The sequence below is a fragment of the Lytechinus pictus genome, chromosome 5 (assembly GCF_037042905.1).
Source record: "Lytechinus pictus isolate F3 Inbred chromosome 5, Lp3.0, whole genome shotgun sequence".
Lineage (NCBI taxonomy): Eukaryota > Metazoa > Echinodermata > Echinoidea > Temnopleuroida > Toxopneustidae > Lytechinus > Lytechinus pictus.
This window is the reverse complement of record NC_087249.1, coordinates 1,332,524-1,402,500: the sequence shown is the minus strand read 5'-3', so window position 1 is coordinate 1,402,500 and position 69,977 is coordinate 1,332,524. Positions and strand designations below refer to the sequence as shown.

The window sequence follows — 69,977 nt, the reverse complement described above, 5'->3', positions numbered from 1 at the left end:
TGGAGTGCAAATAAAACCCAAAACTAAACACAGAACACGCTTTCCTTACAAAATATCACAGCAAATCCACATTTTGACTTGTAATGAGTTGTGATTTTTTAAATTGATTAGTGATTATATTACGAACGATTTCTTATTGTGGAATTAATGCGTTTCAATCTTATTGCCAGGATCAGTATCATATTAAATCAGGTACAACGAAGCTGAATTTTGGTAAGATATTATGATAAGTACTACTAATCAATGACCTTTTCATGATTGGCGTGCAACAGTTGTATGAAGTCTTTTCTCTATGATAAAATTATTCAATGACCTTAGAATTACATTGTGACGTAACGGGCCGTGAAGTAAAACTGCAAGCCGTTTGATTCAGAATTAACTTAAAAAAAACATATATATGTATATATATTATTGCTAATGTCACTAATAAAGCACAACTGAAACTTCTGCTACTACAATGACTACTAAAACTACAACCATGACTACTTTTACTGCATACTACTAAATTGTTATTGGACCAAATGGTTGTTAGACGAAATGTTGATGGGCGGATTGGCATTAGACTAAATGAAAGGAGACCATGTGGTGAGTGGACGAGTTGGTAGTAGACGAATCGGCAATTTACCTTTTCAAAAATGCGATGAAGTCCATGTGACATCCATTATTTTTTTCATCTTTTTGGTTTAGGCTGATATTGTTATTATATACTTAACATTATTCGACTAATACAAAAAGAAATAAACGTAATATTAAGATATAAATAAATTGAATGATTGCGGAGAATGAATTAAGTTAATAGATTAATAAATAAACATTAAGACAAATTAAATTGATGGCAAGAGAAGAGAGACGATGTGACATTAGTGATGAACTATACCTTATTGATCAAATAATACAAGTTTACGGGACCCCACTCTCTACTTCTTTCTATTGTCATTTTTTCCCCCCAGTTGTTGATACATCATGACATCTCTTCAATATGGTGAATATATACAACGCGTTAATGAAGCTAAAATCGTGGTCGAAGGTATGCACAGTGATAAGACAGACTGGAAAGTGAGCAAAACAACGGTGAGTTCATTAATTACGATAATTTTAAAGGAGACCCTGCTTTCATTCTCAGTCAAACCAATCTTAAGTTGGTTAAAATACTGATCAACCTTCAGTTGGCTTTATTAAAGCGTGCAAAATGAACTAGAAAATCCAGAAATTAGTTGGTATGTATTTTAATAAACCTTTTGAGTGGTAATAAAAATGAGAGTTTAGAATAATTTATATTCAAATAATTTGATAAAACCACAACTTTTGCGAGCAATGGCGGATCCAGGTGGGGGCACATCCGGCCCCTGCCCCCCTTGAGAGGCACAATAAATATATATATTTGCTTGTCAAATTTAACCTGGAACGAAGTGACATAGATTTTGGTTGGAAATGAAGAGTCTTTTTTTTTTCTTTCTTTTTTTTTGCTTGCCAAATATTTCCTTAAAAAAAAATGCCCCCTGGAAAATCATGGATCTGCCCTTGTTAGAGATGAATTGAATTGATAGGACGTCGTCCCTCCCCACAAATGCAAGCCCTCATGAATGTTGTGAAAGGGGATTATCTTTCTGTTTTTTTTTAATTTTTACTTTCATCGATACCAGTGATAATTAAAATAATGACCCTACCCACAAAAAAAATGCAAGACAGCTATCGACAACACTCGAAATTCGAAGTCCAAGATGCCCTACTACGACATGCATCAATACTGTAGGACGCCATCTACAGATAAGAATGAATGTTACTTCACCCATACTTATGGTTTACTGACGGTTGGTTTAATATCACTTGGTCTAATCTTCAGATGGGCTAACAACATTCGGCTAAACCCACTTAGTCCAATTCTCATTTGGTCTAATGGTCACTTGGTCTAATAGCCAATTAGTCTAATGACCACTTGGTCTAATAGGCAATTGGTCTAATGAACATTTGGTCTATTAGCCATTTGGTCTAATGCCCAGTTGGGCTAATCTTCACTTGGTCTAATTCTTGTTTGGTCTAATTGTCTAATACTAGTTCGTCTAATTGTCGGTTAGTCTAATACTAGTTAGTATAATACCAGTTCGTCTAATCCTGACTCGGTCTATTTTTCATTTGGTCTATATTGCAGTTGGACTAATGTGCAGTTGGTCCATTTCGGCTAATTTCCACTTCGTCTAATTTCCAGATAGTCTTACATTCATTTCGTCTACATGCCAATTGGTCTAATTTGCAATTTGTCTAATTTCCATTTGGGATAATGGTTTGTTGGGCTATTCCCATGAGGCCATCATGCATACAGTTTATTAATGTTATTTGTTTTTATTTTTTCCATTTTGAACCTAAAAACTATAAAACTTTAATATTAAATTGCATGTTGTGCGCTCTATGCCTTATATTAGGCCTATCCATTTTCTTAAATGTAAATGAGAAATGATAAGGGACGGGGATGGAATAAAAATAAAGAACAAGCGAAAACTAAATTAAGAGGAAATGATAATGATAAAGATTGAATGAAGAAGCCCTACAATAAAAAGAGTAGACACAAATGCCTAAATCTTTTGGGCTACGTACCTTACCCTTCTTTAAGATCTAGTAACTTTTGGAATCACCCAAACTGAATAACCATTTGCTTATTTTCCGCAAAGTTCAAGTATGGTCGGTAATGGTGCCAAAAAATGATTATAAAAGAGGCATAAACATATTTACCAGATACGTATCCACACAATCAATTACATCATATTTTCGTTCCTTTCTTCATTATAATGTTATTCTGATGAAACCCCCGCCATTCGCCCATTATAAGCTACAAGGTCCCCAAGTTATTGTTCACCCAATAGGCCCTACTTAGAATCTGTAAATGTGCATGCGGTGCTGTAATAATTATGAGTATGATATAATTTTCAGCATCAAAGATATAATCGATATAGGCCTAATTATAAGAATTATATTTGATTAGAATAATTCATTCGATGAGCGATTATCTCGTCATCGGTAGTCCTTCACGAAGAGGTTTTGCGCCCGTCACCAGCCCTACCCCAACTCTACCCCTCCGGAGTTAACTGATGCATGGTGTATTTATTCATCCATGACCATATTTGTTAAAGTGATCATTTCACTTTGTTCTGATTTAAAAAAATCTCATTTTGGTTCTTGAAAATGGGCTTAACATTAGGCTTATAGTGTAAAAATACCATCCCAAAAGTTTCAAAGTATTATATCCACAGGATCAATTTTAAAACCTTAAAGATGTAAACCAAAGTTTGAAAATAATTGGGAGTTGGTTTCAATGACTATGTGTATACAGTGAACCTGTGCACCACAACACACGAACTCTAGATGAACACAGCATGGCCTACATACAGTGTGTACTAGGTATACACTGAATGTTCAGTGCAGCTAATAGCGTGTGTGTGTAAATAGGAGATACACACAACAGAAGGCAGTCAAAATAGCCAACGGACTTTTTGAATTGGAGTAAGCTGGTCATAAGCTTAACCTGTCTACTAGACGGTTCTCAAAATCAAGCTAATAAATTGCTACGTGTATCTAAATTAAGAGTTTTTCATTCTATATTGCGGTTTGTTTCAGGGTTTTTGAGGACAAATACATGCACTCATACACATGTTTTGTCTCAGTTTGAGAATTTTTTAAATCAGCTGCTCACAAAGTTAAACGATCCCTTTAATTTTCGATGAAATAAATCATAATGAATGATTTTATATTAGACTAAATGGACATTACACCAAGTGTGAATTAGACCAAACGATCATTAGACCATATGACAATTAAACGAAATGAAAATTAGACAAATTGACGATTAGCCCAAATGGTCAAGAGACCATTTGGATATTAGACCAAGTGGTCATTAGACCAAGGGGAAATTAGACTAAATTGACTTTAGACCAAGTGTAAATTAGACAAAACGGTCATTAGACCATATGACAATAATACGAAATGAAAATTAGACCAAGTGGAAATTAGCTGAAGTGGTTTTAGACCAACTTGAAATTAGATTAAATGTTTAAAGCCCAACTGCTCATTAGACGAATTGGATATTAGGCCAAGTGGCAATTAGACGAATTGGATATTAGACTAAGTGAGAATTAGCCAAACTGGTCATTAAACCAAATGCGAATTAGACGAATTGAATATTAGACGAACTGGTTGTAGACGAAATGGGTTTAGACTATGTGAAGTTGGACGAACTGTAGTAGACCAAGTGATGTTAGACAATCCGATAGTTCACCGACCTATCTATACTCTTTTCAGACATCGCCCTTACATCTATGTTCATAATTATCTAGGCCTATTTAGGTTGCAATACTTGCGTTTCGAATTTTCGTTATGTGAAGTAATCGGATATGTCATATTTAATACTTTAGAACTGTAAAATATCAACATATGAAAAAGTAATAAAACTCAATAAAATAATATGGCGGACAAATTTTGGACATGCTAACCCTTCATATATTCAGACTTTGTCATCTTCGTCTTTTAATAAAAAAAAATGGGTGGGGGAATTAGAATCAATTCAGTTTCTACTTCGAAACTATCGGCATCGAACATGCGTGGGATATGGAAATTCATAAGGTACCTCGCATTTTATTTTTTTTAAGTGTTATTCATTAATTTGCTACTATATTTTGGATTTGGGTCTCCTGCATTTCTTCGGTAGGCCTACAACAAGCCTTTTTCATTATGTCATTTGGAATGGAAGCAAAGGAATGAGCAATATGAGTCAGCTCGTACAGTTTCATAATAATAAACATAAACCAATCTAAAGAACTGGGTATTTGGTCTATCTTCCATGCCTTTATCTAATATCCAGGTTGTAGTATTATAACTCAAAATGATAACTTCGTTATCTGAACAGGCGTTATGAATATTCAATTAAATTAAATATAGAAGAAGGGCACGGAACCCTCTCATCCTTTCATTTTAAGAAATCAAATTTGAAGCATGTAACCTCATCGGGCACTTACTGAATTCAAATAGCGCGGAAATGAGGACAATAATTTTATCCAATTGTTCGCGGTTCCCTTAGATGTGAGATCCTTTAGTCTTCCCGCGACCCAGCCTAGGGTGATCTCTTACATGACAACTCTAGTGGTGTGTGAGATATTTAGTTGATTGTAGACAAGTAAAACTTCATACAGCATCAAAGCAAGGGGCGTGTCTTCTAAATGGCATATAGTAGAGAAGGAAAATAAATGTATTTTATTGATAGACGAATTAAAAAAAAAAGGTTAGGCCCATAGTTACAAAACATTTTCCAGATATTCCACACTCCGTTAAGAGAATCCCTAATTCAATAATTAGCGAGTTGTAAGCAATGCAGGTATGAAAATGCAGTCAAAACAATAGGGTCTGTTTTTGTTTTAAAGAGACTTTTATTTATGGTAGTATTCCCATGGTAGTTACTAAAATGTCAAAATTACTATAATCGGGCTTTATGAAACTGGCCTGGACTGCAAAGGCGTGGAGCCTTATAAAACTTACGACATATCACATAAACACCGTAAACATTCAATTTTGCCTCTTTTTAAAGAGAAACAAATAGATAAAGAGGAGAGAGTGAAAGGTTCTAGATGAGTATTATGAGAGGTGGGGGGGGGGGGGGTGTGATTATGTATGAAGCAAATTTCCGTTTTTCAAAAGAGCATACAACTTATACTTTCCCGTCAAAAAGAAATATTGATTCAAAAGTTGTATAAAAACTAAGATATATCCATATTGCCGACCAATGTCCAAATTATGTCCAAAGATATATCAGTTGATAAATTTTGGCACCTTAACAGTGTCTCATTTTCAAAAGCAGTTGACCCTACTGGGCGCATGCATGTTTGGACGTAATCACTATGCAGGATATAATGCGCACAGTCATCTCTCTCTCGTCATTACGCAGATCTGAGTTTTCGATGACCTAGCCGCAAATTTATTTATACCAAAATGTAATGTTCTGGGTTAGATGTCATCAAATTAATATGCAGTCAATTTAGAAAGCTATCTCTCTATCAACATTTCTTTTCAACCCGGCATGGGTAGATGAGGTTGGGGAAGAAAAACTGTATATATAAAATGAAGCCAAGTACGATTTACTAGATCAACTATCTCCCTTCTTTCAATCTAGATCCCCCTCCCTCTCCCTCCCTCCCTCGCTCCCACTCACTCACAACCCCTCAGATATTCTTAAGTTCCACGGCCGTATAATAATAAACCCTATCTAATCTATCTAATGAGAGTGTGCGTGTGTGAGGATGTTAGGGTCGCGTGCGAGAGGGGTGTGGGTGTGCGTGTTATGGTTGTGTGTGAGCGGTGCAAGGGGGTATTGTGACAAGCAGAAGAACCGCATAAAGTCGAGCCCCAAATGTGAAGGGTGTGTGACAGTGGTGGTACTTGTTATGGTGTGGTTGGGTGTGGTTGGATGGTATTTGTTATGGTGTGGTTGGGTGTGGTTGGATGGTATTTGTTATGGCGTGGTTGGATGGTATTTGTTATAATGTGGTTGGGTGTGGTTGGATGGTATTTGTTATGGTGTGGTTGGGTGTGGTTGGATGGTATTTGTTATGGCGTGGTTGGGTGTGGTTGGATGGTATTTGTTATAATGTGGTTGGGTGTGGTTGGATGGTATTTGTTATGGTGTGGTTGGGTGTGGTTGGATGGTATTTGTTATGGTGTGGTTGGATGGTATTTGTTATGGTGTGGTTGGGTGTGGTTGGATGGTATTTGTTATGCTGTGGTTGGGAGTGGTTGGATGGTATTTGTTATGGTGTGGTTGGGTGTGGTTGGATGGTATTTGTTATGGCGTGGTTGGGTGTGGTTGGATGGTATTTGTTATGGTGTGGTTGGGTGTGGTTGGATGGTATTTGTTATGGTGTGGTTGGGTGTGGTTGGATGGTATTTGCTATGCTGTGGTTGGGAGTTTTTGGTTGAAGGAGTATTCCAAACTGAAAATAACACGATTCGAACTGATAAAAAAAATCAGGCAAAAAATACACTGGAAATAACGAAGTTATGACATTCTAAACTGGATTTGAATTATTTCGGGAATGGGGTAGTGGTAATGCAGAGGAAGGGAAAGGAAAGGGGTATTATGGAGATTGGTTTGAAGTATTACGATTAAGTACCTCCCTCTTATAATTTGCTCATTTTGAATTGTTGGTTTTGGCATATTGAAATGAATGAATGTCTTGTATGGAAAAGACTAAACAAATTTGTGTTTATTTTGCTTAGTTGTAAATGTTAGGTAGTTCGTAATGAAAACTGCATTATTGTGATATTCTGAGTATTTGAATGAAAAAAAATGTAAATTTACATTCTTTGATTGTTCTGTATGATTTCAATGATTTTGATTATAGAAAAGGAAGAAGAACAAACACTATTTACAAGCAAACGATAACATATAGTGGCGAGTAGGTAGCACATTACCATTTCTATCGGTAAATTGCCAATTCGTCCATGCCAACTCGTCCAGTCACCACAGGGTCTACCTTCATTTAGTCTTATGCCATTCCGTCCATCAACATTTCGTCTAACAACTATTTAGTCCCATGACCATTTGGTCCAATCATCACTTCGTCTAATCACCAGTTCGTCTATTACCATTTTGACTAGTACTAACCAGTTAGTCTAATACCCATTTTTCCCATTCATTTTGCACAATCCCTACTTTAGTTTTTAGACCAAATGGTATATGGACGAAATTACTATTGGACCAACTGGTTATTAGACGGAATGGCATTAGACTAAATGAAAGTAGACCATGTGGTGAGTGGACGAACTGATGGTAGACCAAATGAAAGTAGACGAGTTGGCAATTGGACGTATTGGCATTAGACGAATTGGAAATAAACATTTCTATTGAAAATTGAATCCCGTGCACATCGATTTGACGTCCACACAGCAAGAAGGAAATCAGGTTACGATAAATATAATGATGGAAATGGTGAGGCATTTCGATTGATTAATTTCCTTGAAAATATTTTTTCTTGTATAGTTCATGAAATTACGATAAGCGAAAGGACATTAGCTGATACCAAGAATTATATTAACCGCCTTGTTCATTTAAATGGAAACCCCTTTATTGACATTAACCTTGTTTACATGCTATTGAAAATTTGGCTTCAAGGCCCTGTTACAACCGGTAATGTCGCAGCGACGAATAATGTCACAACCAACGCATAATGTCGGAGAGTGTGACATTATGCGTTGGCCATCAAGTGCATAATGTGACTGCCAACGCATAATGTCAAAAATTCCTCTCGCATAACGTCACGTGTTCTGACGCATCGTGTCGCTGCAAATTTCTAACGCATAATATCACATGACCCTGACGTAATTTCGTAGTGTTATTCAGTTAAGGAATCTGAATTTCAGATAAATTCATAAAATATGTCTCCAATCGGTATCTGTCCCAAGATGTGTGGTGGAACGTAACTTTGAAAATGTGTGTGTGTGTAAAGTTTCAGCAGGGACAGATCTAGATTTTGGAATTAAACGAAATCAGGTGTGAATATCGGAGCATCATACGGTGCAAAGTACTAAATCATCCTACGGAAACTTATGTTCACTGTGGCTATTCTACTATCCTTATTACTATAAAAGCTTGGTGAATAGTAGTAATAGTAGTAATGACGTCATGGTAATAATACGATGGGCTACGGTAAAAACCAATTTGGCCTTCACTCCATAATAAAGGCCTGCAACCGTGAAAAATTAAACAGCATTCTAAAGTTAATTTGAACCTGAAATAAAAAGATACTTTTCATTCACATTCTCAGAAAATAATTAAATTTGTTCCAAAATCGGATCGTGGACCAGCCGTTAGGTGTGTGAAGCACCATCTAAATTGTATTATATTTAGGACTTAGAATGGGTCATTCTAAGCTGTTTTTATTATAATGAATAGTGTGTGCATCTTACAAAACAAATACTGAAAGTGTGAAGTGCGAACTTAAATAGGTCTTTGTATATTTACTTGTAATCGCTAAAACCTGTACACTGGCTTGCCAAATTGGAATAATGACAATGAGCATCATAACTATGCAGAGTTTAAAGGGGAGGGAAGTGGTGTTCAAAGTCAAAGAAAGAAGGTTCTACCCGACAGTCCTTTCCAGTCTGTAAGAATTTACAAATCCCAGTCGGTAAGAGGTCTATTTAGGTAGCTCAATACGTACATTGGTTTAGCAAAATAGAATTGACATTATACATTGTTACTTGTAACTATGAATTCGGCAGTCCTACCTATGTCGCGAGTGAAAACATATTCCTTAAATGGATATCACTGCGAAATTATGCGTTAGTTGTGACGTATTATACCTTGGGTAGTTAACGCATAATGTCACAATCGACATTAAGCGTTGGTTAGTCAATATAATAATGTCACACTCTGCGACATTATGCGTCGGTGTGAAATTATGCGTCATTGCAACATTACATGTTGTAACAGGCCTATCGCATGTTCTCCGCTACCATGACTACATTATTAGGCCCATTGCATCCGTCCTTTCAACATCACTAATCTGTACATTTAATGATAAAAAATATACACACACCAATATGCATATAGAACTTTGTCTATCTCTTTGCAATATTGGCAAAGCAAGTAATTATGTTTATCCCCAACTTCAGATCCACTTGCATATCAACAAGGATTAAAGCTAAAATATATTTTTTTCAAATGTCATGAAATTTTCTTAGATATATTTTCGCTTAATTTATATACATTGCCGAAGAGATAGTGCAAATCAAGATACTCTGCAGTCGCAATAAACGTAATCTCTTCCATTTCCAATATGGCTTGAAGTTTTCCCTGAAGGGGGATTTATTTTAATTAGGTGTATATACAATATGTAGCAAAGACACTGATCAATCAAAGAATATCATATATCATAGTAGCTTGTTGTTTCAGGGTATCAGTGAAAAAGCATTACCTATGTATTTCATGAGAAAATACCAGGTAGGATAAAAACCTCATTATATCAGAAGAATTTACGGGTAGGATGGAACGAGAAAGAACAAAAATAGAACAATCAACAAGAAAAAAAAGGGAAAAACGAAGAAAGTTATAAAGCATATATAGTGATAATGAAGAAGAAGAAGACGAAGAAAAAAAAAGAAGAAAAAGGAAATGAAAAACAAAGAAAGGACAAAGAATTGTAATTTGACAAGTCAATGCCCATCATCGATTCATTCATTTAATGGATTACAAAGACTATTTTCTATTAAGACTCCAATTTACATCTATTCTAATTAATATTCTACATACTTTGAGCGAGGTTATCTGAAAATGCTTTTCCATTAACCGAATATTAACTATCGAATTTAGCGAGTGATTATTTTCATCTACCGGGCATTGTAGTCAGTGATGAATCACTTACGAGAACTTTATTTTTTCAATATGGTGGAAGCAATCTTGGCCACTAGATGGCGTCTGTGTAGATCTTATGAAGATATGAAGTTATTGTCCGTCTGATAAGCTTTGACCTTCCTGGTCCTACCAAGGTTAGGAACTGATATAAAAGCGAGTGAATAATAAGGCAAAAGTTATTTGAGACATATTTTCTCCACCTCTGCTACCTTCGAAAAAAACAAAACAAAACAAAAACACATGCAAACAAACAATTGCACCACAAAGAGGATAAGAGTTACTAAACTAAACTAATGATAAAAGATAGCATCATGGTTGAAAAATGGGCAAACGACAGAGCAGAAGCGGATCCAGGATTTTCCAAGGGGGGGGGGGGGCACATTTTCCCAAGGAAAAATTTGAAAAGCAAAAAAAAAAAGAAGAAAAAAGGTCTTCACCTTCAAGGGGGGGGGGGGGGCACGGGTCGGCTTTGCCCCACTGGATCCACCAGTGCGACAGAGACTTGAAAGAATTCGGACTGGAAACTAAGTATGTTAATGAAAGTGGAATGAAGAAGGGGAGTAAAAGACTGAGGGAGAGAGAGAGAGAGAGAGAGAGAGAGCGAGAGGGGGAGAGAGAGGGGGGGGAGAGAGGGGGGGGGGAGAGGGGGGGGGGGGGAGAGAGCGAGAGAGAGGGGGAGGGGGAGAGAGAGAGAGAGAGGGGGGGGGGAGAAGACGTCCAGTCGATGATGGCGCCGAATGACCGCGTGTGTCACTTGTGCCTACAATGGTTAGAACCAAACTTATAGTAGGATCGAAGAAAAGATCGTGACGGGGTTTTAATATTGAACAGCAAGAAATTCAATATGCATGGTGCTTTCTCCAAATATTGTCTATTTAATCATCTTTAAATTTTAGAGATTTGAACGTCTTCCGTCATGCCCTTTTTTATTTCTCCTTCGTTGCTCATTGGCGCCCAACCATGCCCTGCTTTATGTGTTCGTGTCTTGCTTTTCCTCTCGATATTCCCAATAGATTCGCTTTGCCGCTTTATCTCTTATTCGTCCAGGCTGTGCTAAAGATTTGTCAAATATCTATTCCACGTTTGAAACAACCGTTAACCATTTCCATATGCTTGTGACTTGTTATAAGAGGATTTGACAAGAGATTTAAAAATGCTGGATTAGTAGGAATATTCAAATCGGAATATAAAGTGGAGAATATATGAGAAACAATACTTTGAACTATCTTAGTAAGAGTAAAAAGGCTTTCATAGATCATGATCATGGTTCAAACAGTGATATTCTATTATAAATTGAAATATATTTTCATAAATTGAGTTTCATATATTTAATGTATATTTAAGTCATCAAGGTGATAACATGACTGGAGAAGTCGTCATTAGAAAACGAGTTGCAATATTTTCAATAACATATTTTCTTTTTCTTTTCTATTTCATGTGGTGTTAATCTTCATCACCTTGAAGCAGCCACTTACACTGGTCGAAGATGTGCAATATTTCCACTCTATCCTGTTATTTCAAAATGACAAGCGATGTTTCCTTTGCATGATAACGATTGAATTTCATTAATTATTTTTCAATTGCGGTTGAAATATTGAACTAATCTTGCTCTGGCTTCCTTTGAAGCTGCATATGATTACTCGTTTGTCGAAACAACAAACTAATCATTTTCGATATGATTTAAGTAATATTTGGCTGACTCTACATACACCCATCTAAACACGTAGATCAGCCTGAGACCCTCTTTCATATTTCATATACCTTAGCAGATGATAGACAGTTAAAGCTATACTGTAAACAAATAATCATAATTTGATTTTCCTGTTTTTCCTTTCAGAAACACGTCACAGTCTCATCGAAAAAATCAAAAGTATTTCATGGTTATATGTAAGTACATCGGACCAAATTATTACCAAGACATATCGTACAAAAACCGTGCTATAAGAATGCCACCTAGTTTCGTATTCCATTTTATACTCTTCCTACTTTTAATTTCCTATCGTTTCGTGGTAAGAACACAAATATTGTGAATAAGATGTGTGTGAATTGATTAAATAACTATCATTCGGGCTTCTCTCTAGGCTGAGTGGAATATCAGTGTGTCTGAATATGTTTTCAACCATTGTCATGATTGTCTTGACAAATGTAAATTTTGCTTACTTTTCCATTCTCCTAAAACAGACGAGTTTGTTCACCTTTATAAAGAGACTCTCCCGGACATTTCCTTTTCAATCTCCTGTTAGAAATTCAATACCATATTCCTCGCTCTGTGGGTATCATTAGTAATCTCGAGTTTCAAACCATTTTCATCTTACGCCCTCACTCATACATTATTTCATAAACTCTTTGAATTTTTCAGCTCTTGTCTCCTTTCCCTCCACCAGGATATTCTTATGTTTCTCCGAATGGTATCTCAATCAATATCATTATGTTTTTCTTTTATCAATTCTGTAAAAAAAAATTGTGTATTTTCAAGAAGGATTTGATAATCAGATTACTTTGCTTTATGCATGCCCATTAATTTAGAAATCAACCAGGTCTCAAGAGTGATTGTTTCGCGCCATTTAAGAGATGACACGTTAGGCATGCATCTTACAGTGTTATCCCGTATCAATCATTTCTCATTGGTATACTTATAACACGAAAGTATTTACAGCATATACGTTCTTGCATTTTAATCATAAACATTGCATAAAAGAGTGAATGGTGAACCAAATAATAGTTTGATTTAGTAATTCATTTGTGGTCTTCTCTTTTTCCATGTATCTTGTTCAACCATTCTATGATAAGTCATCCCTACGATTATGCAGAATAGAATATGGACTTTTGGATACCCTTTCTTTACCTTTCAATGCCATTCTTTCTTCTTTCTCTCAGTAATACTGTTCTATACCTTAATATATTCTAATTTAATCCATGCATTTTCCAAAACTATTTCTTTCTTGACTCGTTTTCGTATACTCTCTCTCTCATCTTCATTTTTTTCTTCCAAGCCAGTACCCCGTAGTAAAAATCGTTTTCTGGGCCCTGGTATTATGGTTCTTTCATACTTTCATTAATTTGTACTCCCCTTTCCTCCTTTTATTTCACTTCTCTCTCTCTCTCTTTCAGTATGTCTGATTGTCTTTCTCTCTATTTCTCTCCCCTCCCCCTCCTTCTCTTTCACCCCCTTCTTGTATTGTTTCCTCTTATATTCACCCGTATCCGTTTCTTCCTCTTCTCTTTGTCTGCCTCTAGGCATCGTATCGAATGCGTTGTGGACGTCTCGTTGGAGAAAGCCTTCGAGTATTTCTTGCCGAACCCGTTAGGATTACGACTAGATTGGGACAAAACGCTGGAACTCCATGAATGCATAACACACATTGAAGAGGTATATCGCTTTCTTTTCTTTGTATCTAAAATTTGTAATTCTTACTCTGGTTTAACATGATTCCCATTAGGGGGGGGGGGGGGGGGTGGGAGTGGTTATGAAGGCAAATTGAGAAATGTAGGTCTTATATTGGCTGATATTTTCAGGGGTCCTATTTCATATGTTATTTACCTCAATCTGTTGTTGAATCCATTTAAAAAAATGGATGATAAAATCAGTAATGCCATGGAACATAGAACTGAGAACTAATACTAGAAGCTAAATCTTAGGTCCTGAAATCTTGAACAATACTTAAGTAAGTACGAGTTAAACTTGGACCTCGAACAATATAGCCAATGGTATTTTTTCTTCAAATTTCTGTTGTAATTTAAATAAGTAGGCTGATATTACTCATTCACGAAATTAAAATCTGTGGAATAAACATTGTGAAGAAAATAAAATATTTAATCCTATTACCACGATTTAAGGTGTATTTTTGAAAAAAAATATATCCATTAAGTAGGCATATTTCCAAAACAGTTCTTCTTATTTGAATACCTAACAAAAAGTTCATGTTTTGTTGGGATCGTGTTTATGCATTCTCCTGAGACCATCAGGAGTCATCTGCTGTGGGCATTTCTAGAAGGTTTCACCCATTACGGAATTACACCGGTATATCCTGACGGTTTCAAAAGCTTCTTTATTTGACGATACACCATCCACGTAGTGTTACTGCACTTTCTCTTTCTGTAACATTCTCCTTCGGATACCATATCGTTTCTATGAATTTCAAAGAGAGATCTGAGCTTTGAAGTACACATCATAATGCATTAGTTTAGGTTTGTATTTTGTCGGAAGTATAATGCCAATGCGTCTGATGTTAATGTCCTTATTTGACTCAACCTCTAGCATCCGTTTAACCTTAACATCTTACAATAGACCGATCCGAACGACAGGATTTCATGAAGGACAAGGGCAAACTTTGAAATGGAGGCTATCACATTACGTGCGTTATTTATAGTGAACAAACAGTTAGGGATAGAAATGAACATGCTTCTTAAAAGGTGTCTAACTTGGGACGCCATCTACCTTCTAATTCCACCTGTTACCCTCTATGAGATAGAAACCTAATCCTAATGTCATAACTGTTCCCCAAGCCAAATAGATCCGGCTTCTTTCATGTACTCTAAGATTTAGTCAGAACCTTCGATATAGACTCATCGTTTGCAACTTGCTAAATGTTTTTGTAAGACAATCCGGAGAGGGATTTTCACATTCATATAAAGAGATGTCACCTAAAATTGCAACAAACAGGACAAGAATATTGATATCTTCACAAATAAAAAATAGACTCATGGCACGTGTCACTATAACTGCTCTTGACGAGGCTGCCTTGAGGTAAACCTTGCTTTATTATGTTATTGCAGTTTCTTCGTTACATTGTATGATTCTATATCAATGATGTTTAAACAGTATATAGCATCCTCTCCAGGTTAAGAAGTTAAGATAATTATAATCTTAATAATAAGTGTTCAAAGCGAGAATTCAGAGAGGCCAATTCCAGACGGATACCGCTTTTAGTATATTGAGCTTAGAGAGATACATCATTCGATATGGATGGAACCTTTGGTAGATGAGGGGATACACTATGTCATATGTGGGAGGATTTACTAAAAAGCTGTCAGTTATTGAAACGAGGGAGCAAAATGTTGGCCTGTTCAGAATTAAATTCTGATTTTATGGTAGCACTCGTTTTCTCCCCCCGTCCACCCCCTTTATTATGGCCAAGCGAGTGGAGGGGGGGGGGGGGGGGGTAGGGGTAGTCCCAATTCTGTACCCCAATGCTTGGGTATAAAAAGTAATCTTTGCTTTCAGTTTCTTTCAAAACCTAAGTTATATCTTTTTTACAGTAATCCTCAATTCTGTAGTAAAATGGACACTGTATAAACGACACATCATGATGCAATGGAGACATCTATCATTGTCGAAAACAACGGGTTTGGAGTTTGGCATTAAGCTACGAGGAAAAATGGCTGTTTTGTACAATGTCTCGCTAATAATTTCTGCGAACGAGACTTTAAATATATTGGAATTACGTCGCTATCCAGGAGCGATGCGGTCTTCTGGGATCTTGAAATTGATACATTGCCTTCGCTTTGGTAGGTAAGACAAAAACTGTCTCACGTCGCATAAATTATCCTTTCGTCAGCATGTTGGGAAATCTAAAGTTAACACGTCTATATTTGTTGGAAATGTGATAGCTGTCTATTTGCAGTTGTTTACCAGATATCAAAAACATCTCTGGATGTGACCTTTAAAATAAATCCCTCCCCTCCTCTTATATTTCTGTCTCTTCATGTCTTTTTTAGATTAAAAATAAAGAATCCCACCTTGTTTTCCCCCGTCTTCGTCCTTCCATAATGTACCCGCTCTACTCTCTTTCTCGTTCTGAATATATATGTTCTTAAATATTAAATATTAACCCTAGAAAAGTTGGGCTATTTCAACACCTAACAAGACTGGGGGGGGGGGGGGGGCGGCTGATTCAACCCCCTTATAATCTAAGCCGTCGATTCAAGCGATCGTGACGAAAATCGACAAGCTCGTTGCCCATGGTATAATTTACACAATTGTACAATCGAATTCTTCGAAAAATCTTATTTCTAATCAAATATGCCAATTTATGCGTAAAATCAAATTTTATTAAGTAAATAGGACCCCTGAAATTTTATTTGTTTGTTCTCAGACTCTTTATAGGATTCTGATCATTATGTACCTTAAAAATTACCATCATATATATTTTCTTCTGTATTTTTTAAAATCTGTATTTTTCTGTCTTTCGACTTACTTTTATTGTTTTTTAAATGGAAATCGTCTGGGACTTTATTTTGACCATAAACAGCAGAAAATTAATTTAGTTTAAGAAGAAATAATGATATATTTATAAATTTTGGCTAAAAATTTGAATAGGATATGTACACAAATTAACTTTTTTGAGCAATTTGGCTCTGCATGCACTTATGAAATGTTGCTTAATTTCGGAACCGTGTACCTGGGGTCGTAATTTTGGTCTCTAAAGTTGCGCAAGAAAGTAAAAAGTCAGCGAGCAACGCGGTCAAAAAAAATTGCGCTCCGGATTTATCGCGAAACATGTCGAGGAAGGGTGGGGGGGGGGGGGGGGCTGAATCAGCCCCCAGTCTTATTATGGTTAAAGGGGATGATGAATGAAGGAAGAATTGTATAAAAGTGGGCAGTGTAGCTATGATAATACCCCTATAACTAATTCAATTGAAGACAAAAATTGACGTCACCTTTAGGTGGTCTTGTCAATCCTTGTACGATTAACTTTGTTTCCTAAGGAACATTATGATCATTTCCTATATCAAAATAATCATGATATTGATGGACGTTGATGAACTTACGAAATGATGTAGAGGTTCGAACCCTGATTGCCATTTACTGATGGTGACCTTCATGGTCGGTCCCACTCATTAAATAATAATTTCAGAGACCCGTAACACAAAGGTGAGCGATTAATCGCTAAATGAAATGGCCTATCAAGACCATTGTTGCATTCGCATTTAGACTTATTGGGAACCAATCAGAATTCTTCTTTCATTTTAGGGATCAATCGCTAACCCTTGTGCTACGGGTCGCTGATTGATACACGTCTGAAAAAACCTTGATAAAAAATACGCACCCACACGCACACATGAACGGACATACACACACACACACACACATTCTCACACATAAACCTTTCCACGGTTTTTCATTATTACCAATGATCTTATCACTGTCATCTCTTTGTAACACAGGGTTTGTTAGTTCTAATATTAGTCAGATTGGTCACTGTCTTTGTGGATTGTCCGTGACATTATTTTCCTTATCTTTTCCTACCTGATTTCATCCTATATTAATCGAGAACTCAATACAATATCTTTGCTTGAAGCAAGAAAGCCAATTTACGAACTGTCTTGTTTTGAAAAGATCTGATATTTAATGAACCAGAGTTTTTTCTTCTCAAAAGGGAATTCAGTTTTGTTGATATTCATACCGAAGATCGTTAAAGGCAAAAAAACGTTTCAATTTCAAGGTCACCCCGAGAGCATAAACTTACAATATATATAACACAATGAAAAGGAATGGGTTTTAGTAGAGCCAGAAACTATCGAAGATTGACATCTAAATTTACACCCTTTTCACTTTAGTTTCGAAAAAAAATATTAGCTCGACAATTGCAAATCCTGATTTTCAAAATTCATTTCTTCTGCTTTCTTTTATTAGAATCATAATCGCCGCGATCTTTTATGATTTCGTTTCAATATCATTTTTTTCACATTTTTTCTCTATAACTCTATTATTAGATATGATGTCCTTCTTTCAGATTCTGTCTGACCTTTCTATTTCTCTCTTTCTGTCTTTCTCCCTCCTCTCTCTCTATCTCATTTTGCTCTTTCCCACTCTCTCGCCTATTATGATCGCCAACATGTCACTTTCTTCACTGTTTTTTGTTTTTCTTTTGTAACACAAAATTCTTATAATATTTGTAATATCTGTAATTTATTGTTTACTTGTGGGTCTTTTTTTCTTCTTCTTCATTCCTTTCCCCCCTCTTTCCTTTATTTTTGCTACATCCCCCTCTCTATTCCCACCTTTTCACATGCTTACTCATGCCATTCTTGCTCCCCTTTCTTGCTCCTCACCTGCTTGGTTTTTTTTTATATAGAAAAAATAATCTGTCTCATTACATGCATCTGCTCGTAAAATTTCCTGTTATACTTATTGCATTTTTAAACATAGTATATATGTTTTTCTTTAATGGTCACTGCATGTTATGTATTTATTTATTTCTTTCTCTATTATGTATTTAAAAAAAATGTAAACTCACATTGTCAGTCTTCGGACTTTTTGATGAGTATTGTTGAATAAAACCGAATTGAATTTTAATTTGAAAAAAGAAATAATTCTATCCATTATAGTATAAAAGGAGCTAATTGCAAATGGTTCTAATTCCAACTCACCTATTCCTATAAAAGAAAACCTTGTCTGTTCGAAAGTTCTTAAAAAAACAAGTAAGATATCCAGTCCCGAATAAAAAAAGTCAATGATTGCAAAATGCGTTAAATCTAACTTTATTGAATTGCAGGAGGCATTTGATCAATTGTTCATAGGAGCATTTTACAGGCAGGCTGTAGCTGTAGAGATATTTTTGGAGGAGAAGGGGGGGGGGGGAGGGTTCGAAATAATTTCTTTAAAAAAATTCATTTTAACATTTGCGTTTTTGCTTCTGTAGTGTTCTGAAACCATTCCATTTTTTGAAATGTATTTTCTCCAGGTCAATTAATATCATTTTCAATTGTTTCTAGATATATTTATTATTATTTTTGTTGTTGTTGGGGGGGGGGCATTTTACAAAAAATATTCGCAATTCTTTCTCAGCATTAACATTTTTAAAACTATTTTTTTCTGATTAATTTTTCATTTTTTTTATCTTTAGGGGAATTCATAATTTTTTTTAATGAGAAGTGATAGATATTTAACAATGTTAAAGTACTTTCCACTATACTACTAAAAAAAAGTGAATTTTTATACTCGAGTTCCACCACAACGCCCATATAAGCGCAGAAAGCGCAGTTCTGGGTAATAATGATAATAATAAAAAAAAATAAAAATAATAATAATGACTCTTATTTACCCAGGATAGCCACTCCCAGCTGTAAGTAATTGTTCTAAGGGGCCCTGCATAATATAATATGTTATTATTACCCTTCTCCATTCTCATACTTTGAGCACCTGACAAGAATGCAGAAGGCCCCATTTTTTAAAGTCTTTGGACTCGGCCGGGTGTGTGGTGCAATTGTTTGTTTGCTTGTTTTTTTTTTAATTTTCAAAGGTAGCAGAGGTGTAGAAATATGTCTCAAATTCCTTTTGCCTTATTATCCACTCGCTTTTATATCAGTTCCTAACCTTGGTAGGAACAGGAAGGTCAAAGCTTATCAGACGGACAATAACTTCATATCTTCATAAGATCTACACAGACGCCATCTAGTGGCCAAGATTGCTTCCGCCATATTGAAAAAATGAAGTACTCGTAAGTGATCTTTCACAGACTACAATGCCCTGTAGATAATATCTCAGACCTCAGAAAATAATCACCCTCTAAATTTGATAGTTAATCTTCAGTTAATGGAAAAGCATTTTCAGATAACCTCGCTCAAAGCAGAGTCCATGCTAAAAGTATGTAGAATATTGATCAGCAGACCGGGAATAGATGTAAATTGGAGTCTTAATAGAAAATTGTCTTTGTAATCCATTAAATGAATGAATCGATGGTCGGCATTGACCTGTCAAATTACCATTCTTTGTCCTTTCTTCGTTTTTCATTTCTTTCTCCTTCTTCTTGTTCTTCTTTTTCTTCTTCTTCTTCTTCCTTCTCCCTTCTCCCTTTCTCCTCCCCCTTTTTTGTCTTTTTCCTCCTCTTAATTTTATTCTACGTCTCAACTCTCTTCTCTTTCACCTCTAAACTGAAATGGTTAAGATGTTTGTTTTTTTATAATGTATTCTGCAAGATTAATCTTGCAAGTAATGTTCGCATAGAAAACAAAATAAGAGCGGAGATGTGTCTTGCCAAACATTCATTATCAAATACACACGAAAACAATAATAAAAAACAAAACAAAGCAAGACTCTGAAACAACAACAAAGTTAATAATAGTTATTCTTGCATTCTGCAGTCCTAAACTTCATTCAATATAAGCACTATTGTATATGATGCAAACAATGCCATTCTTATAAGTTTTTTTCATAGCTATAGGGAAGATGTAATTTATGGCATGGTTGTTGTCTTCTTGGAAGAATAATCATCCGTTTTTTCATTTCAGTTAATAATGTCAATCACCTTCGAATGCCTATGTGAATGCATGGGCGTATTCAACCTCCATGTCACATGGTGAAGCAATCACCAATATAAACTATAGGTGTGTGCCTATTAAAACGACGGGTTCGTTTTTCTAATTAGCCATCGCTCTCCGACTCCCTAAAGAATCCCATGTTTTATCGTTTTTCTCCATGAAGGACGATCCTAGCCGAGAGATTCTCCAAAATGATCAACAGCGATCGTTTGGGGGAAAGGAAAGGTTTTAAAGTGACTTTAAATTCGAGCATTCAAAATGAAAGATTGTTGAAATAAGCATGAAGAAAGGCCACATAACCTACCTCAACTCCCATCAAACACTCTTATCTAGCAAAATATAAAGCAATCATAGTGTGACATTTTAAGATAATATACGAAAGACATGAAAAACACAATAATAAGGCGACTTTGAGATGCATTTACGAATGCAGCTTAAGAATGTGAATGTTTTCACAATACATCTTGTTCACCCGTTAAATATTTTTAATTGATGATTACTATTTCACGCGTTTCCACTTCAATTCCACTTTAAAGAAATCTTTCTTCCTAGGTTGTTATGTGATTTCGCTCAAGAACTTTCTTTTTGTTTTAAAATGTGAATGAACTGACTAGGACACAATCCTCTCTTCATTTTATTTACTGAAAAAATAAATGGTTTGTTAGTTTCATTCTTCCATATCCATTTAACAAAATCTCGATATAAGAAGAAATGATCACACCCTTCCCTTAATCGAAGCCATTATCTTTAATTATTCTCATTGATGAAAGCACCCCACGACTATTAGGGGGATTAGTAAGATTATTCATGAGATTGCCATACCACGTTTGGGATTTGTTAAACGACTAGTTAACTTTGGGAGATGGATATGCTGGACATAATGAAAGAGAAAGAATTAGTGAGCGGTAAAGACAGAGTGGGCCAGAGGAAGATATGGAGTGATATAGCAAGAGGGAAGGGAATGGGAGGACGGGATCAGGGCAACTCGGTCTAGTTTTATTTAAGGATGTACACAGTATCTGTTATAAAACTGAAAAAAGAGAGCCTATCATCGCTTCCCAATCAAAAGTGTAAGCCAACTTTCAGCAATCGATTAGGGTCGCCATTATTATGTGCCCGAGGATAAAATATATGAAAATTTGAAATGCAGAGTGAATAAGATACAACTCGAACAAACGTAGCCTCTGGGTCCGACAGCAATGAAATATAGGCGTGTATCCCATATCCATCTGTTTGATTAGGGTCAATATCAATATTCTGGTCAAATATTCAACAGTACTTATTTTCTTTGACAGACAGTAGTTATGTGATACGTGATTGATGATGGGATTGAGAGGGGTGAGAATCTTCGTTCATTTTTGTTAATGACATCAGAGATAATAGGAGATTTGATTTCGTTCGTACAACATGTGCCGGTGTACCTTACCATGGAGGAAAGGGCATTGAGTTTGAACGACATATTTATGTCTCGATCACAAAAAAAGAAGACAAGACACCTGCGTATAATCCTTAACGGGGTACTCCGGCTAAGCCGAAAATAATATGATTTGAAGAGAAAAATAAAATTCAGACAAACAAAACACTTAAGGCTTGATAGAAAATCGGTCAAGAAAGAAGAAATTTAGTTATAAAATAAGCATTAGTTTGGTGAAGCAGTTCTATGCAAGCCTTTATTAATATTCAATGAACAAACTGATGTTGTCATATTCCCACCTAATTTCAATTGAATTGGTCTGACAATAGAAATTTGAAAAAGGATTTAATGCGTTAGAATTTCATGGCTACATCTCATTTTTATATAAAGGAGACATAGCACACACGAATGAAATATCATAAGAAAAATGAAAGCAGGGACATGGCATCATCATTAACTTAAATGTAGTTTACATGTTTATATTGACCTCACTCTCTTTTTATATCAGGAGTCCTACTTATACCGGGCCATCACTCACAGTCAATTGATGGGCCTCATTGCTGCACGTGAGTTTGTCTACATCTTACGTACGATACGGAGACCTGAAGAAGGTTGCATCTTAACAGTGTGTGAGAGTATTGATCATCCTAGCTACCCTGTCCAGAAATCCCCTGTCAGGGGTATCAACTATCCATGTGGAACCTTCTTTGAAGTACAAGCAGAGTAAGTATTCCAAATATCAGATTTATTCGGTAAAAAATTAAATTCGAGTTCGATTTTAAGGTTTTTGCGAATATAAGACACCTCTATTTCATAAGGTTTAAATCAAGAACCACTAAAATATAATTTATTAAGAAATCACTTTCTATTAAATTATTCAAGATCTAAATTTCCAGATTTTGCTTTGTCTTATATGTCTTCATTACTGGAATTCTTGACTATCCATACTCGATTTGCATGCATATCTAAAGGTCGAGTCCACCCCAGATAAATGTTGATTTGAATCAATAGAGAAAAATTAAACAAGCATAACGTTGAAAATTTCCTCAAAATCGGATGTAAAATAGGAAAGTTATGACATTTTAAAGTTTCGCTTAATATTCACAAAACATTTATATGCACAACTCAGTAATATGCAAATGAGAGAGACGATGATGTAGCTATTAACTCACTCACTCACTTCTTCTTCTTCCTCCGCTAATTCTGGAGATCTACAGCTGGTTGCTGCATTGCTGAATAAATAAGAGCACAAAACACCTTCTCCCTCTGAGTTGAATAGGTATCGGTGATACACTATTTCTTTTGTTTTTAATTGTTTGAATTATAAAGTATTTCATTTTTTTTACAGATTTGACAAGAAGGACCAACGTAATTGAACTATGAAATGTTTAAACAATGGTAATTCTACATTTTCAGTGAGGAGAAAACTTTGTTTCACAGGACAATAAGGAGCAAATCAGAACATTATTTTCATATTTCATATAATAAAATACAAAAAAATTGTGAGTTGGTGACATCATCAGTCCCCTCATTTGCATACTGACCAGGATGTGTATATAAATGTTTTGTGAAATTGAACAAAGCTATATTTAAAAAATGTCATAACCTTCCTATTATACATCCGATTTTAATAAAATTTTCAGTGCTATGCTTGTTACATTTTTCTCATTTTATTCAAAACAACTTTTTTTTTGGAGTGGACTTATCCTTTATGAGGGCTTAATCTGTGAAGAATGAATGCGTTAAGTTTTTGATATACCATTGTATTCCCAAAACATTTAACTGGAGCATTTTATCTTTGGCTTCTGACATTTCTAAGAGAGTTCCCGTTTCTGCTTCTTTTCCTTTTCGTGGTAAAAAAGGTGTTCACTGAAATCGAAGTTGAATACATTTTGAGGAGGGGATTTTAAAGCGCCCATAGTCGTGGAATTGATCGAGTGATGTAAGGCCTTCAAAAGGCAATGTCCTCATGAGTATTCGAGGGTGATGGTTTGCCTCTCTGCTTTTCCCACCTATTTCTTTCATTTGTCTCCCGATTTGATAATAATGATAGTCTTTTCCCCCGTTCAGCTCTCTAGGATGATGTAACACTTTTAACGAGCCGCTATTACTTCAGAGGATTAGTCCTTTTGCGATTAGTTGTATGTTCTATTTAATGACAAATAGCTCATTCTCATATGGGTCAAGCATTGTAATATTGTTCAACATGCTTATAGTGAATTGTGAAATCTACACGGTGCCACAATCCATTGTAACACATCCCTTACCTCTCAATTTTCATTTTCATTAGAGAGCCGCAATTAGTATTCTCCTCTAGTTTGAAGTTACTTGTGCACTATTCTGAAAATGTTGTTTTCAATATTGCCACAATCGAGTGAGAGAGAGGTAAATGCATTGATCATGTTGATATTACTCAGTGATTATGGCTGTCTAAAAATATTATATCGTATATCACAAAGGTAAGTTTAGAAGAATCATCATTCGCAGAATAATAATTCGAATCTATTCAAATTATTTGAATTTTCAATGAAAAAAACCCAAACGAATATACATAGACAATACAAACAGAAAATATTGTCACACCATGCAAAACATTTGGGATTGAGGGGCCAAAGAAATATGACCAACTATAGCCTTAAACAGCGTTGATTCCAATATTTCGAAAAAACATAATATAAATATTGGCGATCCAAAGACAAATCTGGTTAAATCAATTATCAAACACACTAATTCAAATAAGCATACAAATACATTTTAGAAACAATACTGTGATTTACAATTACCTTTTAAGAGTTAAAGGAAAAGAGGTTGTTAGAAATGCGAAAATTCATTGTAAGTTTCATCTATATTTCCACCACCATCATAATCATCATCTTCAATTAACATTTTCATCATCAGCATCCTCCTCCTCATCATCACCATAATCATCATTATCATCAACACCATTATCATCATCATATTCATTATGTTTACTTATTCATATCAGCTATCATTATCCTCTTCTTTACATCTATTGTCGTCAAAAGTTTTATATACCAAAGTGTATATAGACGCCTTCATGAAATAGCAGGCGCATTTTATTTTCCTTAAGTCTCTGTTATCTCTTTTCAGAGAAATAAAAAAAATGGTAATATCTTCTTGAAATACTTGGTTATGAAAGATAAATCTCACTCATTTACTATCGACCGTATGATGGATCAATTTCTGTCGCAATGGGTGGATATAAATGCAATCATAATTTTCCAAGAACAGATTTCTACTGTATATTCACACGTAATGGTAATGCAGCTAATGGTTATGGTATATATCCCTTGAAAATGATAGTTCATTATATTATATCTATCTATGTGTATTTATTTTCTTTCAATGATATTCCGTATTAAAAAATAAAACTATCGGACAATTCAATTTCCAAGTATATTACTCAATTGCAACTTTTTCACAAGTAAGATTCTGTAATGTGAGATGCTGGTATATATAACTTGTTCTACATTGCGATGGCGTGCAAAGATGCTTCAGCTAAATGTATATTGTGCATATTTAGAGGTCCTGCCGTAGTATTATAACTATTGTTATCTTGTTGTGGATGTGGGGTAAGTAAACTCATCTACATGTATTACACACTCTATAAAAATTATCTTCAATATTAGGGATTGGCGGAAACAGGCATACTTCTTTGACATAAATATCGCAAAATGATTTGTAAAAGAGACACATTAAAACAAAAAGCCACAGTGGATGGAGTTGTATGCATTAATGTAATATTGTACCCTTAGAAAATGGAAGTTCCCTTTTGTTATGAACCTTCCAAAGATAGAACCTGTCCATCCCTCCACAATGTCTACCCATGTTGTAAGATACCTTCTTTCCAGCAGGACAATGACATAATTGAGCTCAAACGGACATTCATCAGCGTGATGATCACCTAAATCGAATATCTCTATCGACAACCCTCCGTTTCTCTCTACTTTCCCTTTCATCCTTTGCTCCCTTCCCCCTGGGGAATGAGACAATATAGTCGCATTAGCATTCTTCAATGCTGACAAGCGAGAATCCATTCCGTAGAACGATATTTCCCTCCTGGATGAAATTTTAGAAGTTTTTTAACCGCGATGGAACAAAGAATAAGAGGGATAGCGGTACCTCCTAATATCCTATCAATTTCTGATCTTATCTTCCGGTATTCTTCACTTAAAAAAAAAGAAGAAGATAAGGATAGAAAATGGTGTGCCTATGATTGCAAGCAATAAACCCACCATCATGAAGGACTTTTATCAGGAAAATACTTCATCGATGCATCCGTTGGTTTTTGTTTCGGACATTTTATTTTCAATGATCATTATGATATTTTGTCTCTGAGATAAGTATGAAAATTGCACGATGTGTTTCCAAGGTTTCCTTTTATTCAATGCGAATCCTACATGTAGAATGGCTGAAAATGTTGATTTATTCTTATGCCACCAATGGATGTTATGAACACCAAGATGACACTTTTTAAACGTATCAAATATAATAATTTTGTATATCTCGTTTAAAAAAAAAGTAAACAACAAAAAGGGAAAGCTAAACAGCATGTCCGACTAATGCCTCGAAAAATGTTTAATAAGGGAAATTACATTGGAGAATAAATAGTACAAAAGTATGATAGTTTGATAACCGTTGTATCTATTGGCTATTGATAAGGCGTTGCGTCTTCTAACCGATATCTCCCTTTTAAACTTTAAATATTCATATATAGATTCGTGTTATTTAGGTTTTACATTTTTCACGCGTCATGGGTTTTATTTATGTCTATATCATCTGGAAATAGCTTCAAATTGTAAGAACAACTGATTCATGGTAAAAATCATTGTTCATACCATCAGTTCTTACTCTGCTAGTAATCACGTTTTAGCTTTTAGATTTATTTTCAGATTGTTTGTGATGCAAGAAACCCAGGACGAATAGCTGCCGTTGCAAATAAAGACAAACCGTTTCCTGTTTACCACCTTCGAGTCGATTTCAAACCGATTGTGTTTTCCGCAGAAAAAAACCATGAATAAAAATAAGTTCGAATATACTTATAATTTCTTTTCTCAAGGCAATGTAATTGTGTATTGTAAGAACGATAAAGAGTGTAATGGTTGCACAACATGAGTAATATATTTTTTAAGAAACGAAGTACGAAGAAAATAAAATTGGTAATTCTAAAAGATATTGGACAAAGAACATCAAATTGTTGGTTAATGAGATTGAGTCACTCTCAAATTGACCACCGCCGTGATGTGTAGATCATTACCAATATCTAATGAACTGAGAACTCTTCCACTCATCATGAATCCAATTCTCTTGCTCTTTTGTTTAATTCTCCATGGCACCTTTTCCCCTCAAGTCAGATATACAAAAATAACATAGTTAAGATATAGATTTATCAATCTGATAGTTAATTTATCGTCATGATATACCTCGTTCCACTTCCATGACCGCTCAATTGGAATCCACATCGGCCTTCATTTAAATAACGGTATTAAAACTTTAATAATCTTCACATTTCTTATGGTGAATGCTGTAAATGATTAAAAGTTTAATCCGACTGCTTATTCCATTCGGCTTTGACATCTTTTAAGTAATGTATAGTGGGATGCAGGGCCCGTTGTCTTGTGTTTGACTAGCTTTTAAGAACTGTGTCATTCACATTGTTTCAAGTAGTCACATTTGACTGTCGATTGTGATTTGGATGTACTATTCCTTAGGTTGTAAAGAAGTCATGCAGAGCTGGTAGACATCAGATGTAAATAACATGAATAAACCACCATGGAATGTCCCATATAAAATACAATCTGGGTTTTCAACCTGCCATGAAAAAAATAGTGAAAAGAGTAATTTATATCAAAGACAAGGGAAGGTGCCGGAAGAAGAAAGTGCTGAGGAAAGTGAGGAAGGGAAGAGAAAAGAGAGAAGAGACAGAGTGAGGGAGGGAGAGGTAGGGAGGTTAAAGAGAGAGGGAGAGAGAGAGAGAGAGAGGGGGGGGGGGGGAGAGAGATGGAGAGAAATGAGGGAGGGGAGGGGGAGAGGGAGGGAGAAGGGGAGAGAGAGGTTCATGAAAACAGAGTAGATATACGGATGTTACTTTTCATCAGGCCACGTAAGGCGTTACGTTTCTTTCAATATTTGTTCAGTGTTCAGTTTTTATTTAGTTTCTTGTTCCATCGATTTAAAGCATGGTAACTTAAAACAATGTCAGCACACCGGGTAACGTGAGATAAGCCTCTAAACATGGTTAAGACGTGTTCCTGAGTAATTTTCGCCACCACCCATCCACCCGATGGCATCGTCGAATTAAAGGAGACAAAAGTGGCTCGCATGTATCAGTTTGATGCTGGAATTGCTTACGAGAAACATGAACAACATGATATTTGCCTGGCAGATTAAGAAAATAATGCCAAGCCGCCAAGTTCGTTTCTTGTTTAGTTAGTAAGCACTTGTTGAGTGTCTGGCTGGAGTTTAAATATGTACTGCAGGGTTTTATAGCGATGATGTAGTGCTCACAACATATCAGATGCTTGCCGATGATCACGGTTTCGTCATGTTTCGTTTTATTGAATCCAAAGCTTATACTAAGAAACAGAATGGAGTCATTGCTTATACTATGGCGGAATCATGTTGACCAATTCCTTCACTTATGTGCTGTACATAACACGTATATACTGAATAACAAACTGTAAACCATATTAACCGTATATTACTATCGGTGGGCAAAGTTAAATATGTTGTGTTGATCGTTGACTAATAAGCTTTTACCAAACTATATTACTTTCATATTCTATATAGCATTCATGGGCAGATCAAACACATTTTTTCCCAAATTTAAAATAGGTCGTAAGCGCATTACCATCAGTCTTTATTTCAAGAGTTTTATTATAATGAAGGGAAGCGGTTCGCTTCTCTGGTAAAGATGTTCGTCGCCACGTGCGAGTCACAAGCCCCCTCTGTTTACAGTATATCTCCTTGATCTTTACTCTACGCTCCCTGAGCGGACGTACCACTGGTCCCGTGTCTTTAATCACATGGGGAAGAATATACACCCCTCTAGCTAACACGATGGTGTTGAAACACCTGTTCTAACAATAAACCAATTGGATTTACCAGCTCCCTTTAGCAGAGGTAATCCAACGCCATCCCATCAACATCACAACACGTTATCGATAGAACCTGGGATGAAAATCCAGCCTACGAAATTCAATTCCAATCATTATCATTATTGCTTAAAGGGATAAGCTTCGAAAATACGGTCATTAGATTAATAATGCCAGGCTATAATCAAATGTAGCTTTCATGTTGTCATGGCCGACTATTCTGTTGGTGTTCGGGGGAATTAGGACAAAGTGTTTTGAAGTGTCTTGGAAAGGGGTAGGAAATAGTTTGTTTATGAATACAATCAGCGTTTCTGTGTCGAATAGCCAAAGGGTGTGATTGTATCAGAACCCATCCTACCATTGTAATTACAGCAAAATAGAATGTCGCTAAAATAGAACTAGATACATCGGTCGAAAGAAAAAAAATAAGGTTAGAGAAAGAAAGAAAGACAGACAGAAAAACGGACGAAAAAAGAAAGAAAGAAAAGTAACGAAAAAGTCAACACGAAAGAAGTATTCCTGACGTTCAAATGAACCCGAGTTTGTTACTTCCGTCATTATCTACGTCTTTTGTGTCATGAATGTTTCAAGGCACTTCGGAAGGTATGGTAAAATATGAACTTCATGATATTTGTATTTCATATTCTTGCAGCCTCGGGGGTTCAAGAGGATTTGAATACGGGAGCGGATTAATAATTTTGTTTGTTTGAAAAGTAAAGCCTATAATAGAATGTGAAATCATGACCAGTACCAAACAGTCATGAACAGCTTTTAAACAAACATCAGTACTATAAAATAATTTTCATTCACTGCTTTCATAAATAGTGACATGTTGCCTTCTTGGACAAATACAGCTAATAGCATCCAGTATCTAATACATGTATAAGCTAATTAAGGTGTTGTCGTTTATCATTGCACCTTTAAAAAAACAAATAACTCACCTAGTCTATGTTTTGAGCAGCTCTTTACTGAGAAGTGATGCTTCATCATGTTCATTTGGAAAGTGTTGATTCTTAGTATATTCTCTTCTTATAAAAACTAATGATTTTTATGTGAGATGTCTCTATCATCATCCCTGCCGTCCCTGTCTCTCCCTCCCTTCACCCACTTCAAACTCATTTTAATTTTCCTCTCTTTTCCTCCCCCCTCGATCTTGCCATCCTAGCTCACATGCCATTCCACCTCTGCTTTGGGTTATGCAGCCGAGACTATATTCACTTAGACGGTTATTAACCCACTTGTCTGGGCAAATTAAAGGGGATTTTGTATGGTTGGAGTGATAGCACGGAATAAAACAACGCCAGGATCTGTCTCAAAACGTTTGCTATATATGAAACCGCACATTCAGTACGTGTTTTAAGCGTACCTTCGTCTAACTTAGATGGTGAATGACCGCAAACATGGGTGTGAAATGTAATATCCCGTATACTTGATCACGTTACCATGAGGACAACCACCCCAGTACATTAGACAAATGAACCATTAACGACATGTCGCTGTGATACTGATGATAAGGATTCTAAAAATAAACAAAAACAATTCCTGAATAATCTTCAAAATTGATTGCATTATTGAAATAATATGCCCCTGATTATATAACAAATCTTGATATTTGGAGAAAGTTTAAGTTTGTCAATGCAACTGTGGAAGGCGTCTGTAGGCCTAATAAGACTTAATTTCGTCGTATGCATAATAAGAGGTGACAATATAATGTGATCCATTTGAAAAAGGGCAAATAAACAAACATCTCTTTTATACAACATCCATCATGTCCAAAAGACAGTCTTACATTTGAGAAAATTTGTCCATTACATAAAAACGCTCAGATTTAAAAGGGATTTGAAGTATGGAAATCCATAGGAAATCTGAAATTACAAAGTTCAAATTCCCTAGCAGAATATGTATAAGATTGAAGTCTGAATTAATACATTTTTTCTTAAATACAAACTGTATTAGTTCAAACACAGAATTGTAAGCAAAATAGATTTTATTACAGCATACCATTTATATATCAAGAGCTCTGTTCATGTCGCTTAATCTTGGTCGTTGTGTATTTAATTGAGTAACAATGATTATGGTCCATTTATATTGCGCAGTTAATATGCATGCGCTTGATACTTGGTATCACTGTTATTACCCCGGCCGTAGCAGAGCCGCCATATGGGAGGTGAAGCATTCAAGGAATAAATCCTACGGGTACCCTTGAATCATGTGTAAGAAAACGAATAATATAACTAATTGAGGACATTGGTAACAATTACATGCATGAGGTACCCATTGTTACATGTTAGTAATATTATTGTTCTAATACCCGATAAAATGACGTATATTGTTTTATTATATATTGATGTGGATCATTCTTACTTATCGAATCGTCGTCATTTTAAACCCATGACCGGTCAACATGGTCAATAGAACTAATCACTTTTAGTCAGGGGCGGATCCGGGAGTTACTTTAAAAAAAAAGAGAGGAAAAAAAATGGTCCTCACTCTCAAAAGACGACGAGGGGGGGGGGGGGGCACACTTGAGTAAAAACGGAATATTTACATTACAAATTTTGATTATGGCTCTAAAGGGGGGGGGGGGCACGGGCCGGCTATGCTCCCCCTGGATCCGCCACTCTTTTTACTTATTATTAGCAATGTCGCCTGTTAGTTAAAGGACAAGTCCACCCCAACAAAAAGTTGATTTGAATAAAAAGAGAAAAATCCGACAAGCATAACATTGAAAATGTCATCAAAATCAGATATAAAATAAGAAAGTTATGACATTTCTAAGTTTCGCTTAATTTCACAAAATAGTTATTTGCACATCCTGGCTGGTATGCAAATGAGGAGACTATTACGTCATCCACTCACTATTTCTTTTGTATTTTATTAAATGAAATATTCTAATGTTTCCTCCCTGAACACGTTGAATTAGCATTGTTTAATACTATATGGTTCAGTCAAGTTGTTCCTTATTGTCAAATCTAAAAAAAAATTAAATATTGTATAATTCAAACAATAAAAAAAGTGAGTGATGGACACAGTGGCAAAGGAGGGGGGGGGGAAATTCGTCCGCCCCCCAAAAAAGGTCTTCAACCGCAAGTAAAGTACATTTCGCACCAGAAAAAAAATTGACAAGCAAAAAAACAAAAAAAAAACAAGGTCTTCAACCGCAAATAAAAGAAATTTCGCACAAGAATAAAATTGACAAGCAAAAAAAAAAAATGGTCTTGAACTTAGCTCGTCAGGGATCAGTTTTGACTCGTCAGGGGGGCAGAGATACGTCCCTTGCATGTGTTGTGACTCGTCAGGGGGGGGGGAGTCTGCCCCCCTGCCCCCCCCCCCTTAGGTACGCTAATGGATGGACATCATCGACCGACTCACCAAGTTATCACTGTTTTGTGAGAAATAAGCGAAACTTTAAAATGTCATAACTTTTTTATTTTACATCCGATTTTGAAGAAATTTTCAGCACTATGCTAGTTTGATTTTTCTCTATTTATTCAAGTCAGCATTTTCCTGGGGAGGACTTGACCTTTAAAATAATGACTGGTCATGTTGTATATTTTGACCAATCATTTGATTAGAACCCATTTCACTATTTTGTAATATTTTTAACGGATTCAATAATTTACACTAACTTTTCTTTTTCTTTTCTCTTTGTACAGTAAAAAAGTTCGACTTACCAATTATTATCACGTGGACCTCGGAGGTAAACTACCCCAGTCTGTGATCGATAGTTCGATACCGTCCATAATGGCATCGGTAATGGAACTCTACTACAAGCATTTGCAGACTATCAAAAAGTGACAACATTCCAGCAATTATAACGTTATGCTATAGTCACACAATTGAAAGCGATTTCAGAGCAACCGATGATATGAGCTTTGGATGGTCCGGGCCCCGTAACACAAATGTTAGCGATTATTCGCTAATTGAAACGTCCTATCAAGATCATCGCATTATACTTTTTGTACAGTAGACTGACTAGGAACCAATCAGAATTGTTCTTTCAATTAAACGATTAATCGCTAACCTTTGTGTGAAGGGGCCCTGTCGTTTTCATCTGAGTGACTATCACATAACTGGATTACCAGTTTTATTCTAAAACCAAGGGTTAAGACTTGGGTCCCGTAACACAAAGGTTAGTGATCGATCGTACGCTTGATTCTTACGATTGATTGTACATTGTAGTCAATGGACTCAATCGTAGAAAAATGTTCTACGATCATTGCTAAGCTTTGTGTTACGGGCCCCTGGTCTCACTGGCCGACGGATACAAAACGTACTCATAAACAGATACAGCGGACCAGCAAACTTTCGGGATGGCTCCATCCGGCTCCAGACAATGGACAAAATGGGCGAACAATGAAATCACAGTGGACGGATGCTCGATGGATATAGAACGTATGACGTATGCAAAGAGTACATAATGGAAACATAATGTTTTCCAACGGATGGCAAGATTCTTTTCCGTTTTACATCCTTTTGCATCCGTAAGTGAAATGGGACCAAGCCTTCCTGTGTATTCACAATACTGTAATAGAGTTACATTGTTTAGTAGGCCTACGCGTCCTTTTATGTAACCTGTCCTGAATAATCATGATACCTTATACCTAAAAGTTGATTTTCGCCAATGAACATTATGATTTATATAATTAATAGCACAATAATTACAGTATTTTAAAAGCAAGTTTCATCATGATTATAATAACCAAATGGGACCAGGCCCATAACATCAACATATCATAACATCATTGTGAATTTAATATCGGAAATCTGATCTCTTATCTCAGGTCATTATACATTCCATATTTTATATGCAATCCTTTTTGCCATTTGTATGATATTACGAAAGCGTAGATAATGAAATGTTCTACTTTGCTTAATGATAAATGTGTTCACCGAGGGGAGTGTGCCGTTAAAACAGTTATGATTGAGTATCATTGACCTTAATATGAAACCAAATATTGGATATAGTGCAACTGCTCATATACATATATATACATATATATATATATATATATATATATATATATATATATATATATATATATATATGTGACGATATTACGTCATATATAAACTGTTGGAACTAAGTGCAATGCATTACCACTTTGCCTCATTAATATATATATATATATATATATGTGTGTATATCCTCATTCGTGCCCTGTGGCACCATAAGGCCTCCACGCTTTCTTTCCATTTTTGGCGGTCTCTAGCACAACACCTGGCCTCATTCCAACTCTTCCATCCGGAGGTTTTTCTCTCCTTCTCTACAGTTATCCTCCATGTTGTTTTTGGTCTACCCCTTTTAAGTTTTCCTCCTGGATTCCATGTTAGAGCAGTGTAACAATGATTGTCATTTTAATTGCATTCTGAGGACATGATATACAGTGCGTCCCACAAAAAACGAAACCGAGATTTATCAAAGATTTTTCATAGCTTAATCACAAATACAATAGACAAATGACCTCCCATTTTAAAGCTTAGAATCTCCTCTTTCATCTGACAGTACTAAGACTATTTCTCATTCACGCATGAGTGAGCAAAAACAATTTGAAAAGGGGATACCAAAAAGTCACTTGGCGGGCCGTATCTGGGTTTTAAAAAGAAAACCACATTTTTAAAAAGTTCAATATCTGCTCTTTAATTTGGTACCTCAATTACAGAAAATGGTCAAGAAATAACAAAGTTCTGGTTATTTGAAATAAGGCTTGAATTTCAATAATTTCATAAAATGAAGAGGTTTTACAGGCTAGCGTTCAAACTCACTCGACACTCCGTTTTGTTGACGATCAGCCATGCATTAAGTCTTTTGTTACCGTGCAATAGCTTCTGTGGGAAACCGGTGAAAACACGTTAACTTAATGAAATTATGGAAATACAAGCATTGTTTCGAGGGATCATAACTTTTTTACTTCTTGACCATTTTCTGTGATTAAGGTATCAAACAAAAGAGCAGATATTGAACTTTTTAGTCATGTGATTTTCTTATTGAAATTCAGATACCCCCGCCAAATGAGTTTTTGGCATCCTTTCTTCGAATTGTTTTTGCTCACTCATGCGTGAATGAGGATTAATCTAAGTAATATCAGATGAAAGTGGAGATTCTAAGCTTTAGATTGGTAGGTCATTTGTCTATTTTATTTATGATTAAGTTATGATAAATCATCGCTAAATCTCGGTTTCGTTTTTTCTGGGACGCACTGTATATATATATTCATATATTTATATATATATATATATATATATATATATATAGTAAAGAAATGATTGAAGAGAACAGTGGTAGGCGTAGCTTAAATCAAGGTTCCCCAGAGCTATCTACCCTTTGGAAAAATTGGTGATGCCGAAAAAATGTATCTGCCGGGAATCGAACCCGGGCCCCCAGCTTTGAACGCCGGTGCCTTAACCACTAGACCACAGAGACGGGTTAGTGGCTAGGGCGACCCCGATCCGATTGCCCGTCAGATAGACAGATTTTCGACACTATACCAATTATAATTTCCTTTGTCGGGTGAAGGTGTGTTTTGAACAATGACAAGCCGCCATGCCTCAGCTGGATCAAAGCTATTGCTTTGATACAGTACACGTATGGGAGAAAGTATACAAAATAATGTGTGAAGTTATACATGTACAACAGCTTTGGCAACTCTTTTTATTTTAGATATTGTAAAGAAATGATTGAAGAGAACAATGGTAGGCGTAGCTTAAATCAAGGTTCCCCAGAGCTATCTACCCTTTGGAAAAATTGGTGATGCCGAAAAAATGTCTCTGCCGGGAATCGAACCCGGGCCCCCAGCTTTGAACGCCGGTGCCTTAACCACTAGACCACAGAGACGGGTTAGTGGCTAGGGCGACCCCGATCCGGCGTTCAAAGCTGGGGGCCCGGGTTCGATTCCCGGCAGAGACATTTTTTCGGCATCACCAATTTTTCCAAAGGGTAGATAGCTCTGGGGAACCTTTATTTAAGCTACGCCTACCATTGTTCTCTTCAATCATTTCTTTACAATATTTAGAATAAAAAGAGTTGCCAAAGCTGTTGTACATGTATAACTTCACACATTTATATAAATATATATATATATATATATATATATATGTACATGATAATGGTAATTCTTTTTGTTAAATGATTACTATCAGTTGGAGGAGACCTAAGCGATATCTGTCAATCGATGGTGCCTGTTCCTTTATCAATGCTTATTACCCCTTGGACCATAGGTATGATGGAACAGATTATCATATCAAATATGGGAAACATGGGAAGCCAGTATACCCCCTTGAATCGTGGTTTTGACAAAACTTAGCAAATTTGGTTTCTAGAATATAAAGAAGCAATTATGAAGTGATAATTATGTGTTTCGATATGTTAATTCCTATCAGTGCAATTAATGATTTGAGTGTATATAGAGTGAAATGAAATATGATACGGTTATGAAATTGCGAATCTTGATCAGTAGAAGCAGACAATGTTAAATACATAGAAAACAAGGTAAACATGAGCCACTTTGAATAGCAATGAGGTTCGAAAGAAAGAATAGACATAAACATGATAAATGTGTATATAAAAGCTGACACGTTTTCAGAATACACGTTGACGCGTGATTATTAAACAATAACTCTCTAAGGCGTTCAACACCGATTTTGCAAAACATATAAGAAAAAGAGATTAAAAGAAAACATCCAAGGCACTTTTTACGCGATTATGGAGGACAACGATGACGTCTGTTTCTAGCTTCATCTGTTGCATTGGAAGTCTTATAATTAGAATTTTGATCGCAAACTGAAAATGGAAGAGAAAGAGAACAACGGCTTACTTCAAGCTTAAAAAAAAAGAAGAGAAGAAAAAGAAGAATGAGAAAGCAAAAAAGTGAAAAATATGAATTAAAATGAGACAAACGGGATTAAGGGGTGAAACAAGAATAGAAGAAGAAGAATAAAAAAATTAAAAAATAGTATATAAACATGATAAAGGGTAAAAACCAAGAAACAGGAAAGTCAGAAGAAGTATGAATTCTTGAAATATGTAACTGTATTTCACAATCATGTTTTCATCATGAAATAAGTATTATCACCAGTATCAGACATATGAGCTGGTAGGTGTATCATAAAATCTGTTCGTAAGATACGAATGACTTTACGCACGACTGGTGATCCTTCCTTGTGCTATTTGATATCCCTATGTAATTGAGTTATGACCCAAGAACAGGTTCCAGTCGTGCGTAAAGTCGTTCGTAACTTTACAAACAGCTTTATGAAACACCCACCAGGTCATTTACAAAACCGTGTTGCCCTGCATTTTCCGAGTATCGGGAAGGGATGGGTATATTGCCCCCGTCTAAAGACTTGGGCCATATGATTCTTTTGCTGGCAATATATTTGATGTCCCCCTCAAGGCCAGCCAATATTATATAATTATTACCCGTATCAGACATCTGAGCTGGTCATTTACAATACCGTACTGCCCTAGATTGTCTGAATATCGGGAAGGGATAGTTATATTATTCGCATTTTGCTCGGTATGCGCGTATTGATTTTGCATGTAAAGACGACGCAAATTATACCTTTGTATTTTCCCTGGTCTCACATCTGGGCATTTGAGGATGCGTAGAAAGAGATACGCTTCATAATGATCCGCGCAGCAACAATATAGGTCGTAATAAAGACAACCATGGACCCGGGTGCTTGATATGCGTCCATAGGGATGCAATCTTAATTACAAATACGTCATAATGGTAAAGTGCAGAGCCTAGCTCCTCATAAACAGGACACAATAAAACCCTATTCTTAAAGGAAATATATCGATTTTCATGATTTTTGCTCTAGATGTCTGATTTTGATAATAATAAAAATATTGACTGGCTCTTCTTTCGGGGAACATCAAATATATTGCCCTTAAAAGAACTATGTTGCACTCATATAAAGACTCGGGCCTATATGATTCTGTTGAGGGCAATACATTTCATGTTCCCCCCAAGGCCAGTCAATATTACATAACTATTCACTGACTTTCTTTGAGTATTGAGAGTAAGGCCTAGTAAGGAATTGAAGGATAATGTAAACGCGACATTGGACCAATATTATTATTGGAAATAATGTGCCTTATTAAAGCATATTTCGACATCAGTCTACTCAGTTTAGAATAAATGCCTATCGGTTTCATAACAATGACTAGATTTTATTCAATATGACGAGAATTCAAGTGATTTCTCTAAAAATTTTCTTATCATAAAAAAATAAAATATAATGTATTGATTAAAATCTAATTGTGCCGCTTGATGATATCATATAAAGTCGAGGAACAAAAAATAATAATGGCTTATGATTGAATTATAAAAATATCAAAGTATTTCGAAAATGAAATAACCAAATCATGTGATTCCATTTCTATAGTCGTGTAAGGATTTTTTTTCTCGTAGCATTGCTGTGTTAAGAATATTTAATTAATAGATTAAGAGACGTATATAGCAAACATAATTGTTGATATGAAAATGATCAAATTCTAAATTAGTGAAACAAAAGTTATTATGTAATTTCGCTAATGCTATCTAAAGTCTTATGTGAAAAAAATTCGGTAACAATTAGATATTAAAAAAAAACATGTGAAAATATACAATAAGAAAAGGGTAATAAAAAGTAAAATCTAAACCTGAATTTATTTCCTTATAGCTAATACCGTCAGAGATACCAATGTTAAAACGAGTGGCCGAAAAAGTGTGTATGGTATAGTTATAGAAAAACAGATTTTGCCGAAAGGGAGGGGGGAGGGGTTGTAAAAATGTTCTGACACACAAAAAAGCCATGGAGCATTGAGACGGAAGTAATGACAATTTCTACTAAATTTTAAGGTAAAAAAGGAGAATTTTCTTTTAGTGCACTTTTAATGCGTATTTATTTCTAAAAATTGTGAAATAAGCAGAATTTCAAAATATGGGGGGTGGGGGGGGGGGGGGCTTGGCAGTACGCCAATATTTTATGGATTTTTATTACCACCGTGGATTACCCTTAGGTGATTGTTTTTTTTATAGCTTTATTTACAACTTTGAAAGAGCCTCCATATAGAGTTAATCATGTCAATAATAATAATAATACTAATAACGATATAATTATTTACCCAGGGTAGCCACTTCAGTTCCGAAAACTTCTCCCAGCGGGCACAGCTATTATTAAGGTAAAAAAAAAGCCACTCTAATAATGTACAGTGATGTGAATAATATTGAAATATCTTTATAGTTCATACGTGAATTTCAGTGTATCAATAAATTATTTTTGAATATTTGCAATGTAACATATGGATTCTTTGCCTATCTTTTCAATCAGTTTGAAATTTTCATGAATTATAGTGGTGTTTGTGAATAGGTGTGAGTGGATGTGTATCTATCTATCTATCTAGATTCAATATGTATATACAGTATATATATATATATATATATATATATATATATATATTGTGTGAAAGAAACGGCTGTAGTACATGTATAACTTCACACACACACACATATATATATATATATATATATATATAATGCTGATGATAATGCTGTGATTGCCAATAAAGTCTTTATTATTTCACTCGAATTTTCGACGGTCCTCCGTCTTCTTCAGGAGTTTACAATGGGGTATCAGATCAATCTGTCTGAGGATGCGCTCTCTGATTGATCTAATATCACATGGTAAACTCCTGAAGAAGACGGAGGACCGTCGAAAATTCGAGTGAATAATAATAATAATAATAATAATATATATACATATATATATATATACATGTATATATAAATATATATATACTTGAAATACATAAATAACGACGAGTGAGACGTAGCTCTCAGGTTTCCTTTTTTATTGCAAGCTTTAGGCCATCATCGGCCTTCGTCAGGCCTACAAAAAAAGGAAATCAGATGGCCTAGTAAGGAATTGAAGGGTAATGTAAAACGCGACATTGGACCAATTATTGGAAATAATGTGCCTTATTAAAGCATATTTCGACATCAGTCTACTCAGTTTAGAATAAATGCCTATCGGTTTCATACAATGACTAGATTTTTTTTTCGTCAGGCCTACAAAAAAAGGAAATCAGATGGAACGAACATAGTATTTACGTATATATAAATTAGGTGTAATATTAGGTATAATATTGCATGTGTTTATATTATACCTAATTTATATATATGTAAATACTATGTTCGTTCCATCTGATTTTCTTTGTAGGCCTGACGAAGGCCGATGATGGCCGAAAGCTTGCAATAAAAAAGGAAACATGAGAGCTACGTCTCACTTGTCGTTATTTCTGTCTCCCAAGTTTATCTACACTAAATGATGAGTACCTGCACTACTCGTTGGCCTGAGGGCCACCTTATATCATATATATATATATATATATATATATATATATATATATATATATATATATATATGACATATATATAAAGAAAGGGAGCTGAAATATAATATTGATAAGAATGGAAATTAAGGAGCGGTATGAAACATGAGGAAATGTCATGGAAAGAAAAAGCTGAATAATAAACTATTCAATTGGTTTGAAGTGATTTGCATAATGAACAATGATTTTCTCCAGATTGTATCTCAAATGAAAATTCTGCTTCGAAAGAAATGACTTTGAATTCCTCATAAATATTACTGGTTTACCATAGAAAGTCATTTTCATGCCTCACATAGACAACACCATACTCTGTGGTAAGAGAGAAATTTTATCTTCTCAACATTCTCTATTTCTAACAATGAAATCATCGATTCATTCACTTCGACAGTGCTTTATCCCCCCAAAGAAATCATATTACTCTTCTTTCCATGCTCTGCGCAGAATATTTCGGCGCATTCTTTTCCTGCTAGTTCGTTTAAATGTAACACAATATATTACGGTAGAATGAGAAAGTCGAAATAAATAGAGCATGATCAAATCAGATTGATTCGGGAGTCGTGACGAGTTTATTGGAAATGTGTTTTTTTTTACTGCCGCATTCAAACATTTCTTCGCACTTTGAAATTAGCTCTGTAACGGCAAGATTTTCATAATACATGTAACTATGGACCTACTGGTAGGTCCATGATGTGGGTGCGTCGTGGTCTAGCGGTTCTGACTCTTGCTTTTGAAACAGAGGGTCGTAGGTTCGAATCCTAGTCATGACGTGTTTCCTTCAGTAAGAAATTTATCCACACTGTGCTGCACTCGACCAAAGTGAGGTGAAAGGGTACCCGGCGGGATTAATTCTGTGACTGCGCGAGCGCTGAAAGGAAGCTTGAGCTAAATCCGGGGTAGTAATAATCACAACAATGCGCCTCGGAATAGATAGATAGATGGCGCTATACAAATGCCTATTATTATTATTATTATTATTATTTAGGACGTAACTGAAAATTATATTGGGGTTAAAAAGGTATGTTTTTAAAATGCAGCTGTTAGTGGATGAGTATGTGAGGTAAATGGGGGCATTGTAGAGCTAACAGGCAAATTGTAAAATGGATTATCTTTATGATAATGTGAAGTTTTGTGTTTAGACTACAATACGATCAAACTTGATGCAATCGAAATTTCATTCTTATCTCAATTTCTCCTTTGATCGTCACCCATGGTGTTTGGTACAGCATAAGGTATGCATGAACGAAAGTACTCACTAAATTATATGTTGGAGTGAGTGCTTTTCTAAATTCCTTTCGTTTTCGCTGATAAATTGTATACAATATCAATCTTGGAAGAATATAAAGTGTCACAGGAAAGATGTCAATTTTTTATTGGCATGGCTTATATATGCTTTGAAATAAAATTAAATTTAAATGTCACTGACAATGTCATAGTTCATTTGTCTGTTGATATTTTACAGGATATTTTGTCAGTTATTAATTCTTGAAAATATTACGACGACAATTTAGAAATATATTATGACGACCTGGTGTAGTTTCATTACGTTGTTTGCCCTTTATTTGATCATAATCTTTCAATTCTCGTTCATTCATTGGAACTCTGGAGAAATCTTATCCTCCACCCACCAACCTCTCAACCCCTCCAACCGTTTACATAATATTCCTATGACGCCGAATCCGAAGAGTCTATGTACCATTCTCTACGGGACATATAATCTATATAGACCTCCTAGAGCAACCGATGAAATGACAGATAATGCTGGATTCCGGCGCCAATGTCAAGTCTTACAAATGATAGAACGGGAACATTCGAAACACTAGACATCTGGGAAAGAAGAAAAACAACTTTCACTTACTGAAAAACTGGAATTATGTCACGTCCGACCTTTATCTTTTTGCGGTGATACCAAAAATATAGTCACCTAAATGAATAAAGGCCGCGTGGTAATGTAAACCCCCCTTTCGGCAGACATCTGTTATCAAAATAGCTCTTAAAACATTATCTTTGAGGAAGGAAGGAAGCATCAAATATATCACATTTTGTTGTCACTAAAATGTCGTTACAATCCAAATTAAGTGTTAGACTGAAACATAAGGGTATACCTCCGAGTCCGTCCATTACAAGTAGTTAACCAAGTGTTGTTACTTTACAAGCGAAAATGTTGTGATGGTGTCGGCTAAATGATGTAGAAATGAATATCTCGGATCCTTGACTGTCCTCGGTAAGAAAACTGTCCGAATTCTCGAAAGAAATCAAGAAACTGCATGCCTTAGAACCCTAAACCACGGAGACACAATAGTTGAGATGAATGCGACTCCCATAAAAAGAAAACAAAAACGCTTGACTGATTGAATTTATTAATCATGTTAATTGTTACGCACAAAAGAAAAGTTGCATAAAATCATTTTATGGCTCACATTCAATAATACACAAAAGATATATTAAACAATAATACAAATAATGACATACAAAAGATATATTAAACAATAATACAAATAATGACATACAAAAGATATATTAAACAATAATACAAATAATGACATACAAAAGAATACAAATTTAAAAACGTAACACAATACATTTCATATTCCTGCTGAGGACCAGGGGAGAGCAACTTGATAAGTTGATGTCCCCTGGCCCCCGGTTTGAAACTAACATGTCACATTATATTAAGATAACAACACAAATTGGAAAAATAGGATAAAAATAGGTCATGATTGTATCACCAAATATTGCACTATCGCTGCTACATATTTGTTCTAAAAATCTATACCATGCAATAAATATATATCAATATAGCATTTACAAAGCCATTGCTACAGTGAAGGACCCTGATTTCTGAAATATATATCACGACAATGTTAACATGTTAAAGCTATAAGATCTGCATGGAACAAGGTGATGTTTTTTGTCAGCCTCACCGTTTACAAGAGAACCATAAAGAGGAGAAATGACAGACAAAGATGCATGGAAACAAAAAGGGAATCGGTGACTCTCAATCATAGAAATACGTCCTTCTTTTTTTTAGATAAGTTTGATTTTTGAATTCCTCGTATACAGTCAGGAAAAAAAAATCTGCAGTAACGAATTATAGAACAGTAAAGTGTTCATAAACATGTTTTAACTAGAGAGATTTCTACCCAATGGTTTATCGACCCTCTTCACAGAAAATTTTTACAGGTCAAGTGACACATGTTTGTGTTTTTGAATTATTGTCCCCAGGTGAATATGGTGAATATGAGTAAAAAAATACACAAAAGAGTGAGTTGAATCACACATTTTATTTGTCTTTATGTGTCCCATGACACATTTTTTTCGTGACACGACGCATATAATTTGTGATGATTTGTGATGCCGCATAGGTGTGTCATTGTGATGTTTGTTTCAAGTGTGTGATGTCTCACATAAGTGTGTAGTGTGTCATAAGCCAAACAATGGCTGTTTAATACGTCATTATTTGGATTCACTTAGTATGTTTGCCATTTGATTCAATTTTATGTGTCATTTGACTCTCACTTACTTTACGGGGTCACCTGTCGGGGACAAGTTAATTACTCATTTTAAGTTCAAGTTCAAGTTTAACTCAATTCTACAAAACATTATACATGTCATCAATGAAGTAGCAATGATTTAACGATAATTAAAATGCAGAACTGAGTTGATCTATTAAAAAGCACAGCTTGCAAGACATAGATCACCTGTGAAACAGTGCAAAGATACATAAGAATACCTACATATACATCATGTAAGCGAACAGAATAGGAGAGAAGAAAGTGTAGAGGGCAGAAGTTTAAGGAATAGAATTAAGAAAACGGAAGAGCTAGGAAGTATATTGAAAAGCTGAGATAGGAGAGGAGAGCCTAGAGAAGAAAGAGTGAAGAGTGAGGAAGGGGAGAATTAAAAAAAACTTACAAATGTACGCCATGTACCAAAATTCACAAAAACACACACGCACATGCGCAGTCAAGGAAGTTAATAATTAAACACGAAAAATTAAATTGTACATTAAAAACTACATAGAATATTATTGACCTAGAAAAGTTTTGTGTGTTGTGTCAACAATAAAAAATTCCTTGCGAATAACAATTGAAAACCTAGGCAAATTATGCCTGCAGAAGATTGTCCTTAAAGGAGAATGAAACTCTTGGAGCAAGTTAGCTTTTGTGAAAGCAGAAAAATCAAAGAATAAGATTCAAAAAAAGTTTGAGTAAAATAGGACTAGCAATAGAAGAGTTATGAGCATTTGAATGTCGGAGATCACTAATGCTATGGAGATCCTCCCATTGGCAATGCGACCAAGATCTATGATGTCACAGATGAACAACTCTCCCCTTTTGGACACTGAAAATATACCCCAAAACATCTCTTTTTGCTCATTCTAATCATATGACAAACGATTCATCAATGATATAATGTTGTGAAACCTCTGTACTTGTCCTCTCATAAAGAGAACAGCTCACCTTGTGATAGACTCTATAAAAGTGAGAATATAAGTGAAATAAGTACTAAAGTAATGAGGGAGTTGTACGTGTGTGACATCACAGATCTTGGTTGCATTGCCAATGGGAGGATCTACATGGCATTAGTGATCTCAATATTCAAATGCTCATAACTTTCTTATTATTCATTCAATCTTCATCAAACTTTCAACAATATGTTTCTTTGATTTTTCTCTTTGATATGGATTCAGCTGGTTTCAAGGGTTTCATTCTCCTTTAATATCATAAAACATTTTCTTAAACGGGGCTAAAACCCATCTTCAATATATTTAAAAAAAAAAAGGTCAGAGTCGCTGAAGATGGCTTCAATTACAAATCGGTACCCAGAAAAGGAAAATGTAGGTATAAGAGGCTAAATCGAGTAACCTTAATTTAAAATTTCTTGTGTTTATTTTGTAAGGGGTATATAAATTACAGGAGAGTTGAATACAACTATTTTTCATTCGATACACACGCCATCATGATCACGAATTTCATCACGAGAGCCGCGAATGAAGGTAATAAAAAGGTTTCTGAGGATATATAGCAAAATGTAATATTGAAACAATGTTTACGTGCTCTTATGAAAACATGATGTGTAGACCTAGGACAAGCCGCAAGGGGTTTAATTTTTACAAGCAGACGGAAGAAAGCTCATATCCTTTCTAAGAGGAAATATGATGTTCATCCAAACACAAGAAAATGATGTGGAACAGGTCTATGAGCATTACAGCGGCTCATATAGCCCAGAGCGTAAAACATCCAAAGCTCGTTTTAATGTTCTGATCGTGTTTATTAACATCGATGACAACCACGGAAAATAAGTCTTATTTCACTATTCTCCATCATCTCGTTCATTCCATTAGATTGGTACCTTATTATCTAGGATGATCTGTTAAATTCTCCACCCCATATCATTTTCGTTGTCATGGTTACCAATCACAAACCTTTAAAACACACACGAACGCACCATCCCATCGGCTTTACATAGATGATTAGATATTTTATCTATCTTATCTACGGCTCGTGTGAATAATAAACTTATTTTCCCCCCATCCAAGCCCGTAGCAGGAGGGGGGCGTGGGGTAGGTTCGGGGATTCGAACCCTCTAAATTTTCAAAAGCAATAAAATAGGGGAGGAAATCAGTTTCTCGAAATGATCAACAGTTTTTATTGATGACCTTTTTTCGCTTGTGTCACAGTTTTCAGAAATGAAAGAGAAAGGATCGAACCCCTCAATTCAAGACCATGGCTAAACAGAAATGTACAAGTATGAACATTAACAGAGAGTCCATTAAACAAACTGGCTCTATCTAAACCCCCTCACCTCAAGAAATAAAACAACAAAATATAGAAAATGAACACGAGGAGACAAAAATAGTTAAAGAGAGGGGCACTTTAGTGCACCATCTCAGAAAATGGGAAATTTTCACCAATAGAGGTTGCGAACCAGGCACGGATATCATGGATTGATACTGATATTACAGGAGACTGTGTACTTCAGAGGGTGTGTGTGTGTGTGGGGGGGGGGGGGGGGCTGTGCGGGTGTTGGGGTGGTGTGCGGTGTGTGTGGGAGTGTGTATGTGTGTTCGAATGTGTTTTGTTTGTGCTTGTGCTTTAGTTGACCGGGGGAGGGGTGTTTTGAAGACAGATTAAACTTCTCTCAGACCTTCAGTTAAATTATTTTGCGTGTTCATTATATGTTTCAACGATAATCAATGATTATTTCTTTTTATATGAAAATGTTTTGTTGATTGCACTACAGTGCGTCTAAAAAAAATACACTTTTGAAAGGGCTACCAAACAAAAAATATGTCACTTTGGGGGAAAATGCCTATATAAATGGAAAGCCAATGAAGTCAACTTTTAGATGACACCAAAAAGTTGGAAAACTATTCATGCTTGAGTGAGCACTACCCACTTAAACAAAGGGTATGAAAATTAGGGTGGGCAGGAATTAGCCTTTCGATTTCTGTCAGTTTTTGAGAGGCGAGTCCCTTGGAACATGCAAACTTAAATTAATCTAAATTTAATTTGTGGTCATTCATGATCAATCTAAATTGTTAAAGCAAATTTCATGAATTATCAAATTGAAATTTCATGCATGAGTGAGCGTGAATTGCAATCTTTAGTGCAGCATTTTAACTGTACAATTATGGATCTCAACAGTGTGTTCAAAGGAGTCAGGAGAATAGGGGTAAGATAGGACTTCAGTGGGTGAAATAAGCTGATGGGAAAGGGGTCAACAGAACGTTTAGCCTCCCTCCTTCAGGTCCGTCCCTTCCCCCCTCCTGTTGAGATTGAGACTGATTGCTATTACATGTACACATTAAGTCCAGAGTGGACTGTCAATTTGATAATAAATTATGAAAACTACTGTAGGTCATCAACTTTCACTTATCAATCATTCAATCAACAATTTGTTAGTAAATCCACTCAATCAATGTGATCAATCAAATATTCACCTTTTTCAATAAATTATCAATCAAACATTCAGCTTTTTCAATAAATTATTTCATAAATCACCATAATTAGTCAAGTTCTTAATAATCATTCAATGGAAAAGAAGGACCCATCAACGATCAGTCACTTGGCATTTAAGTTTTTGATACCATCCAGGAAAAAGAAGGGGGTGGAGGGCGGGAGTGAGTACATGATTTGTAAGAGAACACAAAGAAGAATGCCCCTTTAACCCAGTCTTACCATATCTCACCCCCTTGCATGTAACAGGTACCATCACAATACTCTGACTCTCACAAGCACACTTGCTAAGATCCAAATAATAAACTAAAAATGCTACACTAAAATCACAATTCCTGTTTACTCATGTATTACATTTCAATTTTGTAACTCATGAAATTTGTGTAAGAAACCAAAACTTATCTCAATTCATCAGTAATTTAGCATAACACCCTACCCTTAACTTTGCAAGTTCCAAAGGACTCACCACTAAAGAAACACCTGGAAGGCTAATTCCTGCTCCCTCTAGCAAAGGCTAGTCTCTCAGGAGTGGTGAAAGGGGTAGAGAGAGGGATTGGGGGGGGGGGGTTAAGTTATCTGTTAACCCTTATCCCATCAACTGCACTTCCCCCACCTACATGTAAGTCCTATCCCTTCCATGAACACATTGCTGAGATCCACGTGAAAAGGTTAAAAATGGTATTTCATGTTCTCTCATGCATTAAATTTCAATTTAATAATTCTTGAAATTTGCTCTAAAAACCTAAATTGATAATGCTTGATCATTGACTTATGGGAACACCCTCAACTTTGCAAGTTCCAAGGGACTCGCATCTCAAAAACTGAAAGAAATTGGAAGGCAAATTCCTGCCCAGCCTAATTTCTATACCATTTGTTTAAGTGGGTAGTGCTCACTCAAGCATGAATAGTTTTCCAACTTTTTGGTGTCATCTGAAAATTGACTTTATTGGCTTTCCATATATATAGGTATTTTCCCCCATAGTGACATATTTTTTGTTTGGTAGCCATTTCAAAAGTGTATAGTTTTTTTTTGAGACGCACTGTATAACACATATTTTTGGAATTTGGATAAAAATAAAATATTACTTTTAAAAAAGGTTCAATTTGATTTGAATTGAATTGATCATTTAGTTCAAAAACATCATTATACAAAATCTGAAACATATACATAACACATAATCTGATGGAATGTATTATAACAAATAACATAACACAATTGCTACTGAGCAAAAGCATACCATTAGTTACAAAAGTTACAGAATATAACATTCAAATGATCTAGATTCTACCATTTCTATATCGATAACAATGCGATACCACGCAAGAAACCCAATTGACGTACATGATACTTCTGACAGTTTTATTAAATCGAGAGGGGGGGGGGGGGAAAGATTTTTCTGATTATTGGGATCGAAAATATTTCTCTGAAAACTTTCATTCATCAGGTGGAATGCACCATCATTAATGAATATCATGGTACCACTTTCCTACTGAATAAATGATGGTTTCTAAAAGCTTCTATTTCTTTCTTTCATTCTATATTCTTTTCATGTCTCCCGATCCTCCCCATTTTAATTAAAAATCTCCGAACAATCGGCAACGGCAGGGGCCTAATATGCCCCCCGAATAAAATATAGACGTAAATTTAAAAAATAGGGGGAGGGGGGGGGGGGGTAGCGTCTGTGGTGATATTTTCTAAAGGTCCCGAACGAGCGGGGCGAGAGAGTAAAACATTTGACATTTGAACATGAAAATCAAATTTTGTGACACATCTTGACAATAATATTCAGAAAATAGCCTCACATGTTATCACTTTTATTTTTCTTTTCTAGCATTGCCTCCCTTTTGTTGGTCTTGTAGCTTTTGGGGTGCAATAATAACTGTAGAGGGGGGGGGGGGAGTTTGAAATTGAGTCTCCGCAACTCGGAGAATCAGATTATCCCATGCAGATAAGAGGCGTGCATCATTCATTAGAATTATGAAAATTTAATGGGACCGGGGGTCACGATCTACACCCTGTCACATGGGGCATGAAATCGATTCACCCTGGACGCTATTCTGAAAGATTGCCTGTCTATCTGACGAGGTCAATGAAATAAAGAAAAACAGTATAATCACTGTCATTATTCTTATATTTTGTTATGGACTGACGATTGTTGGCCCTTTTCAAAAAGTATGTAGAAAATATTAATTAATGGTGATGAATAAATAGGAATGACAGGATGGTGTTTTTTAAAACAAAATAAATATTATGGCATAATTTAGAAAATTCACTTAGCCACTAAGGCGGGGGGGGGGGGGGGGCTAAATGTGACGTAATATTTATCGCTATTGAATGGCAGGGGAATACGGTATATTTGATACGGCCCTAGAACTTGCTTTTCTCAGTTTATTCTCCCTTTTTCTCATTGTACCATACTGATTACCATTAAGTCCAAGGACCCCTGGCTTTCAACTATATGTATATATATATATTACATATATATATATATATATATATATATATATATAATGAACTGCAAATGAAGCCATAATTATTGGCGCAATCCCATATATACATGTACATGTATTTACATATATTTCTTAATGAGGTTAGTTCAGGAAGCTGTATATATATATATCATTTAATGATGAATACTTCACTTGACCTCAGAATGACGCACAGAGATAGACCATACTTTAACCCTTTCGGGTTAACCCTCAGCAGAATATTTATAAAGGAAGACGTAAGTTAAATTCTAATTTCATTGCAGATTTTAGTTTGTATTATCCGATGGTAGTATCGAATAAAGAAAAGAAAAGAATTAGAAAAGAATCCTCACAAACCAAACACAGACTAGGAAATTGAGAAGTATATTATGTATCTTTTAGAACACTAAAGCGTGGCTCCTGGTGACAGTCTGCGTTCATGGAACGGGAGTGTAGTGGGGGTGGGTTGGCTGTACCCTTTTGAGACAATCGGGGGTGGGGGCAGCTTCACGAAAGGCTGGGTTAAGTAGTTTCTTGTACCAGTTGATCAATTCTCGTCTGTGTGTCACGGCTCAAAAAGCGACGAAAGTGCTACATTTCCATCTATTTTAGGTCGCGTTAATTCTGTTCTTTTTCTGAAATGTTTGGGTTGAAATTATTTGCAAACTTTATTCAGAATAGAACACACGCTCCTTTCTCTTCATTCAGCCATTCAAAAGGCCTCCGAGGGGGGTTTCTAGAATGATGTATTTTATTAATTATGAAAACTCATTAGAAATCGACAAAATATTCAAGCTTTCCTCTTTGCTCCTGATAATATTATATTGTTGTTGTTGTTATTATTTTATATAGACACGTTTACAGAAAACTTCTCAACCCTCCCTTTCGAGGAAGCCCACCTTACCCCGGTTGTCTCGAAAAGGCATGAGTATTAACTATATAAGTTTTATAATTAATTTCAGTGCATGTTTAGTTATGTTTAGTTATCATAAATTTTCCAGACATTTTTGTATGTTTAGTTTTTATCATTGATAAATCATGACTTGTATTCATTTTCTTGTACTTGTTTGTCCATTAGAGAAACATGTATTTACTTTGACATTTTACTTTACCATGTACACATTTACTATTACCATGTATGCACCGCTTTGTTCCAATTTACCGATAGATATTTCATGTTGTAAATTATTGATGTTTTTGAAAACGGTATATAATTTCTTCGTCTTTTTCTTACTATCATTATTATTCTTTTTCTTCTTCTTCTTTTCTTCTTCTGTTATCTTCTCTGTTGTCTTTTCTCTTTTTCGTCTCCCTCTCACTTTTCCCTTCTTCTTCTTCCTTTTTTTTTCTTCTTCTCCTCCCCTCCTCTTCACGTTTCAATGATTGTCTTGCAATATTTCATTGATGCTCCTTTTCCATATATATTGTTCGTTATACACTGATTTTAAAATGTTTACTTTGTCAATTGTATGTTCCACACGGCCCCAATGGAAATCAGTCTGTGAACTGTTTGGGCTTTTTAACCGTGTATAAATAAAATAAATCTTATCTTATCTTATCTACTCTATTCCCGCTCCGTGAACGTATGCTCCGAGCAGGCATCGCATTCCATGCATGTAACCATGGTAACCATAAAGATAAAGTGTCCATTGGTCTACACCGGCAGTACTTAACCAACGATTTTAGTATAACTCGCCATTTAACTCAATTACCATTTTGTCTAATTTCCAGCTATAGTACCAATTCCGTCAGTTATTAATATGGTCTAATACCACTTTAGTCATATAGTTAGACGAACTGTTTTTGAACAAAATTTGCGTTTAAAAAAAAAAGTAAGAATTGAACCAACTCCGCATTCCATTAAACAAGAGAAATACCAGATTGATATTAGATTCAGTAGTAGGTCCATGTTTTAGCCGAGATTGTGTTAGTCAATCTGATAATTAGACCATCTACTGGTGACCATTATGTGAATAAAAACCTGCAAGAATAGAAGCTTCCAAATGAAAGAGATTGCTTCATCAACCTACATTCTTCTCTTCTGTTTCTCAGCCGAAGTATAGCGTACGTGGAAGGATATGGGATCTTGACAATGGACCTTCTCACTTTCAGCTTCATTTCAAGTTATATACAATTGAGCAACTTCAAAGACACTCTGGCTTCCTCGAGACATGTCTGTAGTTGTCTCATCAAAATGCTGATCGCCTGCAATCTTATCCTAGCCTTCTTTTGTATCGATTTGTCTAGAGATGCCAAAGCAGGACCACCCCCCAAAAAGGGGAAAACGGTGGGATATTCGAAGAAATTATAGAACCATAGAGAATATAACTTTCATTAAAATAAATGATACATTATTTTCAGTTGGGAGAGGTAAAACTAGAGGGAGAGAGAGATAGAGAGAGAGGTTTTTTATCTAAGCAAAAAATTCACCTTCTCACGCGGCGCAAATAGGTATACAAATTTTAAATGTAACTTTGCATATGTTATGCCTGTAAGTGACAAGTTTATCATCGATGTGAATGATAGCTGTACGGTATGAAAAAAAAACAAGAAATCATCAATGTTTTTTTTATAAGGTTCTCTTCGTTGGTAAATTCTCGAGGAAGCTTGTAATGAAAATGAGATTGTATTAACAGAATTAGAAAAGTAGCTTCACACAATAACATTTTTGAAATTTTCGGCTTTCCACAATTTTAGCAATAAAGGGGGAGGTGAGATGAAGTGTGTGAGCAATGCCATGGATGTAGGAACGCCTCCAGGTAAGAATTCACCTCTTTAAACGAAGCAGCTTGTTTAAAGGGGTACTCCGGATTGAAATTAATTATATCTAAATAAATAATATGAAATTCACTAAGCAAAATGCTCAAAATTTCACCAAATTAACAATTAACAAAGTAATGGCAACATTTTTTTAAAAAAGAGTTATATGCATTGTGATTCAGGGGTTAAGTACGTGCCTCGTGAATGGGAGGCTGTGGGTTCAATCCTGGACAGAGTCATACCAGAGACTTATAAAAATGGGACCTTCTGCCTTCTTACGAGGCGCTCAATATATAGACTGCATGGAGAAGGGTAATACTAACATGTTATGTTATGCAGGGCCAACTGGTAGAGCAGTTTCCCAACTGAAGTGGCTACCCTGGGTAATGCACGTCGTCATGAATTATCATTATGTTGGCTGATAATGTCACACCCCACTTTGCTTTTTCTTACATTATTACATGAAATGATATTATTTTTTTTCATACATGTGTAAATGACACGACTCCCCGAAATCATGTCTAACTTATGATAGAATAGGTTGCAGCAATGAATGTGTAATACATTGAATCAATTGTCAATCAAATTTTGTAGTTCTTGGAGGGAAAAAATAAATAAAAAATAAATTTCATGACAATGTTGTATACTGTATTGATCAGTAAATGATATATTATTCCGATCTCTCTTCTCTTTGCCTTTACCGCTTTTTCTTCTATTTCTCCCCCCTCCTTCTCCCCCTCTCTGTCTCTCTATGTATATATCGTCTATCTCTCTTTCTACCCTACTGCTCGATATTGCTCGTTTTGACCATTCCATAGAATTGTTGTATATTATTGTATTGAACTGTATCATAATGTACTATTCCAATCTTTCTTCCTCGATCCTATCTATCTAATGCTTTTTCGTTTCTTTCTCTCACTCTTCCCCTCTCTCACTTCTTTTCCCCTCTATTTTTCTCTATCTCTCACTATCTCTCTCTATCTTACTGTGTACCATGTGAATGCATCCATCGTTGTTGGGCCTGGTTTTTGTTATGCTTGATCTTTAATAAAGGCATGATGTACCACCATATCATGTAATAAAAAAAATAACAAGTAGGGATAATGACACTATCAGTTTGTTCATTGAATATTCATGAAGACACGCATAGAACTGTTTCACTGAAATAATGAAAATCTTTAAAATGTCATAACTCTGTTATTTCTTGTCCAATTTTGATCAAATCTTCAGTGTTTTGTTTGTCTAATTTTTCCTTATTCTGTTTAAATCATAATTTTCAGCCTTGAGTACCCTCTTAAATCTGATTCCAGAATACAGGTCGATGATTGCACGAACGCAAGGTATATTAAACTGCTATTTCGTATCCTATTTTTCTGCGTGAAACTGACTTTCTGACTTTAGCAGAGGAAACCAATGAATGAATATCATATGCCCTATACGCCAGTAGCATCGCACACTGTTGGAACCTTAAATACAATGTCAACATTTGAATAAGACTATATTGTCTTCCATTCAATATGTTCAAATAAATATCGATATTTTTAAAAGGATAAATTATGGAGCATAATCCATTTTACTGAGGTATAAAAAGACCATCCAAGCGAAACAGTAAACATTTCAAAAGATTAAAGAAGGGTACACATTTTGATGACAAATAAATCAATTGAAAACCAATAAGTATATATCAATTAAAAAATATATTGGATATTTACTCAATCATTTAACAGAATAGAAGAAGATGACAAAATAAAAATCATGAAATAAATCTATTATACATGAAAAAAGGAATCTATTCTGGCTAGGGTTCACGTCATCTACCAACAAAGGACAATTACCATCACCATTTGAATCACCTCCTTTTCCAACTGTAAATATATCCTATGTCTACGGAGAGATAAGAGATACCCTTTGTGCCTAAGGACCATGTCAATTAATGAAACTCAACCGTACCAGTCTTGTATCCCATTCCATTTTCTCAACTGCCAAGGTCCCCGACTGTCTCCTCTTTTTATTTTTTCCTTCCTCCGTCTCTCTTCAACTGCCACTGGGGTGAAAAGTAGAAATAAATAAATAAAATGGATTTTTCTAAATACGAGACACTTTGGAGTTTCTATACGTAGTGCGGTTTGAAGAGCCCTTTAAAACGCGTGAGCATTACACTCAATAACGAGATGGGCACCATTCATCCACCCACCAACCCACTCACCCAATGTCGCTATCACTCCCTCTTTCTCTTTGTCTCTATTTCTTTCTCAATCTCTTAAAATGTCCTTGTTTATCCTTTCATGTCAACGGACCTACCTCATCTACACTCACTCTCCCAATAACTAATGGTCTTCAGCTACCCACCAATCCCCCACCAAGTTCATCAGTGATTAGATACTCGTACACTCCCACACACAGGTGTTCACTCCTCTCTAATCTTAGGGAGACGTTTCCACCTGTACCGTTGAACTTCATTAGACCGGTTTCAATTATCTCTATATATACATTTTTGGTTCTAGGGGCAGTCTTCGGTACTTTTGCTCCAGCGGTTCTGGCAAAACAAACAATAAAAAACCAGTAGGACAGCAGAACAAGTGTTATATCTCATAGAGAATATAGCAATAATATATTAAAGTAATAAAAATAATGTATAATACAAATATGTTGCAATTTTATCCTCTTTCCATATAGCCATTCAAATGCTACTTTTTCCCAGCTTCAGTAATTCTGTTCAACTAAACCTATAATTGATTGCTTTTTTTCATTATAAACATGATGAATTGTAGCTTTGTGAGAATAGCCTAAACCCAAACAATAAGGGGAAGGGAGTTTGGGACTGGTGAGAAAAAGCTTAATTGTTTCCTCTAACTTTCATGAAAAATCTTTGCATTTCTTATGATGCTTTTAATTAATTAGATAAGCAAACAGCAACTTTAAAATATCCTTCCAATGTTCCTCTTTACGTCTTTACGAATTTAGCCTTCGGAAATTTAGACATTGGGAAATTATTTTGAAAACGGGTAACCGGGGAGCGCTTCATAAAATGATTTGTCAGACATTTGATCCCACAAGTCATTTTTCATCTGACAGTTACCATATCAACAGTGCTTCTCAGCCAATCAGAATTGATTTTTTTTCTTCAGATCTGACAACTTGTCCTACGAGAAATGTTGATGAAATGTTTCCCACATGACTAATAATTTGTATCAGAATACATTATGAAGGAACCACTATTGAGCAAGTTTCAATCTTGATTTTCAAGAATTCAATATGCTAAGTGTAAATCATTATTCACCGCAATTAAGATGATTTAGGTACAAAGGAGTTTGATATTTAATTATTTTATTCAAAGTAATCCATTTTTGGTGTATGAATAACAGGATTGTTTATCTTACTTCTGTCGTATCTAGGTATCAATAGAAAAGCGCCTTGTTCTTCATTGCAATGCACCCATATGACCGAGAGGAAAATCGTCGTAAATGGAGATTATTAATGACATCGTTGGCATTAATAATCCAAGTCAAGTACACTTGAAGAAGATTGACAAATCAATTACCGCCGGTTTTATAATACGATGTTTTCATCCAATAACAAACATGCAGTTTGGAATACAGGTAGTTGTTCAAAGGTTAAGCAGGGGCAGATCCAGCTGCCGCCAATAGGGGGGGGGGGGGGGCGAATTTTGTTTTCATCCATATTTTTGCCTGATCGGATGCTCAAAGTTGATTTTTGTTTGTTTCTTTGAAGAGATTGTCCCAGTGGCGTAATGAGCCACAAATTTTGAGGGTGCTCGATGTGATGGCGTATCGCTTAAAATTAATAAGTTGCGAGCGAGGAAAAATGTTGACATTTTTATTACAAAAATCCAAGTTTGTGATAGATTTTGACATAACATTTGGAAAATGATATATTTTTCTACCCTTATTCCTTTTCATTTCTTTTTTTCTTTCTTGGTCGTGATTTTTTTGTGGGGGTGGCAAAAGGCCCATGTCCTAAAATTCATTTATTAGCTTTATTCTTATAGAACAACATAAATGTGTAATAATCTCATAAGCCCTATTTAGATAGCGCGAGCTAAAAATATTTGCAATTTTATGTATTTTGTCCTGAAAATTTACGATAATGAGCAATATTTATGAACCTGAACGAGATGCGTATGTAACTAGATAATTAAGTTTTAATATGCGTTCTGGCCTGATCGAAAAGGGACCTGTTAAGAACTTTTTGCATTTAGCCATTAAGACGATGCATATTTCAACTATAATATAATGCGAGCGCGAAGGGCGAGCTGAAAGTATTTGACATTCCGACCTAAAAAATTTACATTCTAAGCACTTTTTGTAATCATAAACGTATAACCAAACAATGGATGCGAGCGCGAAGCGCAATCAGAAAAAAAGATATTTCAGACCTAAAACGGGACACTATATTCACGTTTTGTAAATCATGAAAAAGTATGGGTAATTTGGTATCTTCCTACATTAATAACGCGAGAGCAAAGCGCGAGTAGAAAAATTTTGGTATTATCTGAAACTGGATAATTTTAGCACGTTTTGAATAAAGATCAAACTGCGCGTATCTAAACAAACATGCGTGCGCATGTTTTAGAGCTAGACGGAATCTGGGCATTTTGAATACATTATATTTTTTATCATGAAAATCAAAAATGCGTGCGCGAAGCGCGAGCTGAAAATATTTGATATTCCGATATGGAAAGGGTTAATTTAAGCCCTATCTAAAGCACTGTGTAGGGAAATTGTGAAGTGGATGTGGATATAACACTTATATAATCAATGATTGCAGCGCGAAGCGCGAGCTGATATTTTTATCATCATTTTGAACTAGGACCCGGACATTCTAGGCCTAAGGACATTTTGTCATCATATGAAAATGATAACTATCTTCCTATTCGTCTTCCTAAGCGCGATATTAAACTAGTCGATATTCCTTTCTGAAAAAAGGGAAAATTAATATTAGAAAGTCATGGAAATTTTATTATCATATTCATTAATCTAATAAGCCTAATGAAGGCGAGAAATTTGTTGACATTGAGGCCCGAAAATGGATTTTTTAAGCACTTTTGTAATCATGAATAGGATTCATGGGTTGATATATTTTTAACAATTAATGCGAGCGCAAATCGCGAGCTCACGATCAGAAATTTGTGATAAACTGTCATGAAAGGGGGATTTTAAGTACTTTGTTATAGAATTAACATAGAAGTATACATAACTCATCAATTAAATTCCGAACGCACAGCGCTAGCTCATGTGCCTTCGTTTTTGACAAGCAGATGCCTAAAAAGGGATATTTTGAAATTCTTATGGAATACACAAAGACAATAGGTAGGCCTACTTGGCAAATCAAATAATGCGAACGCACAGCGCAAGCTGCAAATGTTGATATTCACAACATAAAACGGACATTTTACAGAGCACTTTAAAAAAAAATCAATTTGTAAATTAAATAAGATGAAAGCTCGAGCTGAAATATGTTATGTATATTGACTTGAAAACGAGCGCGAAGCGCGAGCGAAAATTTAAGATAGTGACATGAAACATAATTTTTTTTCCCCAAGTCTTCCCCTTATCTTATTTCATTCACTTGTCTTCCTCCCCTTATTTTCCCTCTTTTTTCCCCTCCTTTCTTTTCCCTTCTTTTTTCTCTCTTTCCCCTTTTTTCATTTTTTTGCTCCGACAATAGGGGGGGGGGGGGGGGCGGGCCCCTCGGGCCCCCCTGGATCCGCCTATGGTTGAGAGCGTCACCCTCAGCATCAAGCATTTGTTATTTTGATTTCTCCTTCCTCCTTTTTTCTGACCTTCCTGATTTTCCCCATGGTGGCGGTTGCCACTTTTACTTCAGTATGTACGATGCATTACAAGACTGCATTTAGATAGCACTCTTCACAATGGCTTCATCACAGGGCTTTACAAAGCAACAAATACTCATGGAAAAATATGAATATAAATCACAAGTAATTAACTATTAAAAATAAATATCTTTAAAGACCGCTGGAAAGATTACGGAGATGACGATTTACGGACACAGGAAGGCAGCTGGTTCCAGGGGCGTGGTGCGGCAGCAGCGAATTACCTTTCTCTTAAAGAGGTAGCAGTTCTTGATCTTGCCAACAGAGTATCACCATCAGTCTATTTCAGTAACGAAAACATTACTTTGTAATTATATACAAGACAATGTTCAGTCGAACAGTCATTTATATTCTCGATTATTATCATATTTCAGTTTTGTCCTCTGCATCCCATATATCACACCCTTCCCTTCTTTAGATGTCATGCATATATTTAATATATGGGTCCCTTTGCATAAAAGTTACCATTATGAAAACTTTGCCGACCATTTATAACTTGTATAAAATCCTTGATTTTGATTGGATGTTGATCATCGTTACCTTGGTAGTAACCATTGGATAACAAAGTTACCATCATAGTAATTTTTATGCAATGGGGCCCTGGTTGATATTTGTTTCGTCTTCAACCACGCATGTTCTTACACTCTTCTTACACTCCTAATAGATCAGGAACATTTACCTGATAGAAATACAACATAGGCTCTTGTACATCTACATCACAACCCAGCATTAAAAAAAACCGTGTCCCTTCATCATATCTATCTGCTTTGGGATTTATTACAAGAACATAGCAAGAATGCTAAAAAAAAATCACTGGAAATCTTAATTTCCAGATGCACTTATGAAACTATTACAAAGTAGGACAAGCATAAATTCTCCCCCACAAACAAAAGGGTACAGTAAAGCATAAAATATACAATTTCTGAACTAGATAAACAGCAACAATAGCCCCTGTCCGTATGCTCTAAACCAAGACTTGTTTAATAAATAAGTTGCACTCCATGTTCATCTGTGTTTTCCTACTCACTTCTGTATTTCGATAGACGCCTTTGTCTGATACCATAGTAACTGAACTTTATCAGAGCTGACATTGTTAACATCCTTGATCAACCGCAATCTAATGCTTTATCCATCTTGTCTGAGAGACGTACATCTAATGTGCAACCAATCGAGCGAATCATCTTCAAAAATCGAAATGTAACCCAACGCGAATGTTGCCATTAAATGAGATAAAGTACAGCAATTTAGGATAGGGGTGGATATGGAGGTTAATAGGATTGGACGGGGAAACGAATACATCTCTTCACCGATGGACATAGTCCGATGCTCCCGTCACAACAAATACTCCTCTACCAGACTGATTAGGCATTTGATGATGACCGAACAAAATTACCCTGTTTCTGTCCCTAACTAGTGAGTGCATCAGCTGATTAGTTTATTCGTTCGGTGTGTATAGGCAGTGAAGGAGAAAACGAATATCCCATTCAATGTATACAGTTACACCGGCGAAGACACTTCTAGACAGACCGAACTTATCACCTTATTTTCGATGATTATACCATCGGTCGTTTTGGGGTAAATTTTATTGGTGTGACCATGGTATAACCGATGGGGACCTCTGGATATCCTTGTCATCCCTTGTCACCGTTGACCAATGGTATTGCATGTACTGTAGACAATGATAACGCCATAATAAGACCTTAATGATGAACGAATTACCAGGTGTGTTCACTCCTGTGTAAGGTAAAGTTGGTTAAATATCCTCCCAAATCGAGGGACACTGTCTGACAAAGTTGAACTCTACCAGACCGATTGATACCAGAAAACTGAGTCCACTGCTGACCTAGTAATGTAGAAACTGTGCTATGGTTAAGAATTGACGTAATCAATGAGAGGTGTCAAAACAGATACAAGAGTATCTTGGTCCTGGTCATGACTCGTTCTGTATCAAGGATTGGGGGACTATTGACTGTTCATGCCATCCGTAGTCATTCGATTGCTTTTTAAAGGATTTTTAGGATGTTTTAGCAGCGGCTGTGAATTTGACTGTGGTAAAGAAGATCCATAGGATAAGGACCTATCCAAATTCATTTTGCAAATGTTAAAGATCTATCGGTATTCAGAATGAAGAGTAAGCATTTTTATAGAAAAGACAGGTATTAACCGAATAGAAATGCATGTGTACAGGTAAAGATAAAGAAAGTCTGGCGGTGACTGGAACTGATAAAATAATGATAATTGAGAAAAGTTGTTCTTTTTTAAATTTGGGAATTTTCTCTACTATTTGCACCGTTTCGGAGGAAATAATTAAGTTAATATGTGAGCTCAAAATGTGAACTGAATAAAAAAAACTATAATCGTGGTGTCTTGTCACTTTCAATCTCCTGGCCACAAACAAACAAAGTCCAGTAGAGATTGAAGGAGTCATGAGATAATGTACCCTCTAAAAACGGACCTGACGTTATAAACCACAACACACCTTCAACGACTGAATTCAGAAGAGATTTCGACAGGCAGCTCTTCAAATTGTCCAGACTGCGTCAGAGTATGCAACAAGACACACAAAAATAGGATGCAAAATTTGGAAGGAGAAAGAGGTATGGTAACATAGGGAAACGGGAGGGAGAGATGCAGAGAGAGAGAGAGAGAGAGGGAGAGGGGGGGGGGGGGAGAATGTGTCAGGATAATTTTTATCTGGATGGTAACCTTATATTTTCATGATTTATTCAGATAATTTTGAAATTGAAATAAATTAGAATGACAAAAAAAATCGTGGAGTAAACAAATTGTTCATTAATAGATTGCTAAAATAAAACAAAAGTTGAAAAAATCTCAATCCTCCCGAATTCTTGCAGATTAAACATAAATCATGTGTTCCTCTTTGAGGTTTTGATTTACAATTGGATGTTCCGGCCGAGATGTAGCAAATTGACTTGGTACTGATTCACATAATAGATAAACAAAGGATTCTTCTCATCATCCACTGATTCACTTCTCCCCTGTCTTTCATCTTCTTCAGTCCGTCTCCCGAGCTTCATGGCGACCTTATCTTTCTATCTACGTTCACAAGGTAGATAGAAAGTACTCTAATGAATAAAACAAACGACTCAAATTAGCATTGTTTAGCAAAGTAGCCGAAAGGTCAGCTTCTTAGTTACATCGTATAAATACGAGCTTATCTTTTCCCCGTTTGTCTCTAAAGGGCATAGCTTTCAAAACAACAAAAAGGATTTGGTAAATGTAGTAGAGCCTCGAGATTGGATCAGAGATGAGAGAATGGTCAGAATGTCCGAGCAGAAGGTTTGATAGTTGTTTAGTTTTATCATGCTTATAGAAGATTTATTATGGTCAAACAGTATATCCTCTCCTTTGCGCATTTTGAGTAGATTTGTAGTAAAGATCTAATACAGCGTAAGAGAAGACTGAACGTGTTAAAATACAGGCCAGTGTGTGCTCTCACATTTAGTGTGGTTGTCGGCGTTGGTGATGACACCCCATCATAGGAAATCGATCTATGTTAAAGAGCAAACTTGAGACAAATATCCGATCTAACAATCGATAGTGGCGTGTAAAGTGTCGTCTGCTATCCGAACTTCCGTAGTCTGTCAACTCTTCTTGTTCGTATAAGTTTTCAAGTTTTTAATATGGGCTTCGGAAACAATTGTTTCATTTCTTTTGTTAATACTGAATGTATTGGATTTACGGTATGACGTAAAGACATTGTTAAGGTTTTTCCAAATATATACAGTGAGAGAAGAGGTAATGCCGCAAATTCCTAGATTAACTTGTTGACGTTGCATTAGACGTGGCGAGCGTTAGTGCAATTTCAACCCTCATGCAGTGAGCTTTGTTGTCAAATATGTTTTATGAATTTATCATCTTTTATAAAACCTTTGTGTCTGGCCTACGCTAAAGAACTTCGTGTGAAATAAATGTCATTTCTTATGACCATCAAATTCCCAATTATCGTTATTTTGCTGTTTTTATCTCTTTATTCTACTGTTTATCTTACCGGCTTGCTATCTCATCGCTGTATTTGTTGTTACTGCGTTCTGTACTCTTTACTGCTCTTTTATTGTGGTCAATTTGATTCATTACTCAGGCATGAATTATGAGATTTCGATATATTATTAATATTATAATTAATGCGTCTCAAATTTCAAATTCATTCAACAAATCATGACAAACAAACAGATACAAATGAAATAATGCAATAACAAGTGAATACAAGTTTTGGTCCTTCAGGAAGCAATGCTTGTGATTAAGCAACCAGCATAGTATAACGCTTTAAAAGTCATACAATGCATTGCAACATAAGTTAACTTGGCTGGTGATATTTCGACATACACACACACACATGCACACGCCCACCCCTCACACAACCCTACGCACACGTCTAACACAGCATCCTATACATCTAAAACCGAATCATGGGCAATAAATTAAAGAGACAGTAGATAGTATATTATTTTTATTTTATTTTTTATTATCATTATTATATCTGTTGTCATTATTATTATTATTATTACTGTTATAACCAGGGCCTATAATCATCATTATTATCATAATCATCATCATCATCGTTTTCAACATTGTATCAATCTGCTGTATAGTGGCAAGGATATAAAATTCTGAATAATTGGACTTTAACTTCAAGTTTTTACCGGTGCATTTTTTTCAAAAAAATGTTTGATTACTGTCAAAGGTATTTTCATGACCTCGAGTGGATATTTTACAGATAAATAAAATTGAAATGAGAATGATTAATGAGTAGTAATATGGGGAATGGTTCTTTTAAGGGGAATGGTATCCTTTAGAGGCCAGCCTCTTGAGATCTCTTCCGTCCTGCCATGGTGACTATACTTCCACTCCTTACATCAGGCTTTGCTCTCTATAGCAACCCTCAACGACTACATTCAACACGTCTACATGTATATCTAATATGGCTAAAATCTTGAGAAACAAAACATGTAGAGGGTCTATTTCATGTCGCCTCATTTGGAGTGGGGGGTAACTAAGTCAAGCGGGTATGGATTATAACACCCCATAGCCCATTCCAGGTGCACTACATGACTCTTGCTGCATAATGATTACAAAAAAAATGAAGGAGTTAGATTCATGACATCGTTGATAACAACAAAACCCTCCAAAGCCGTCAATCTTAACCCGCATATCGTCATCGACAGCATGAAAATGAATGATTTGCGGAGTAATACCATAATGACAAATCGGCGCTGATGCAAGAAACTAGCAAAAAAATAAAACAAATAGCAGCGCTTTGGACATTTGAAAATCTATTCGATTTCTTGTTGAGGTATAGCCTAAAGCTCCCTTCGAGTTCTGTTTAACGGCAGGATGTGAAAGGTTTCTATTTCGTGTTTAGATCTAGGCCTTAGGTACCTTAGTAAAAATATATGACCACTCAAACTATTCTGCCCCCGGAATAGAGCAATCATGGCATATTTTGATGTCCATTCGATATCGGCTGATATTTCAGAAAAGATGGATATAAGCCTGGAAAATGATGATATACGATGAGCCGGCTGAGGTTACAAGTCTAAAAAATATATGAAAAGAATAACGAATTAGAATGAGATTCATGGAGAAAAAAAAAAGGATAGAATAATAATTGTGAGCGTATAGCATGGCACAAAGGGATAGAGAGTGAGAGAGAGAAAGAAAGGAGAGAAGTACGAAGCATGGGGAAAAGAGGAAAGGGTGTTGAAATTAAGAAAGAGGGGTATACACATACACAGAGGAATCGAGAAAAGAAATGGGGGGGGGGGGATACAGAGAGAGAGAAAGAGAGGGGGGAGGGCGGTGGTTCTAAGGGGGTTCAGTCTATATACTTTGATCAAATATCGATTTTAAACATTCACTGTATCCAGGATTCTTTGTAGGGATTTCCCCTCCTAACGTGTGAGTGAAAACATGAACTACCATTCATTCGTGAACAAATTGTATAGATGTAATAATCCAGACAGCATTGGCACGCTTATATGCTGCAACTACAGACATGGAAAATTATCTTTTTTTCCAAAAGAGCCACAGCAAAGACGTCTATTACAAGTACGGTAGTGCTCGTCACTGCCGCTAGGTCGTTATAAGTAGGCTTTAAAGTGGAGAGTTTTGCATTATACGGTAACCTTGGATGTGAGGTATTTGTATAATTTCATTATACTAAAGGAATAATATCTCATTATTCAGAGCTTATTTTTTTCTATTGCTAACGGTCATTAAGCTAAATTTAAACTAACTTTTAGTTCACAGATAGAATTCTGAAACTTTAGAGGAAAACATTTCATGATAGTAGTAGTGATGTAAGGTGCGTTAATCGACCTGGAAAAAAAAATCGGGGATTCGAAAGGCGATAGATGGACACGCTTACAGCGGGGTCTAACATGTCTAAGTATCTACTTAGGCTAGGAAGTGTCATCACTTTCCTTGGATTGTGACGTCAAAAGTGGATATGATATCAAAGGTTACGAGTCCTTCAATATCTCATATCCCAAGGGGTAAGTTGAGGAATATAATCACGAAGCATGGTTTGTGATCATTCCCTTTTTTTTTATTTCTTAAAAAGATGTTTGTGTAATTGTCTTCCTTTCCATGATGCCAATTCTTACGCTATTATAAATGCCCTCATTATGTATATACGACAAATGGACGGGTTAAATCCATACCCCTGGTAAAATTGTCCCAGTGAATTTATATTCTTAATGGGGTTTCGCTGAAAAACAAAACAGACAATAATTGAGCAAAAGACAAAAAACATGCTCGAATTTCTTAGCGTTACCATGTCGCCCCGTCCTCGACTGCCATACGACATAAAAAAACAAAATCTATAAACTCTCCTTTGGTAAACGTTTTTTTTCCATTGGATATGTATTCACCAGAAAAGTGCAGTGTCAGTAACAAGGAAGTTTAGAAGGGCAACGCATGAAATTTGAATTGGAAATCGTTTAATGTTTTGATACTTTCCCTTAAATATCTGTAGTGCTTTATATACCCCCCAAGAGCTTGGAGGTCAGTGTCGCTTTGCTACCGTGTGATCGCATTGGAACGCAATATTGTTAAATTTGAAAATATAAATATAACATAGTTCTCATTCAGTCATCGTACAAACGTGCAACCTTTCACAAGTAAAAACTAAAAAGAAGACAACAAGATATAGATAGACAGATATATATATATATATATATAGAGAGAGAGAGAGAGAGAGAGAGAGAGAGAGAGAGAGAGAGAGAGGGAGAGAGAGAGATAGAGAGAGAGAAAGTTTGTAAATGCTGTTCTTACTTTAAGTCCAAAGCGGTCTTATAATTAATTTTTAATTAATCTCGGACAGTGAATGAAATGGTCTATTGTTATAACCAGCAATATTTGATAGGATTTTGATGCCAGTCTATATACTGTGAGCGTTTGACATCATCGATCTTCGCTTTATAGAATAAATTCTTACGACTGTCGACCCCTATTATTCAGCAGAAGTACTATCACTTATAATGGTCGATACAAAGCAATGCCCTTTGAATATCTAGGATATGGTTAACGTAGTAAATATGTAGTTTATTTCTTAGCGTCCCGGGTCGGACGTGAAACTAATAATTTTCTTAAAATAGGTCTAGATGAATATATATTTTTTTTTCTATCGTAATTTGACTTTCTTCCTAGATGAATAAACATACATCATACGAAAACAAACTTAAGCAAGGATAAGAAGGGTTGGTTAGTGTATGCGTGTGTGTGTGTGTGTGTGTGTGGGGGGGGGGGTTGCAGTCTTATCTCCCGTTGGATATCATCTCGGTACCTTCCGTCCGATCTCATGTTCCACTGCCCTTTTTCATGATCGCCTTGGTGATTGCAAAGAATCTTCTCAAGGGACAGAACATCTGATAGTCAATCGGTTACTTTCTCCACCAGTATCCGGGATTTAAAGACCTCTGCTCCAATTCTCTTTTCTATACTGTCTATAGCTGGTGTTTATGACAGAGAGGGAAATATATCTGATAATGGATCGAAATATATAGGATCGGTCTGTATTCCCCCATCAGATCCGCGCAAAGGAAAAACAGAAAATTACTCCCTACCGAAAAGCTCGTTAAGAATGGTAATACAAAACACTGTTGTCCCAAGGCGGGTTTACAGGGCTTGATAATTCCTGATTGAACCGATTTGGTTGCCTAAATCTAGGTTGTTTTGTAGGTCATGTACCACATTGTAACCCCATGCCTTGCATCAGAAAATAGTGTTGATTATAAAGATTACTCGCCTCAAAAGCTTATGCTTCTGGCCTACCGACGAACGAGTAAGATGGTCAGGTCGAGAGAGGGCAATCCGGCGGAAGAGAAAAGAGAGATAGCGACGAGATATAGAGGGGAAAATGTCCCAGATTTGAAATCTAATTTCGCTTCTTTATTATCGACGTCGACCCATGAAAAGGTAAAGGACGGATACATATCGAATAAACGTTGATGGCCTCGGGCTATGACTGAACTTCAGCAGAAAAACGATAGCACAATCACAAGTTACCTTTTATAACCATGATTGCAACCCTAAGACAACGGAATATGTTCACTTTTTTCAATTATTCGTTTCGGTAACCACCGCCTAGGGTAATTTGTGAGAGAGATCTGACACCAAATAAATACAGCTGTATTATTGGAAAAGGCTTTCGATGGACATGTCATGTCGAACATCGAAGATCACAAGCCCTAGTGTGCTCATGGAGGGATAAAATTATATAAAGATATCTTCCTGTCAATCAAGAAAAAAAAGAGGGAAACCAACAAAAACAACATTCAAGAAGATTGATTTGTAATACACACACACATCCATCTACCCTCACCCACTTAAGATGGGAAATAGAGTGAGAGGGGGGGGGGGAGAGAGAGAGAGTCAGAAAGAGACAGAAGGAGTGGGACGGAGGGGGAGGCGAAGGGATGGAGGAGGAGGGGATAGGGATTCACTCTGAAAATAAAGACTACAATTTTACCCAATATTGGGTAGAAAGGGAACATGCATGTTTGCCGGGTGTATCGTTTACCCCATATTGGACGAAAGTGCCTGTTTTAAGGGTAAATTCCAACACAACATCTTTTTACCACACCAACATGTATGTTCCCATTTTATTCAATATTTGAAAAACACTTTTAGAGTGTAGATAAACAACACAACCTCACATCCCAATAGTAACATAAGTGAATTTGAGAAACAATTTGAGATTCATAAAAGTCTGCTGTCATCCATTTTATTATATATATATATATGGAGAGAGAGAGAGAGAGAGGGGGGGGGGGTGAGAGAGAGAAGGATAGACAGGAGATTGGAATAATATCAATTTTTTGCTTTATGACAAAAAGAAATGCTGCCGCCTAGCCTGTCCGAAATTAACGTTTGTTCAAGAATAGATTCATATTTACTAATGATTAGAGACTAATGGCTATGCTGAGAGTAATAAACCCAACGCTGTGGTTACTGAAATACAAGAAGTCACGGTCATTAGGCTCAATTGCGAACAAAATAATGATAGGCAGAAAGAAAGACATCCTGAATCAAACTGTGTGAAATTGTTTTGTCTTGATGTGTGAGAACGTCTAGTTTGTGTGGATGCGTATGTATGGGCGACAGTGTGAGCGTTTGTTTGCGTGGAAGAGGAGTAGGAGAGAGATAGAGAGAGAAAGAAAGAGAAAGAAAGAGAGAGAGAGAGGGGGGGGGGGGAGAGAAGGGGGTTGGGTATATCTCTTGACCTCTCTGTGGGGCTTGTGTTGGAAGTCTTCATGCATAAGGATATATTTCTCTGCTTGTACATTATCAAAGTTACTTCATATCTTACGTAGACGAAAGATGTGCAAACTGAATTGAAAAAGGTACCTGACTTACGATAGGTGTGTCTATTTGTGTTCGTGTATACAGCAGAGGGAGAGAAAGACAAACATAGTTTGGAGGAGAAAGGGGATAAAAAAGTAGACAGAAAGTGTAAAATACTACGGTTGTTTCATATCTTATGTAGACGATAGATGGACAAACTGAACAGAAAATAGTCTAACGTCAACACGATCAAAGTGATATCTCATGTGAGATAGTGGGTCTATGTCTATGAGAGAGAGAGAGAGAGATAGAAAAGTAAACAGAAAGATAGCAAAAATTGGATTAATGTATTTGCAGATTGTCGCAGTTGTTTCATATCTTATGGAGACAAAATTTTGGCAAATCAAATTGAAACATACAAGCTTTAACGTTGTCCGGGAGCGCCTCGAACCATAGTTATGCGTGTATGTATTATTGTACAACTTCCACATGCAACTAATGAACGAGACAAAGCCTAGTTTTCACAAATGCAACAGAAGTTCCCTCCAATATTTATTTTTGCTTTGATAAAAGTATAGAATTTAATCAATATTTGGCAATGGGTATATTTGAATAAAATTATAGACCTAAGAAAGAACGAAGTAAATGTTTCCTCTACCTTTTTTAATCAAAAAGGTATATACACACTTTCTTTCTCTCTCTAAAAAAAAGCGATTGACTTTTCATTCGTGTCTCACTACACTTGGTAGTGACGTTACTGAACACTCAATTCTCAGTATATCTCGAGTGAAAAAAGAACATTTCACACAAATTTCACTTAAAAAACTGTAACGTCCATTCAGCAAGAGAAATTGAAGTCTCTCTTAATGTAATGAAATTGTATTCACTTCCTCTTAGAAAAGAATCATTCACTCGATTTTTTTAGAGAGTACGTTACAAAGTAACCATGACAACAGATTTGGTTGTAACAGTTCTGCTTCGAATCTTTACTGCATTTAGTGTTCATGAAAATCATCTAATTAAGTGTATTTGGTTATAGAAAAGGATTTTCAACTACGACGAACACATTCAAAGTGGATATTCCTCGAATGTATTCTATCTTCACCAACGGCCTCAGGCAAGTCCAATAAATTAATAATGTACACCTTAAATTTATGGAAATTTTAATTTATCTTAACAATATATTGATCCCACCCTGGAATAATCATCAAAACTAAGTATTCTCTTCCCTTTTCTCCTTTTTCCGTCTTTTATCAATTATTTAAACACAAAATGCATTCTATGTTCTTCCCATTTGAAAATTATGAGCTCGGCATGTTCACCTGAGGCAAATTGGAAGAAACACCGGAAGATCAAAAGGCAAAGCTGACATATTATATTAATGTTTACATATAGGAAGAACTTAATAAACAAAAAGAATATCATGAAAATTGATATGAGTGTTATGAATGTCGCTTGACAATGGCATTTGGACGGTACGGTTAGTTATGAATTCAGATTGAGAAATGTTTGATGGACCGTAAAATGATACATCTTTTTTCACTATTCTCACATTTCACACGTGTAAAA

At 35.8% G+C, this 69,977-nt stretch overlaps 1 protein-coding gene across 1 annotated transcript; it reads left to right on the top strand.

Moving 5' to 3' along the window:
* Nucleotides 1–12,231: 12,231 nt before the first annotated feature.
* Nucleotides 12,232–34,102, top strand: LOC129261954 (stAR-related lipid transfer protein 5-like). Its single transcript, XM_054899975.2, has 4 exons — nt 12,232–12,277; nt 13,628–13,760; nt 22,576–22,790; nt 32,839–34,102. Coding segments are annotated over exons 1-4 (492 nt in total). The 5' UTR covers nt 12,232–12,275; the 3' UTR covers nt 32,981–34,102.
* Nucleotides 34,103–69,977: the final 35,875 nt, after the last annotated feature.

What these genes read in the sequence shown, in the direction of transcription:
- LOC129261954 (XM_054899975.2), top strand. An exon ending in GCATAACACACATTGAAGAG is followed by an intron (nt 13,761 to 22,575) that starts GTATATCGCTTT and finishes TTTTTATATCAG; the next exon opens with GAGTCCTACTTATACCGGGC. An exon ending in TTCTTTGAAGTACAAGCAGA is followed by an intron (nt 22,791 to 32,838) that starts GTAAGTATTCCA and finishes CTCTTTGTACAG; the next exon opens with TAAAAAAGTTCGACTTACCA.